Below are 68,136 nucleotides of genomic sequence, written 5' to 3' on the forward strand. Positions count from 1 at the left end.
TTCTAGAAATAAAACTAACGAAGGAATAAAGTGAATCAGACCTTTATGAGGAAATCTATAAAACTTTATTCAAGGATAGTATTTAAAATCTCAGTCTCTTACTGTGTTTCCTTTATAATACTTACAAAAAAACCATGTTTTAAAAAAACCATATTCCTAAATAATGTTTAAGAATCAGGGCAAAAACCAAATCAAATCATTCTGGTTGGTTCTCTTGCTTTTGTCATCTTACCTGCCCCTCCCCCCATTAGACTGTAAGCTTTCTGAGGGAAAAGATCTCGTTTGTGGTGCTCCTCCCTCTGTCCCCCTCCGCCCAAGACCTTCCACAATCTTGGCACAGAGTTGGCCCCTTACAACCATAAAGCACCCATTTCCACTTTATTGACTATGCCAAAGGCTCTGACTGTCTGGATCACCACAAACTGTGGAAAATTCTTTGAGATATACCAGAATACCAGACCACCTGACCTGCCTCTTGAGAAACCTGTATGCAGGTCAGGAAGCAACAGTCAGAACTGTACATGGAACAACAGACTGGTTCCAAATAGGAAAAGGAGTACATCAAGGCTGTATATTGTCACCCTGTTTATTTAACTCATATGCAGAGTACATCATGAGGAATGCTGGGCTGGAAGAAGCACAAGCTGGAATCAAGATTGCTGGGAGAAATATCAATAACCTCAGATATGCAGATGACACCACCCTTATGGCAGAAAGTGAAGAACTAAAGAGCCTCTTGATTAAAGTGAGAGAGGACAGTGACAAGGTTGGCTTGAAGCTCAACATTCAGAAAACGAAGATCATGGCATCTGGTCCCATCACTTCATGGTAAATAGATGGGGAAACTGTGGAAACAGTAACAAACTTTATTTTCTTGGGCTCCAAAATCATTGCAGATGGTAACTGCAGCCATGAAATTAAAAGATGCTCACTTCTTGAAAGAAAAGTTATGACCAACCTAGATAACATATTAAAAAGCAGAGACATTACTTTGCCAACAAGGGTCTGCCTAGTCAAGGCTGTGGTTTTTCCAGTAGTCATATATGGATGTGAGAGTTCAACTATAGAGAAAGCTGAGCGCGGAAGAATTGATGCTTTCGAACTGTGGTGTTGGAGAAGACTCTTGAGAGTCCCCTGGACTGCAAGGAGATCCAACCAGTCCAGCCTAAATGAAATCAATCCCAGCTGTTCATTGGAAGGATTTATGTTGAAGCTGAAACTCCAACACTTTGGCCACCTGATGCAAAGAACGGACTCATTGGGAAAGACCCTGATGCTGGGAAATATTGAAGCCGGGAGGAGAAAGGGACGACAGAGAATGAGATGGTTGGATGGCCTCACCGATTCAATAGACATGAGTTTGAGTAAGCGCCGGAGTTGATGATGGACAGGGAGGCCTGGCGTGCTGTGGCCCACGGGGTCGAAAAGAGTCAGACCCGACTGAACGACTGAACTGAACCGCACTGAACCGAACTGTAAAGCACGGAAGAACCTGAAGTATTGGCTGGTCCTTTTTACCTACTTTGAAGGATATTACGCAATAATGTACAGAAATTTCTCCAAGCCATCCTCGTGACAACACCCCCACCGACTCATCTCCGCCAATCAGAATGCTTGGCACCTGTGCCCTAGCTCCACCCCGCCCCCGCGGTCGCACGAGGCGGAATCTTCCGGTCTCTGGCTGTTTTTCTCCTGGAGAGGCCAGTGCGCCTGCGCAACGCGCCCTGATTGGCTGAGAGCTGAGGACCTGCGCGTGCAGGCCACAGCCTCGGTTACTAAGGGCGGGAGCCCGGCGAGGGCGCCGGCGGCTGGTTCTGTCTCAGCCTCGCTTCAAGGCCTATCTCCGCTCGCCATGCCGAACCGCAGGGCCAGCCGCAATGCCTACTATTTCTTCGTGCGGGAGAAGATCCCCGAACTACGGCGGAGAGGCCTGCCTGTAGCTCGCGTCGCCGATGCCATCCCCTACTGCTCCGCTGACTGGGCGGTAAGGCTGGAGGCCTGTGAGCCCGGGGCCAGGCAGTTGGCAAGTGGGAGGGTAAGGCCGGAGGGAAAGAGGCCTGAGAAGGCCAGTGACCCCTGGGCCTTGCTGGAGGGAGAGGAAGCTCCCCGTCCCTGGTCCAGGGCAAACCGACGCCGGAACCGCCCACAGTAATGTCCAGGCTTCTGCTGGCGGGGCCCCGGGCACTAGTCCCTCACTGCTGCTTCTCGTTTCCGCTTTCCATCTCATCAAGCTCCTGAGGGAGGAGGAAAAGGAGAAATATGCAGAAATGGCTCGAGAGTGGAGAGCTGCCCAGGGGAAGGACTCCCGGCCTTCGGAGAAGCAGGTAAAGTTAACCGGAGAAGAGCGGCCACCTTCCTTACAGGTAGGCATGCTCAGTAAATGCTGGATGAGTGAATGGATTAATGTCAAGAGTAGACGACTGGGTGATTTGGGTGAGTGCAAAAAAGAGTTTTTCGTTTTTCTCCTTGGTGTCAGAATGCTTGCTGAAAAACGAGCAGGCTCCTGAACTAGGGCACACGTTGGTTTCGTTTGACCTGCAGCCAATAAAACCGTGATTAGCAAAAGGGAATGTTGATATTTAGAATTTGTACTAGATCGCCTCTAAGGGTCCTTTTGAATTCTTTTATGATTGAAGAATCTTTTTTCAGATGCCTAACAGTAGTTTGGCCCATTCTCTCTTTTTGAATGACACCAGTCTGTGTTTAAAATATTGAAATAACAATATCTGTGGATGTTGATTAATGTTTTGTGTGCCTTACAGGTAAGGGTTGAATAAAGTTTATTTGAATTTATGTCTGTGTAGCAGAATGTTAAAGCACTGAATAAAATCTGTTGCTGATTCATATCTAGAAAAGGCAAGGTAAATGTAGAATTTTACCCCCTCCCTCTGTATTCTTCCCATTCTGACATAGCAAAAATTCTATTCTTATTATAAACTGCTAACATTGGGTTGAAATTCAATAGTTTTGCTGGTTTTAGGTTTGAGAGATTTTTATATTTTGGATTTATGTTTGCATAGAAGCTCTACTCAATTGAATTCGTATTCATACTTAATTATACTTGTGAGCTCCGATTTTTTTTGTTGTCTATTCACTGCAGTTTCTTAAGATATTTCCTCTCAAAATAAGTCATGTTCTACATATACATCATTGAGACTTGGAGTCAGCACAATCTGGTTTTTACTTTGAGTGAAGAAGAAACAGAGTACCTTGACAAATGATATTCTTTTGGCCACTGGACAAGCATGTATTATGTGACTCCATAGGATTAGATTTTCAGTAGTGGGGACATAGCTTTCAATAGCACTTGGACTGGTTATTTACCACTCAGCCCCTTGATTCAAAATATTTTTAGATTTTGCCATCCTCTGCCTTTGGGTGTACTCATTTATGTACTCATTGGGTTTATTGGCTTGGAGTGGTTACTAAAGTAATCTATGGGTTGTTTCAAAGTTATTTTGGTAAATTTAAGTATATGATATAATGTGGGCAAGAGTTTTAATGTATGGTCAATGATTACCTTTCTCTTTAGAAACCTGTTTGCACCCCATTGAGGAAGCCAGGCATGCTTGTACCAAAGCAGAATGTTTCACCCCCGGATCTGTCAGGCTTGTCACTAAAAAGTGATCAAGGTAGAGTAATCCTACAGTGTTTTGCTTATATAAATTTGGGCACTTAAAATTCTACATTATGTTGATCAGTAAACTTCTCTTCTCTTCATTTTGATTCTGCATTTCAAAGTAACTGACTATGGTGTTCAAACATGATGGCACTAAAGTTGCAAAAGACCAGGTAATATGCATTTGTTGAAGTAACACTGGGTTTGTTGTGTGTTTTTTTTTTTTTTAACAAAAATCTGGTTTCTTGATTTCTACCATTTCATATGTTATTAGACATGCTTTTGAATTCAAGTGTTTATAGCTAGACACTTAAATATGTTTGTTTTAAAAGTAAAGATAAATTGAGCCTAGGCCAGCAAAGAATATAGTTAATCAGAGTCCTTGCTGTTCCTTCTGGCTGTTTTTTTTTTTTTTTAATAAAATGTGTTCTGATTTTGATAAAAACTTGCTAATCTTTAGCAGTCCTTAAGTGTGGCCAATGCTGGTAAATAATACCCTTCTTATATTCTCACATTTCTTTCTTCCTTTAGAGAATTTGAAAGTGGTCTTGTGTGTATTGGTAAAAGGTAAAGAGTGAACTAAATTGTCCATAGTTTGTACTAGAATTTTTCTATACTGATTCTACTTGGTTTTATTTTCCATACCCTTATATTTCTTGAATATGGGTCACAGCTTTTCTTAAGTCATTACTCACATTTAAGGCTTATGTATAGCTAAGTTATGTAGAGCTAGCTGTAAGTTTGAATAATTTTGTTATTTTATACAAAGAGTGGTTGCTGCTTTCAGTTCAGTTCAGTCGCTCAGTCATGTCCAACTCTTTGCGACCCCATGAATCACAGCATGCCAGGCCTCCCTATCCATCACCAACTCCCGGAGTTCACCCAAACTCATGTCCATAGAGTCGGTGATGCCATCCAGCCATCTCGTTCTCTGTCGTCCCCGTCTCCTCCCACCCCCAATCCTTCCTAGCATCAGACTCTTTTCCAGTGAGTCAACTCGTCACATGAGGTGGCCAAAGTATTGGAGTTTCAGCTTTAGCATCAGTTGCTGCTTTAGTCCTTGGTAAATGTTATAAAAATTTATTTATCTGATACACCTATTTATTTTCTCTTTTCTAATTCATTTAGGAATATAGGAACAGAAGGAGAAAGGTTCTGAAACTTCTGTTTTTATCAAAGGAGTATATCTTGAGATGCTCATCTGTTTGTGTTGTCTTTTTTTTTTAAAGCTCTCCTTGGAGGCATTTTTTATTTTTTGAATATTTTTAGCCATGGCGAGCTACCTCCTCACTGTGAACAGCGCTTCCTCCCTTGTGAAATAGGCTGTGTTAAATATTCTCTCCAAGAAGGTATTATGGCAGATTTCCACAGTTTTATCAATCCTGGTAAGTAGCCAATTAGAGTAGATGCTATATGTTAAAAAGTTACTTTTTTATATTGATCTTATTTGATAATAGTATTTTTCTTAGAAGCTGTTGCATGGGTGAGTTCTTCAGATGTAGACTGGGTGAAAAACTATTGAGAATGAAGTGACAGTTTTTGGTTTAGGCTTTTAACCTCAAGTAAGCATTAAAGTTGAGCAGATAGAATGCCTGAAAAAGTCTGTAGCCTGCTGTTTGCTTATCTGTAGTCTTAGAATTTCCTGAAAGTTTTGCTCTTTTCTTTCTTTACCCTATCCTTCACCTCAGCAGTTCCTAGTTTTTAACTTGGTGTTGACTTGTAACATTGAGCAGAATATCCTTTCTGAACCTATTAATTAATCTGTAAAGTAGGGATAATGCCTGTTGGAGGGCTGTTCTAATGTGGGACACCTGGGTTCAATCCCTGGATTGGGAAGATCCACTGGAAAAGGGAATGACCATCCACTCCAGTATTCTGGCCTGGAGAATTCCATGGGCTGGTAGTCCATGGGATTACAAAGAGTCAGACACGGCTGAGTGACTTTCACTTTACTTTTCTAAAGAATGCATAAGAAGGTATGGAAATAGACTAGTATTTAAAAGGCTTTCAGATATTGTTATTCCTACTACTATTCCACCCCGTCAAGCAGTTAGTAATGAACACATAGGGTTTGATTCAGTTCTCAGGTTGGTAGATAGTGATTAGGGGAGTACTGTACCTTTTAGAGGTTAGTGGGAGGAACATATAGGGAGAACAGTTTGGGGAAAGAATAATTTCATCTTTAGTTTTGTCGGTTGCTTTAAAATTCATTAGGACAGTCCAGCACTTTTCCTTGTTTTGAAATAACAGGAAAACAGATTTTCCTACTTAATGTGAGTTGCTGCTTAGGACAATTTTTGAACAGCTATAAAACATTAAAAAGGCAGAACTTGGAGACTTTCCTCTGAGAAATATGTCAGTTATCTTGGAATATCAAGGGCGTCATGAACTGTGGCTTTTTTATGGACTCCTGGCTAAGACTCCCTTTAGCACAGATTTTCTTTATCTAGTATTTCTTTCTCTTTGAGGACTAACTTTTTAAAGTAGTGTGGATAATATGCCAAGATTCTTTGATAGTCATCATACCTTTGGTTAGGAAAAAACTCCTTTGAGGTTTAAATCTTCTGTAATTTCACATAACAATAGCAATTGCCTATGTTATGATATGGTCATCCTATGGAATATTACTTCAGTACAGCCGAGAGCTTCTGGATTTCTGCATCTCTCAATAAAATATTTTGAATTACAGGTGAAATTCCACGAGGATTTCGTTTTCATTGTCAGGCTGCAAGTAAGTATAAAGGAGTGGGATAGAATATAGGCGTTGAATATAAACTACCTGGTTAAGATGCTCTTTAAACAGACACGAAACATTGGGGGAAGATAATCTTAAATTATTGTTGGTAAATTTTCTTAAAAGTGGTAGATAGTGTATGTAAGCCTTAAAAATGTTTAAATTACAAGCAATGATAGAATAATGTCCTTTTCCTTTTATGGAGATTGTGTTTTTATTTCTGTTTTGTTTCTTTTTTTTTTTCTGCTTCTATCCTTTGGCTTGAAGATCAGTGGCTTTTACTGGCCAGGTGCTTAGGTAGGTCTTCTAACAGGTATGAGGTTATCTAGACTTAGGGCTGTTCACGGAAATGTCCATTCAAAAGTAAGGGGGAAAAAGTTTATGCTTCAAATGTAACAGAACAATAGTGTTAAACAGATGAAACAGCTATGAATTGATTTTTCAGATGAGGAAAACAGGTTTCTATGTAAAGTAACTTGCAACTGAAGGATGTGACTGTGTAAGTCTGACCTCTCGTACTCTTTTCTAGAAACTAGACTTTAACTAGTTTCTTATTTCTTTTCAAATAAAAGTCAGGATAATAGGTTTGTTTTCTATTTTTTATTCAAAGTGTCAGTGTTTTAAAAGTTTTTTTCTTAAAAATGTAGACAACTAGTCTGTAGAAGTGTTTGAAATTAGAAATAACTTTTTCAGATCTGCTATAACAAGCAGCTGTTTTGTGGTACTTATATTGTTCTTTATAAATGAAGAGAATATTTTAGATTCATTTTTTTTATTGTGTTCTTTGAGTTTTTCCCAGTCTTAGTAAAAAATATGTATTAGTCCCTTTTTTGTTTGTTTTGTTTTTTTGAATCAGAGCTGCAGGCTTTGGAACAAGAGTTTAAGGCAGTTTTTTTGTAAGTTCTCTTACGTAGCTTTGGGTGAAAAAAATGTATAGAATAAAAATGCTGTTGTAACTTTGAGATGTGAACCTAGCTCATCTCAAGTGTTAAATTGTCTGAAGCTATTTGGCAAAATAGTAGTAAAAAAGTAAAAGTAGAAACTTAGCTGGTGAATTAATTTCATGTTTTTACTTAAGCTTTGTTTATGGTTTGTTCATCTCGCGAATGCATTGGAATCCCTATATACCAGACAATCATTTGTGAGGATGCCCCTTACTGTTTGTTTCTGATTAATTTTTTAAAAAATCATTTAAAAAACTTATTTTTGCAGTGGTCTCAAAATTAAGTGATTAACAGAAAGTGTGGTTCTTGAAAACAAACCTATTAAGGTCTCCAAGAATGCTTTCTTGAGTTATTTTTCACACTGTTTGAGTTTTTCATTCAGAAAACCTGAGATACTTGGAGCTTACCAACTTTAGCATGTCTTAAATTGCCAATTTGATAACCCTAGGGAATGTATCAATTAAATAAGATAAATGATTGTATTAGAATGACAGCTGTGTCAACAGACTAACTAAAAATACCTAGGATAGTGTAATCCAGCTAATGCTTCACACTGAAAGAGATAGACATGATTAGTAGCTAAGGACAGTGCATTCAGATCTGCCTAATGCTCCTATGCTATCTGGTCTTTAAGAAGTGCGTGTGAAACCAAGTGCAGGCTTCATGGGCGTTATGGTTTAGCATATTATATTGAAGAATTTTAAGACTGGAAGAGATTCTGATAGTCTCCCGTGTCCCGCCCACCCCTGCAGTGTTCCTCTGAATGGGAGTTTAGGTTCTGTGTGTGTGTTGGGGGGTCCGGGGGTGGGTTGGAGATTTGGGCCCTCTCATTCTCCCATACTTCCCCAGAGGCGCTCTGCTTCTTTCCTTTTTATAGTTAATCATTTTGAGAGATAAATTCTGCTTTAACATGAGCCAAACCTTAGAAACTGCTTTCAGCTTCCTATATGGAAGGTCTATCAGCTTTTAAAATGAAGCTTCACACACATATAAAAAAATTATAACATTCACTTAGAGTTTGAAGAATATTAATGAACAGAAGTGCACCTGCCAGTCATCTGAAGAAATAGCACCTTGCTGTTATTACTGAAGGCCGCTATATTTCTGATTTCATCCCCCTCTTAAGAGAACCACTGTTCTGAATTTTGTGTTATTTCCTTTGTTTTATGAATAGTTTTAGGATAAGTACATATTTAAATATTGTATTTTATTTTGCTTGTTTGAACTTCTCGGTCATGTCTGACTCTGCAGCTCCACGTGCTGCCCCACCAGGCTCCTCTGTTCATCGAATTCTTCAGGCAAGAATACTGGAGTGGGAACTCCCTTGTGGTGCAGTGAATAAGACTCTACGCTCCCAATGCACGGAGCCTGGGTCAATCCCTGGTCAGGGAACTAGATCCCACATGCTGAAACTAAGATCCGGAGCAGCCAAATAAATACGTTTTATTAAAAAAAAAAAAAAGAATACTGGAGTGGGTAGCCATTCCCTTCTCCAGGGCATCTTCCCAACCCAGGGACTGAACCCAGGTCTCCTTCATTGCAGGCAGATTCTTTACTCTGAGCCGTCAGGGAAGCCCCACATATTCTATATATTTCTGTATATTTTTAAAATGTCTTTCCCCCTATTTCTCTGTTGGATTGTTTGTCATCTTTATTGGTGTGTGGAAGTTTATGATATATCTTTTTCTATTGATTATTTTAATCATATGCAGATACCTGTTTTCATTTTTCTGTAATGGGTATTTTAATTTATAGAAGTTTTTATTTTTAATTTAGTAAATGTATCAATTTTTTCCCTGATAGCTTGTGGGTGCTTAAGGTCTTACTTAAGAATTCCCTTTTACTGCGGAGAAGGCAATGGCACCCCACTCCAGTACTCTTGCCTGGAAAATCCCATGGATGGAGGAGCCTGGTAGGCTGCGGTCCATGGGGTTGCTAAGAGTCAGACAGACTGAGTGACTTCACTTTCACTTTTCATTTTCATGCATATTAAAAGGAAATGGCAACCCACTCCAGTGTTCTTGCCTGGAGAATCCCAGGGACGGAGGATGCTGGTGGGCTGCCGTCTATGGGGTTGCACAGAGTCGGACACGACTGAAGCGACAGCAGCAGCAGCATATTAAACTTTAAAGAATTTATTTTGACTTGACCTACTTATATTTCTCAGAATGAGAATATATACATTATTTACCAATAAATGCTTAATGCTTTAGACTTATAATTACCTTACTTGCAGAAATTTGGAAATCATTCCAATTAACTGGAAAAAAATACAAAAATTTTTTGTTCTTTTACTTTAAAATATATTTAAAATTTCTATAGCAGCCAAAACCTTTAACCAAAAATTCAGAACTGCAGTCTCTTAAGGGTAACAAAATGGCCACATACTAATTATCTTGATTATTAACACAGGAAAAGAAATATGTGGCTCTGAAAACAAGACTGGCTAGCAGTTGGTACAGTTTTCCTTTCTGGGCACACAAAACTGTCTTTATTTCATCTGTTCAAACATAGACAATTGTTCCAACTTTAGAGTTGAAACGGACTTTCAGCATTTAATATTGGTGATGCTTGCTAAGATTTAATAACTCCCAGCACTGAGAATCAGAAAATGACCACAATTAAAATTATCCTAAAGGACTTTACTACACAGAGTAATCTGCTATTCAGTAGTGTTTTTTAATTTCATGGTAGTTTTTCACAAACATAGCACCTCATTAAATATCTTGTAAACCACTTTGTAGTTACAATAAGGGTTGGAAGGTTAAGTTCCAAAGAGAATTATGTAATTAGTTTCACATAACTGAGTTTGAGTGAACTCCGGGAGTTGGTGATGGACAGGGAGGCCTGGCGTGCTGTGATTCATGGGGTCGCAAAGAGTCGGACACAACTGAACTGAACTGAACATGGCAAAACAATGCGAATCTCAGGCAAAATCAGCATTAGAAATGCAGTCTGTTGATCGCTACAGTCCATGGAGTCGCCCATACTCCAAGGGGATGCTCATCTATAATGGGCACCATCTTATTCAGACATGGTATTAATACTACGCTTTCAAAGTCCAAGTAGATAAACACTGAAATGGACTCCTGCTTTACAAATCATCTATTAAATATGCCTGTAAAACTAAAAACATTTTTTTGCAAAAGGTCAGATGAGTTACGCCAGGTAAAGAATTCCCTTCTCCTTGAGGGCCATGAAGATATCTTTATCTTATAGTTCCAAGATCTTATTGCACTTGGAATTGACTTGTGTATGATGTGAGGTACAGATTCAGTTTCTCTTTTTCTCCCATGTGGATAATCAGCTGTCTCATTTATTGAATAATCAGTGTGTTCCCCATGTGTAGTGCCACCTGTATCCCATCATACTTCTGTTTATGCATGAATCTTTTTGATATCTTCTGTTCTATTAATCTGCTTGTTTTTTAGTGCCCATATATTGTTAAAACAGAATATTTTCATAATATTTACTTTGTTCTTTTGGAATAATATGGCTGTTCTTGTCTCTTTGCTGTTCCATGTACAATTTATCGTGCATCACAAAAAGGCTATTGAGATTCAGAATCTCCCATTTTAGAATCACGGGATTCTAATCTTAGGATTTGGGGGGGTTTTAGGGGAGTGTTTGTGCATTTTTCTTTTAATTTTTATACATTTTTTAAAAGATTACTTTCCACTTATAGTTACTACAGAATGTTGGTTATATTCTCCATGTTGTACAAATCATGCTTGAGTCTATATTACACCCCACACTTAGTATGTCCCGTTCCCCCACCCCTATATTGCACCTCTGCCCACTGGAAGCCACTGGTTTGTTCTCTGTATTTATGAGTCTTCTTTTATATTCACTAATTTGTTGTAGTTTTTAGATCCACATACAACCCATATTATGCAGTACTGATCTTGGTCTGATTTATTTTACATGGCATAGTGTCCTCCAAGTCCATCCATTACAGCAAATAACAATGTGTTATTCTTTCTTAATGACTGGGTAGTAGTCCTATGCATGTATATATCACAGCTTCTTTCTTAATTTTTATTTTATATTTGAATATAGTTGATTTGGGCTTCCCAGGTGGCGTGAGTGGTATAAAAAACTCACGTGCCAGTGCAGGAGATGTAAGAGACATGGATTTGATCCCTGGGTTGAGAAGATCTCCTAGAGGAGGGCACAGCAACCCTCTCCAGTATTCTTACCTGATGAATCCCATGGACAGAGGAGCTGATGGGCTTACAGTCCATGGGGTTGCCAAGAGTTGGACATAACTGAAGCAACTTAGCACGCATGGCACATACATGATTTACAGCATTGTGTTAACTTCAAGTGAACACAAACCGATTGTTTTACACGCACATATATCTATTGGCCAGATTATTTTCCCATGCAGGTTATTATAGAGTATTGAGTAGGGTTCCGTGTCCTTGTTGATTATCAATTTTATATATAGTAGTTCAGTTCAGTCGCTCAGTCATGTCCAACTGTTTGTGACCCCATGAACTGCAGCACACTAGGCCTCCCTGTCCATCACCAACTCCCAGAGTCCACCCAAACCCATGTCCATCAAGTTGGTGATGCCATCCAACCATCTCATCCTCTGTCATCCCCTTATCCTCCTGCTCTCAATCTTTCCCAGCATCAGGGTCTTTTCAAATGAGTCAGCTCTTCTCATCAGGTGACCACAGTATTGGAGTTTCAGCTTCAACATCAGTCCTTCCAGTGAACACCCAGGACTGATCTCCTTTAGAATGGACTGGTTGGATCTCCTTGCAGTCCAAGGGACTCTCAAGAGTCTTCTCCAGCACCACAGTTCAAAAGCATCAATTCTTCAGTGCTCAGCTTTCTTTATGGCCCAACTCTCACATTTATACATGACCACTGGAAAAAACATAGCCTTGACTAGACGGACCTTTGTTGGCAAAGTAATGTTTTGTGTATATGTTAATCCCAAACTCCTAATTTATCCCTCCCCACCTTACCTTTCCCCTTTGGTAGCCATAAGTTTGTTTTCTAAATCTGTGAATCTGCTTCTGTTTTGTAAATAAGTTCATTTGTATCATTTTTCCGTTTTTAGATTCCACATATAGCAATACGGTATATATCTTTGTCTGGCTTACCTCATTTGGTGTGATAATCTCTATAGGTTATAGAGATTGTCTATGGGTGTATCCATATTGGCTGCAAATGGCATTTTGGGGGGGAGGCCCCTTCCCCCACTTGACACAATGTAGTATTTTAGTTCTCCAACCAGGGATTAAACCCCTGCCTCTGCAGTGGAAGTGCAGAGACTTACTGCATGCTGGGTAAATTCCTGTGAATGGCATCATCTTATTCTTTTTTTTCCATTGTATATATGTACCACATCTTTATCCATTCATCTGTTGATGGACATTTAGGTTGCTTCCATTTCTTGGCTATTGGAAATAGTACTGCTTTGAACATTGGAGTGCATGTATATTTTCGAAGTATGGTTTTCTCTGGATATATGCCTAAGAGTAGGATTCTTGGATCATATGGCAACTCTCTTTTTAGTTTTTTTAAGGAACCTCCAGATTCCTTTCATAGTGGTTGTACCAATTTACATTCTTACCAACAGTGTAGGAGGTTCCCTTTTCTCCACACCCTCTCCAGCATTTACTGTTTGTAGACATTTTGATGATGGCCATTCTGAGGTGATGATTTTGATTTGCATTATAATTTTTATTTGTATTATAATCAAAATTATAGTACAAATTCATTTTATAACTGATGCAAATTTTATAGTAATTTATAATATAAATTGTAACAATTTATAATATAATTAAAATTTGCAATAAATTATAATGGAAACTTTATAATAACGCAATTTTTATGTTTATAAAATTTATAAAAATATTTTTAAATTTATTTTAAAATTTATATAATTATGCAGATTTTGGAAATCAAAATTATTGAGATGATAATTTTTATTTTTGTTATAATTTTAATTTGCATTTTGATAATTATCAATGTTGAGCATCTTTTTATGTGCTTTGTGATCATCTGCACATCTTTGGAAAAATGTTTATTAAGTACTTCCACCAATTTTTTTTTTTTTTTGGAGTAATACTATTATCACTATATTTGCATGTAAAAGTATAGGTAATGCTATGCTTGAGTTCTTATAAGTTCAGTCTCGGTCATGTCCAACTGTTTGTGATCCCATGGGCTGCAAATTACGACACTTCACTCTCCAACAGCAATTCCTGGAGCACTCTCAAGCTCAAGTCCATCGAGTCGGTGATGCCCTTCAACCATCTTTTTTTCTTAATTTTTTTTTTCCAGTTTTATTTATTTATTTTTTTCAAGTTGAACAGACTAAATTTCTTTAAACAAACTTACTTATACTCCAGAGTCCTTTAAAAACTTAATAGCATTTATACATTGAAGGTATTTGATTTTCTTGTAACTAGCACTTCAAATGCAACAAGCATTTGAAGCAACAAGCATTTGACCCAACAAGTAAAACTTTCTACAGTTCATAACTTTTATAAATAAAATAAATTAAATGTACAGTGAATAAGTTCTCTGAAATATTTCAATATTTCTGCAGGTTTAGTAACATCGTAAAATACATTTCAACTAAAATTGTTTTTTTCTTGATATTCAGCAACATGAGCTGTTTGTAGGTTTAGGGAATAATGCCTTGTGGGTTGCATCATTTGAAATATTTTTTCTAATTCTGTGGGTTGTCTTGTGGTTTTGTTTATGGTTTGCTTTGCTGTGTGAAAGCTTTTAAATATTTGTTTATTTTTATTTATGTATTTATTTTGTTGAGCCAGGTTTTAGTTGTAGTCCATGGGATCTTCAAACTTTGTTGCAGCATATGGGATCTAGCTCCTTGATGAGGGGTGGAACCAGGGCTACCTTCATTGGAAACTTAGAGTCTTAGCAACTAGACCACTAGGAAAGTCCTGTGTAAAAGCTTTTAGTTAGGTCCTATTTGTTTATTATTGTTTTTATTGTTATTAGGACATGGATCCAAAAAGATACTGCTGTGATTTATGTCAGAGAGAGTTTTGTTTTCCTCTTGAGAGTTTTATAGTATCTGGTCTTACATCTAGGTTTTTAATCATTTGGAGTTTATTTCTGTGTACTTTTTTAAAATTTAATTAATTAATTTTTTAAAATTAATTTACAAGATTGTATTGGTTTTTGCCATACATTAGCTTGAATCCACCATGAGTGTACATGTGTTCCCTATCCTGAACCCCCCCTCCCACCTCCCTCCCCGTCCCATCCCTGTGGGTCATCCCAGTGCACCAGCCCCGAACACCCTGTCCCATGCATCAAACCTGGACTGGCGATTCATTTCACATATGATATTTTGCATGTTTCAGTGCCATTCTCCCATATCATCCTGCCCTCGTCCTCTCCCACAGAGTCCAAAAGACTGTTCTATACATCTGTGTCTCTTTTGCTGTCTTGCATACAGGGTTATCGTTACCTTCTTTCTAAATTCCATATATGTGTGTTAGTATACTGTATTGGTGTTTTTCTTTATGGCTTACTTCACTCTGTATAATAAGTTTCATCCGCCTCATTAGAACTGATTCAAATGTATTCTTTTTATGGCTGAGTAATACAACTGAGCGACTGAACTGAATACTCCATTGTGTTTATGTCCCACACTTTCTTATCCATTCATCTGCTGATGGACATCTAGGTTGCTTCCATGTCCTGGCTATTATAAACAGTGCTGCGATGAACATTGGGGTACATGTGTCTCTTTCAATTCTGGTTTCCTCGGTGTGTATGCCCAGAAGTGGGATTGCTGGGTCGTATGGCAGTTCTATTTCCAGTTTTTTAAGGAATCTCCACACTGTTCTCCATAGTGGCTGTACTAGTTTGCATTCCCACCAACAGTGTAGGAGGGTTCCAACTTTTTCTCCACACGCTCTCCAGCATTTATTGCTCGTAGACTTTTGGATAGCAGCCATTCTGACTGGCGTGAAATGGTACCTCATTATGGTTTTGGTTTGCATTTCTCTGATAATGAGTGATGTTGAGCATCTTTTCATGTGTTTGTTAGCCGTCTGTATGTCTTCTTTGGAGAAATGTCTGTTCTTTGGCCCACTTTTTGATTGGGTCTTTTATTTTTCTGGAATTGAGCTGTAGGAGTTGCTTGGATATTTTTGATATTAATTCTTTGTCCATTGCTTCATTTGCTATGATCTTCTCCCATTCTGAAGGCTGTCTTTTCACCTTACTTATAGTTTCCTTTGTTGTGCAGAAGCTTTTAATTTTAATTAGGTCTCATTTGTTTATTTTTGCTTTTATTTCCAATATTCTGGGAGGTGAGTCATGGAGGATCCTGCTGTGGTTTATGTCAGAGAGTGTTTTGCCTATATTTTCCTCTAGGAGTTTAATACTTTCTGGTCTTACGTTTAGATCTTTAATTCATTTTGAGTTTATTTTTGTGTACATTCTTAAAGAATGTTTTAATATTACATCATTCTGTCACATGTGTCTGTCCATTTTTCCCAGCACCACTTACTGAAGAGACTGTCCTTTCTCCATTGTATATTCTTACCTTCTTTGCTGTAGATTATTGACCATAGGTGAGTGGGTTTATTTCTGGGCTTTCTATCCTATTCCATTATTCTGTGTCTTTGTATGAGTACCATATTGTTTTGATGACTATAGCTTTATAGTATAGTCTAAAGTCAGGGAGCCTGATTCCTCCAGCTCTGTTCGTCTTAAGATTGCTTTGGCTGTTTTGGAGTCTTTTGTTTCTGCATACAAATTTTAAGACTTTTTTGTTCTAGTCCTCTAAAGCAATGCCATTGGTAATTTAATAGGGATTGTATTGAGTCAGTACACTACTTTGAGTAATATAATCATTTTGACAATATTGATTCTTCAGATCCGAGAACATGGTATATCTGTCTGTGTCATCTTTAGTTTCTTTCCTCTGCATCTTCTAGTTTTCAGAGTACAGGTCTTTTGCCTCCTTAGGTTAAGTTTATTCCTAGGTATTTTATTCTTTTTGATGTGATGGCAAATGAGATAGTTTCCTTATTTTTTTCTTTCTGTTCTTTTGTTCTTAGTGTATAGATATGCAACAGATTTCTGTGTATTAATTTAGTCTCCTAAAATTTTACTGAATTAATGAACTGTGGTAAGTTTTCTGGTAACATCTTTAGGATTTTCTATGTATAGTATCATGTCATCTGCAAACAGTGATGGTTATACTACTACTTTTCCAGTTTGGATTCCTTTTGTTTTCTTCTCTGATTGCCCTGGCTAGGACTCCCAAACTGTTCAATAAAAGTGGTGAGAGTAGACATCCTTGTCTTGTTCCTGGTCTTAGAGGGAATGTTTTTAGCTTTTCACCATTGAATATGGTGTTGAATTTGTCATATATGGCCTTTATTATGTTGAGGTATGTTCCATCTGTGCCCACTTTTCTATGGATTTTCTTTAATTTGTAAATGTGATCACACTGACTTGGAGATACTTAAAAATACTTGTATCTTTGGGATAAGTCCATTTGATCATGATGTATGATCCTTTTAATATACTGTTGAATTTAGTTTTCTAGTATTTGTTGAGGTTTTGCATCTTTGTTAATTGATATTTTTGTGTATCTTCTTTGCCTGATTTTGGCCTCATAGAATGAGTTTGGAAGTGTTCCTTCCTGTGCCATTTTTTCAGAATAGTTTCAGAAGCATAGATGTTAACTCTGCTCTAAGTGTTTAATAGAACTCGCCTGTGATGCCATCTGGTCCTGGACTTAACTTTGTTGGGAGTGTTTTAATTAGTTCAATCTCAGTACTTGTGCTTGTTCTGGTTGTATTTTCTGTTTCTTCCTGGTTTGGAAAGTTGTACTTTTCTAATAAGCTTCCCAGGTGGCTCAGGGCAGGAGACATGGGTTCCTTTCCTGTGTTGGGAAGACCCCCTGGAAGAGGAAACGGCAGCCCACTCCAGTATTCTTGCCTGGAGAATCCCATGGTCGGAGGAGCCTGGTGGGCTACAGTCCATAAGGAATCAAAGAATCGAGCACAGCTGAGCAGCTGAGCACAGGTACACACACACCTTTCTAATAATTTGTCCGTTTCTTCTAGATTGTCCATTTTATTGATATATAGTTGCTCATAGTAGCTTCCTATGATCCTTTGTATTTCTGTGGTATCCGTTATAATTTCTACTTATTTCACTTCTGGTTTTGAGTTCAGCCCTCTCCCTTTTTTCCTTGATGAGTCTAGCTACAGGTTTATCAATTTGGTTTATCTTCTCAAAGAACCAGCTTTTGGTTTCATTGACCTTGTCTATTTATTTTGTCTCTGTTTAATTTATTGTTTTGTCTCCATTTCATTTATTTCTGCTGTTTCTTTCCTTCTGCTAATTTTAAATTTTTGATTTTTTCTCTGGTTGCTCTAGGTATAATGTTAGATATTTTTATTTGACAGATTTTTCTTGTTTCCTGAGATAAGATTGTGTTGCTTATAAACTTCCCTCTTGAACTGCTTTTGATGCATCCCATATATTTGGATCATCTGCTTTTGTTTGCATTTATCTCTAAGTATTTTTTTATTTCCTCTTTGTTTTTTTTCCATGATCCATTAGTTATTTAGCTGCTGCTGCTGCTGCTAAGTCACTTCAGTCGTGTCCGACTCTGTGTGACCCCATAGACGGCAGCCCACCAGGCTCCCCCGTCCCTGGGATTCTCCAGGCAAGAACACTGGAGTGGGTTGCCATTTCCTTCTCCAATGTGTGAAAGTGAAAAGGGAAAGTGAAGTCGCTCAGTCATGTCTGACTCGTAGCGACCGCATGGACTGCAGCCTACCAGGCTCCTCCGTCCATGGGATTTTCCAGGCAAGAGTACTGGAGTGGCTTGCCATTGCCTTCTCCGAGTTATTTAGCAGCATATTGTTTATCCTCTGAGTGTTGTTTTTTTTTGTTTTTTTTTTTTAGTTTTTTTTTTTTCTTGATTTTTAAAAAATCTTCTAGTGTTGTGGTTGGAAAAGATGATTGATGTAATTGCAGTTTTTACCCAGGCTTTCTTTGTGACCTAGCCTGTGATCACTCCTGGAGACTGTTCCATAAGCATATTGTTTATCCTCTGAGTGTTGTTTTTTTTTGTTTTTTTTTTTTTAGTTTTTTTTTTTCTTGATTTTTAAAAAATCTTCTAGTGTTGTGGTTGGAAAAGATGATTGATGTAATTGCAGTTTTTACCCAGGCTTTCTTTGTGACCTAGCCTGTGATCACTCCTGGAGACTGTTCCATGTGCACTTGAGAAGAATTTGTGTTCTGCTGCTTTCAGATGGAATGTTCTATAAGTATCAGTTAAGTCTCTGTGTCTGTTGTGTATATAAGACCTGCGTTTCCTTACTGATTTCCGGTTTGGATGATCTGTCCTTTGATATAATGTTGAAGTCCCCACTCTTGGGTTACTGTTGACTTTTCCTTTCATGGCTGCTCTGTGTCTCTTGTCCAGTTCCTCAGTTGTGTCTGACTCCTGTGACCCTATGGATTGTAGCCTGCCAGGCTCCTCTGTCCATGGGATTTTTTTCAGCAAGAATCCTGGAATTGATTTCCATTTCCTCCTCCAGGCCCAAAGGCCCATTTCTCCCTCTTCCCAATGCACAGATCAAACCTGCATCTCTATGACTGTTAGCATTTGCATTATACGTTGAGATGCTTCTCTGTTGATTGCATGTATAATTGTTAATTTCTCTTTTTGGATTGATCTCTTGATCATTATGCAGTGGAAGTGACCAATAGATTCAAGGGATTAGATCTGATAGAGTGCCTGAAGAACTATGGACAGAGGATCATGACATTGTACAGGAGGCAGGGATCAAGACCATCCCCCAGGGAAAGAAATGCCAAACAGCAGAATGGTTGTCTGAGGAGGCCTTACAGTAGCTGTCAATAGAAGAGAAATGAAAGGCAAAGGAAAAAAGCAAAGATATACCCTTGGCTGCAGAGTTCTAAAGAATAGCAAGGAGAGATAAGAAGCCTTCCTCAGTGATCAATGCAAAGAAATAGAGGAAAACAATAGAATGAGAAATACTAGAGATCTCTTCAAGAAGATTAGAGATACCAAGGGAACATTTCATGCAAAGATAGGCACAATAAATGACAGAAATGGTATGGACCTAACAGAAGCAGAAGATATTAAGAAGAGGTGGCAAGAATACACAGAAGAACTCTACAAAAATCTTCATGACCCAGATAATCATGATGGTGTGATCACTCACCCAGAGCCAGATATCCTGGAATGTGAAGTTAAGTGGGCCTTAGAAAGCATTACTAGTAAACAAAGCTAGTGGAGGTGATGGAATTCCAGTTGAGCTATTTCAAATCCTAAAAGATGATGCTGTGAAAGTGCTGCACTCAATATGCCAGCAAATTTGAAAAACTCAGCAGTGGCCACAGGACTGGCAAAGGTCAGTTTTTATTAAAATCCCAAAGAAAAGCAATGCCAAAGAATGCTCAAACTACCACACAGTTGCACTCATCTCAAATGCTAGTAAAGCAATGCTCAGAATTCTCCAAGCCAGGCTTCAGCAATACATGAACCATGAACTTCCAGATGTTCAAGCTGTATTTAGAAATGGCTGAGGAACCAGAAGTCAAATTACCAACATCTGCTGGATCATCAAAACAAGAGAGTTCCAGGAAAACATCCGCTTTATTGACTATGCCAAAGCCTTTGACTGTGTGGACCACAACAAAATCTGCAAAATTCTGAAAGAGAAGGGAATACCAGACCGCCTGACCTGCCTCTTGAGAAATCTGTATGCAGGTCAGGAAGCCACAGTTAGAACTGGACATGGAACAACAGACTGGTTCCAAATAGGAAAAGGACTACATCAAGGTTGTATATTGTCACCCTGCTTATTTAACTTATATGCAGCGTTTCTCATGAGAAACGCTGGGCTGGATGAAGCACAGGCTGGAATCAAGATTGCCAGGAGAAATATCAATAAACTCAGATATGCAGATGATACCACCCTTATGGCAGAAAGTGAAGAAGAACTAAAGAGCTCTTGATGAAAGTGAAAGAGGAGAGTGAAAAAATTAGCTTAAAGCTCAGCATTCAGAAAACAAAGATCATGGCATCTGGTCCCATCACTTCATGGCAAATAGATGGGGAAACAGTGGAAACAGTGTCAGATTTTATTTTCTTGGGCTCCAAAATCACTGCAAATGGTGACTGCAGCCATGAAATTTAAAGACGCTTCCTCCTTGGAAGAGAAGTTATAACCAACCTAGATAGCATATTAAAAAGCAGAGACATCACTTTGCCAACAAAGGTCCATCTAGTCAAAACTACAGTTTTTCCAGTAGTCATGTATGGATGTGAGAGTTGGACTGGGAAGAAAACAGCATCGAAGAATTGTTGCTTTTGAACTGTGATGTTGGAGAAGACTCTTGAGAGTCCCTTGGACTGCAAGGAGATCCAACCAGTCCATCCTAAAGGAGATCAGTCCTGGGTGTTCATTGGAAGGACTGATGTTGAAGCTGAAACTCCAATACTTTGGCCACCTCATGCAAAGAGTTGACTCATTGGAAAAGACCCTGATGCTGGGAGGGATTGGGGGCAGGAAGAGAAGGGGACGACAGAGGATGAGATGGTTGGATGGCATCACCGATTCAATGGACGTGGGTTTGGGTAGACTCCAGGAGTTGGTGATGGACTGGGAGGCCTGGTATGCTGAAATTCATGGGGTCACAAAGAGTCGGACACGACTGAGACTGAAGTGATACACTCTTTATCAGGATAAAGAAGTTCCCTTTTGTTCCCAGTTTCACTAGAGATATCAGTTGTATATTTTAATGAATACTCTTTCTGGATATCAGATGATTGGTGTCTTTTGTTTATATGGTGATTTACTCATCCTAAAAACTAATCGTACTTTCCAGGAACAAATCCAACATTTTCACTATATAACTCTTAAATAAATTGCTGGATTCGGTTTCCTAATATGGGTTGATCAAAAAGTTCCTTTGGTTTTTAAAAAGTAAAAATAAAGGACACATTTTTCATTTTCACTAAGTTTTATTAAACAGTGATTCACCTTTTTGTTCCACTAACTTCTACCATTTTTTAGCAACTTCATAATTCCATCTTCCCAAAACTTTTTACCTTTTAGAACAGAATTGTTCCAGGTGTCTTTTACACCAGGGAATTGACATTTTTTTTCTTTAAAAGAAGTAAAGATGAAAATAATTGGGAATTTGAAGGTGCAATGTCTAATGAGTATGGTGGGTGAGTCAGAACTTCCCAACCAAGCTTTAACAGCTTTTGCCTGGTCATCAAAGAAACATGCAAACTTGCGTTATCCTGATGGAAGATTATGTTTTCTTTTGGCTAATTCCGGATGCTTTTCATTGAGTACTGCTTTCAAGTTGATCTAATTGGGAGTAGTAATTGTTGGAATGAATCATTTGGTTTTCCAGAAGAAGCTCATCCCTTCCAGTCCCACCATGTACACACGCATCACCTTCTTTGGATGAAGATTGGCCTTTGGTGTGGTTGGTGGTGGTTCATTTTGCTTGCCTCATGATATCTCCCACTTACATTGTTATACTGTATCTGCTTTTTATCACCCATCACAATTTATTCAGAAAACGAAATGTTTTTGTTGTGTTTTAAGTAGAGAATTGCATTCAGAAATATGATCAACTTTACTGTATTCATTGATTAGCTCTAGTAGTTTTCTGGTAGAGTCTTTAGGGTTTTCTGTGTAGAGGATCATGTCATCAGCAAACAGTGAAAGTTTTACTTCTTTTCCAATTTGGATTCCTTTTATGTCTTTTTCTGCTCTGATTGCTGTGGCCAAAACTTCCAGAACTATGTTGAATAGTAGTGGTGAGAGTGGGCACCCTTGTCTTGTTCCTGACTTTAGGGGAAATGCTTTCAGTTTTTCATCATTGAGGATAATGTTTGCTGTGGGTTTGTCATATATAGATTTTATTATGTTGAGGTATGTCCCTTCTGTTTCCACCTTCTGGAGGATTTTAATCATAAATGGATGTTGAATTTTGTCGAAGACTTTCTCTGCTTCTATTGAGATAATCATATGATTTTTATTTTTCAGTTTGTTAATGTGGTGTATTACATTGATTGATTTGTGGATATTGAAGAACTTGCATTCCTGGGATAGAGCCCACTTGGTCATGATGTATGATCTTCTTAATGTGGTATTGGATTCTGATTGCTAGAATTTTGTTAAGGATTTTTGCATCTATGTTCATCAGTGAAATTGGCCTGTAGTTTTCTTTTTTTGTGGGATCTTTCCCAGGTTTTGGGATTAGGGTGATGGAGGCCTCATAGAAAGACCTGTACATAGAGAACTATAAAACACTGGTGAAAGAAATCAGAGAGGACACTAATAGATGGAGAAATATACTGTGTTCGTGGATTGGAAGAATAAATATTGTGAAAATGAGTATACTACCCAAAGTAATTTATACATTCAATGCAGTGCCTATCAAGCTACCAACAATATTTTTCACAGAGCTAGAACAAATAATCTCACAATTTGTATGGAAATACAAAAAACCTCGAATAGACAAAGCAATCTTGAGGAAGAAGAATGGAACTGGGGGAATCAACCTGCCGGACTTCAGGCTCTATTACAAAGCCACAGTCATCAAGACAGTATAGTACTGGCATAAAGACAGAAATATAGACCAATGGAACAAAATAGAAAGCCCAGAGATAAATCCACACACCTATGGACACCTTATCTTTGACAAAGGAGGCAAGAATATAAAATGGAGAAAAGACAGTCTCTTTAACAAGTGGTGCTGGGAAAACTGGTCAACCACTTGTACAAGAATGAAACTAGAACACTTCCTAACACCATACACAAAAATAAACTCAAAATGGATTAAAGATCTAAATGCAAGACCAGAAACTATAAAACTCCTAGAGGAGAACATAGGCAAAACGCTTTCCGACCTAAATCACAGCAGGATCCTCCAAGACCCACCTCCCAGAATATTGGAAATAAAAGCAAAAATAAACAAATGGGACCTAATTAAAATTAAAAGCTTCTGCACAGCAAAGGAAACTTTAAGCAAGGTGAAAAGACAGCCTGCAGAATGGGAGAAAATAATAGCAAATGAAACAACTGACAAAGAATTAATCTCCAAAATATACAGGCAGCTCCTTCAGCTCAATTCCAGAAAAATAAACGACCCAATCAAACAATAGGCCAAAGCACTAAACAGACATTTCTCCAAAGAAGACATACAGATGGCTAACAAACACATGAAAAAGTGCTCAACATCCCTCATAATCAGAGAAATGCAAATCAAAACCACAATGAGGTACCATTTCACACCAGTCAGAATGGCTGCTATCCAAAAGTCTCCATGCAATAAATGCTGGAGAGGGTGTGGAGAGAAGGGAACCCTCTTACACTGTTGGTGGGAATGCAAACTCGTACAGCCACTATGGAGAACAGTGTGGAGATTCCTTAAAATCTGGAAATAGAACTGCCATATGATCCAGCAATCGCACTCCTGGGCATACACACCGAGGAAACCAGAATTGAAAGAGACATGTGTACCCCAGTGTTCATCGCAGCACTGTTTATAATAGCCAGGACATGGAAGCAACCTAGATGTCCATCTGCAGACGAATGGATAAGAAAGCTTTGGTACTTATACACAATGGAGTATTACTCAGCCATTAAAAAGAATGCATTTGAATCAGTTCTAATGAGGTGGATGAAACTAGAGCCTATTATACAGAGTGAAGTAAGCCGGAAAGAAAAACACCAATACAGTATACTAATGCATATATATGGAATTTAGAAAGATGGAAATGACAACCCTGTATACGAGACAGCAAAAGAGACACAGATGTATAGAACAGTCTTTGGGACTCTGTGGGAGAGGGTGAGGGTGGGATGATTTGGGAGAATGGCATTGAAACATGTATATTATCATATGTGAAACGAATCGCCAGTTCAAGGTCGATGCATGTTACAGGATGCTCGGGGCTGGTGTGCGGGGATGACCCAGAGGGAGGATAAGGGGAGGGGGGAGGGGGGTTCAGGAAGGGTAACTCATGTACACCCGGGGCAGATTCATGTCAATGTATGGCAAAACCAACCAATATAATATTGTAAAATAATTAGCCTCCAAGAAAAATAAATAAAAAATAAATATGATCAAGAAGGTTGTCTTTTTTTTTTCCTTATTGCAGCCCAAACATATTTAATAAAAGCAGTTACCATGGTGCTTTGATTTTCAGTGCTTGAATTGGGTATTTTGAGTATGTCACTTATCTCCCATGTGGAATAAGGTTCATTGTTCTCAATGTCTCAGTTTGATTGCTGTCACCTTCAGCTGGTTGCCCAACTATGGAGCATCATCCAGCAAGAAATCTCTACCATGAAACTGTGAAAACCACTTTTGACACATTTGATCAGTCACAATACCTTTGCTGGGCTTCCCTAGTGACTCAGAGGTTAAAGCGTCTGCTTCCAATGCGGGAGACCTAGGTTCGATCCCTGGGTCGGGAAGATCCCCTGGAGAAGGAAATGATAACCCACTCCAGTATTCTTGCCTGGAAAATCCCATGGACGGAGAAGTCTGGTAGGCTACAGTCCACGGAGTCGCAAAGAGTCGGACACGACTGAGCGACTTCACTTTCTTTCTTTCACTTTAATACCTTTTCTATAAACTTCACAAATCTTTCTTTCTGCTTCAGTTGGGTTTTTACCTTGAAATAATAAAGCATATTATTCAGAAAATGTGGCTTCCATCTTCAGTATTAAAATGGCTGCACAAAAATTCAGCAGTTTTGGTAAACCTTTTAAAATGCACACTGATATGACACTTGTTACAATACAATCCAACAAGACTGTTTTGAATGATGTTAAAGACACCTAAGCACTACTGGAGCCATTTCACAGAAAAACCAAACTTTTTGGACAACCCAATATTTTGTTTTAGGATTTGTGCATTTATGTTAAGCCTGAGGTTAATCTTTATTTTGTCATCAAGGCTGTTTTGCCATCCTAAAATGGTTTGGGGAATGTATTATCAGTTTTTGAGTCTACATTGGTTCTTTTTTATGGTTCTGTTTAAGTTATCAGTAATTTTATTTCCTTGAACATAATAAGCCTTGTTTTTTAAAGTTTTATGTTTGTTAACTCAATTATGGGGATCTTTTTTGGATATATTTTTGTTTTTTGTTTTTTTTAAGGAAATGATTTTATATTATATTTTTTTAATTTTTATTAAATGGTACAAAGCACAATGCTTTGTAGTTTGTTTATCTTGATATTCAATCACATATTCAGCTCTCTTAATATGTCTGGTCATTTTTGAGCGCTGAACAGTAGATATGACTTGGCACACATGCAAAGAAATCATCAGTAAAGTTTATAATGGGCTTCATAGCATAAACAGTGGAGGCTAGAAGACAATTGCGTATTTTTTAATTTATAAATTTTTATATGTACACAAGTAACTCTGGAGTAATATTTTAAATTCTTACTGTCTCTGGGTCTGTTGAAATCTCAGTTGCTCAGTCTCTGTGTCTCTTCTAGGTTTGGTAAATGCCCAAATAACCAACAGACCCAGATTCCAGATTCAGCTCTCTAGGATTTCTTCATTTTAAGATTTTGGACTTACCATTCCTCTCTGCATTTATGTCTCTGCAGTGCTTTCAAGCAGGTGTTTGATGTGTTTCATCTTTTCTTTAGTCTGTCATTATCAGAACTTGAATTCTTCCTGTATTATTTTTTTAATTGGCTGCACAGTGCCGCTTGCAGGATTGAACCCAGGGCCCCAGCAGTGAAAATGCTGAGTCCTCATTACTAGACCACCAGAGAGTTCCTAGCATTCTTTTTCTTAATAGTTTCCAATTTTATGTTGAAATTTGTAATTTGATCTCATCAGATAATAAGCATGATTATTTAAAATCTGTGTCCAGAAACTTCAGCTTCTGCACTGTTTTGTCTGTCAACTTTGTCTTGGTTCTCACTCTTTGGTGTGTGTGTACCTGATTTATTCATATAGGATTATCTGGAAAAAAATGATTTAGGGTAATTTGAGGTTGATAGTTCTCTTCTAGAAAGGATTCATGATTGCTTTTTGTAGACACCTGGGGTCTCACAAACCAGGCCCCCAAAGCTGTCTGAAACACTCTTCTTAGGCAGTAAACTCCCTCTTAAGGAATTAGCAAATGACTCCAGGGTAAAAACTGCCTCCTGAGTTAGGCTGACTTGTGTGACTTCTTTGCATTTTGATCACCTCTCTTTGCATTTGATCACCTCTGTGGCTTTTTTTGCTTTTGACCTAATAATTCCTTGCTACTGTAGCTGTTTTCAGTATCCTAAATTTTTGTGGGAAGTTTGTCTATATTACTTGGTCTGTATTTTACTGGAAGTGGAAATACCATTTTACAACCTTCTAAAAACCAAGCATTACTATCAAGTTCTCCAGCCTTTTTAATAAAACAGATTCATGAACGGCAGCATAGAAATGGTGAAAACACTGCTACTTTCACTTAAGAAGCCTGGGCTTGAGTCCTGACTTCACTGTTCACGAGCTGTTAACGTATTGTTAACTTCTGTGATTCTCAGTCCTCTCTTCCCTAATATGGATGTTACCTATTTTATAACATTATGGGATAAAATGTGTAAAGTACCTAACCATAACCAGGCTTGGTACAAGTACTTAAATACAAGTTACCCACTACTCCTTCCTATACCCATCCTTCTATACCTAATTCATAATATTTGTCTTGGTCAAATTTTAACTCCTACCTACTTTTTTATTTCCTTCAGGTGATTCTAGTCACAAGATTCCTATTTCACACTTTGAATCTGGGCATGACCAAGCAACTGTGTTACAAAATCTTTATAGATTCATTCATCCAAACCCAGGGAACTGGCCACCTATCTACTGCAAGGTAATTTCAGCATAAGAATTTCTTTTAAGTCATCTACTTAGAAAACAGAAGATCCATGAAAGATACCTAAAGAAAGAACTTTCGCCTGTGTCTTAACTGTGTTTTAGTTGCTTTGAATGTAATTAGGTATGTATAATGCCTTTTCTTCTACATTTCTCTAATATTGAAGGGATTTTGAAGACTGCAGTAACTGAATATATTTCACTTTTGGTAGATTTCATGTTTATAGTTCCTCCTTCTGAAATATCTTCAATATCTTTTTACCCTGGAGGATGGATTTCTAGTTTGTACTCCTATCACTTCCAGGCAAGAGTACCATTTATTCAGAACTATTTTTGTAGTAATTCCTTGATCTTCTTTTTGTTATCTTTATTTTTTGTTTTGTCTAAATTCGTTCAGGCTAGGTGTAGTAGAATTGGGTTTTAACCTTACTGTTTTATTAATAAAACAGTAAAAATCAAACATTTCTCACCATGAACACAAATCACCTTATCTTTTTCTGAACATTGGTTTCATTTGCCTACCCTAAGTCTCACTTGCTGTTCGTAAAGTATATTAACAATGCTTTATGAGTGTAACTGGTTGTTATTAGCAGTATTTTCTAGTATATGTTGCTCTTTTTTTTTTTCTGTCCTCATTTAGTTTTCACAAACTCTTCAGCCTCTTCCTTCCCCTTACCTATCCTCCCTCCCACAGTTTGAAAGGGCCTTATTAATTGAAAGTAACAGAGGATAGAAGAAAATACAAATAAAATTTTTTCCCTTCTCTAGTCTGATGACAGAGCCAGAGTCAACTGGTGTTTGAAGCATATGGCACAGTCATCAGGTCAGTTAAACTGGGTCACTGCTCAAGTGCGTTGTAGTGTCCGTGTTTCCATTTTGATGTACATGTTCTGTGTATCTGAATTCACTAATTTTATGTCTGTTTTTATTTACCAATGGAAGAAATCAGACAAGATCTAGTACTTCTCACTGTAGAGGATCTTGTAGTAGGGATCTACCAGCAAAAATTTCTCAAGGAGCCTTCTAAGACCTGGGTTCGGAGCCTCCTAGAGGTGGCCATGTGGGATTATTCTAGCAACACAAGGTACTTATGTGATTTTGTGATGGTAATACTGACTTTTTTCTGAACTGAGAAATACAGTAGGATTAGTTTGTGCCTTTTAAAGCACTTTGGAATCATTGTTATTTCCTTGAGTATAAGATTTCACTGATTATAAGATACAGTGTTACTTTGTTTAAAACAAACTACCAAATAAAATGATATTGTTTTATCATTTGGAGTGTATTGATGAAAGTATATTGTATCCATTTAAATAAATACTCTATTACATAGAATTCTTACAAGAAATAAAATTAAAAGTATTTTTTATTTTGATATTTCAGGCTTACAGAAAATTTGGAAGACTCTAATATAAGGAAATTGTGTATACCATTCTCAGATTCTAATTGTTAATATTTTAATATATTTATAAAAATAAACAGTTTCTTTTTCTCAGCCACTTAAGAGTAAGTGGCTGCATGTCTTTTCACCCTGAATATCAGAATGTTCCTAAGAACAGGAACATGTGTTTTGCCGCAGTAGTTATCAAAACAGTATATTGCCATTGCTACAATACTACTGTCTAATCTAAAGGCTATGTTCATATTTTGCTAGTTCTAATAATGTCTTCTGTAGTTAAAAAAAAAAAAAACACACCTAGGGTCCAACCCAGGATGACATATTCAGTTTAGTTCAGTCGCTCAGTTGTGTCCGACTCTTTGCGACCCCATGAATCACAGCACACCAGGCCTCCCTGTCCATCACCAACTCTCAGAGTTCACTCAAACTCACCTCCATCAAGTCGGTGATGCCATCCAGCCATCTCATTCTCTGTCATCCCCTTATCCTCCTGCTCTCAATCTTTCCCAGTATCAGGGTCTTTTCACATGAGTCAGCTCTTATCATCGGGTGACCACAGTATTGGAGTTTCAGCTTCAACATCATTCCTTCCAATGAACGCCCACGACTGATCTCCTTGCAGTCCAAGGGACTCTCAAGAGTCTTCTCCAACACCACAGTTCAAAAGCATCAATTCTTCGGCGATCAGCTTTCTTCACAGTCCAACTTTCACATCCATACATGGCCACTGGAAAAACCATAGCCTTGACTAGACGGGCCTTGGTTGGCAAAGTAATGTCTCTGCTTTTTAATATGCTATCTAGGTTGGTCATAACTTTCCTTCCAAGGAGTAAGCGTCTTTTAATTTCGTGGCTGCAGTCAGCATCTGCAGTGATTTTGGAGCCCAAAAAAATCAAGTCTGACACTGTTTCCACTGTTTCCCATCTATTTCCCATGAAGTGATGGGACCACATGCCATGATCTTCGTTTTCTGAATGTTGAGCTTCAAGCCAACTTTTTCACTCTCCTCTTTCACTTTCATCAAGAGGCTTTTGAGTTCCTCTTCACTTTCTGCCATAAGGGTGGTGTCATCTGCATCTCTGAGGTTATTGATATTTCTCCCAGCAATCTTGATTCCAGCTTGTGCTTCTTCCAGCCCAGCGTTCCTCATGATGTACTCTGCATATAAGTTAAATAAGCAGGGTGACAATATACAACCTTGACGTACTCCTTTTCCTATTTGGAACCAGTCTCTTGTTCCATGTCCAGTCCTAACTGTTGCTTCCTGACCTGCATACAGGTTTCTCAAGAGGCAGGTCAGGTGGTCTGGTATTCCCATCTCTTTCAGAATGTTCCACAGTTTATTGTGATCCACACAGTCAAAGCTTTGGCATAGTCAGTGAAGCAGAAATAGATGTTTTTCTGGAACTCTCTTGCTTTCTCCATGATCCAGCGGATGTTGGCAATTTGATCTCTGTTTCCTCTGCCTTTTCTAAAACCTGCTTGAACATCTGGAAGTTCACGGTTCACGTATTGCTGAAGCCTGGCTTGGAGAATTTTGAGCATGACTTTACTAGCGTGTGAGATGAGTGCAATTGTGCGGTAGTTTGAGCATTCTTTGGCATTGCCTTTCTTTGGGATTGGAATGAAGACTGACCTTTTCCAGTCCCGTGGCCACTACTACCTTTGTTATTATGTCTCTTTAGGATCCTTTTAACCTGGAATTATTCATTAATCTTTGACTTTGGTGGTCTTGACCTCTTTGAAGAATGCAGGCCAGTTACTTTGTAAAATTTTTCTCAGTTTGAGTTTGCCTATATTTCCTCATGGTTAGATTGAGGTTGTGTGTGTGTAATTTATTTATTTTTAATTGAAGGATAATTGCTTTACAGTGTTGTGTTGGTTTCTACCAAACATCAACATGAATCAACTACATATATGAGATAGATATATATATATGTACCCTCCCTCTTGAACCTCCCTCCCACCTCTCTCCCAGTCCTACTGGTCTGGGTTATTACACAGCCTCAGTTTGAGTTCCCTGAGTCACACAGCAAATTCCCACTGGCTATCTGTTTTATATACTGTGATGCTATTTCCATATTACTCTGTCCCTATACCCCACTCTCACCTTCCTCCCCTTCTTCCATGTCCGTAAGTCTGTTCTCTGTCTGTCTCCATTGCTTCCCTGCAAACAATCTGATTGGTATTAGGTTGTATGTTTTTAGCAAGAGTACTTCAAAAGTGATGTGTCTTCTCAGATGTGTCAGATCTGGAGGCATCTGATTTTAATCTAATTACTATAACTTTGATCACTTGCTTAAGATAATGTCTGCCAAATTTTTCCATTGAAAAGTTATCCTTTTTCACTGTACAATTAATATTTTGTGGAGAGTCTTTGAAATTTGGTAGATGACCTATTTTTCAGTCTTTAATCTGCTGGCTTTAACATCCGTTGGTGATTTCTGCCTGCGTCAGTTGTGACTATATGTGTGAGATGGTTCTTCAGTCTTTAATCTGCTGGCTTTAACGTCTGTTGATGATTTCTGGCTGCGTCAGTTATGACTGTATGTGTGAGATGGCGGTGCTCTAGTTTGGTGGTGGTATCTACATTTATTAGTTAGCATTCTACTGTAAGGAGCTTTTCCTTTTTGCTGACTTTTTGTTTCATTTATGACTATGGACTTACATATTCCTAGTATCTTATTCAGTGAGCTGTAATGTCTTATTTACTTATTTTTTGCTCAGATTGGTTTCTTTATAGCCAGTGATTTCTTTGTTGTTTGTTTGGAGTTTGGGTTTTGTTGTTGTCAAATTTTACAATGCTGCCTCATTCTTTGAGTGTTTCTTTGCTTTTCCAGCTCCAAATATTCCAGGTTCATCTTGTACTTTCCCTGCTCTAGCTTTAAATTAGCCATTTATCCAAGGAACTCTGATTCTGTTTAATGGAGGAGAGTATTTAGGAGATAGAATCTGGGTGCGAGGTGTTTATTCCTACTAGAACATCTTTGGTTCTAGTTCCCCTTAGTGGAGAGAGCTAGGAAATATATCTATGTGTAATACCTTTAAAACACATTTTTACGTGGCTATACTCACCTGCCCACTCCTTCCTCCCTTTCCTCCTCCCTCTCTGTCTTCATCTCATCATGAGTTCATACATAAACCTGAAATTGCCATTTAAAACCATAGAGTTCTCTAGTTTTCCATTTTTGTATTGCTTTTCTGCGTGGAAAAACCTGGTGCTCAACAATTTTGTTGGTTCAGTCCTAGAATGTATTAGGTTGTTGTAAAATTAAGTGATACCACCATTTAAAAAAGACAGATTAACAGTTTAGAATCTTTTTTTCAGTTTTGTTTGTTAGTCAGAGGTTAGTCAAAAAGTTACTGGTGAGGAACTGGTGGTCCAGTGGTTAAGACCTCATGCTCCACTACACGGGGCACAGGGTTTGATTTCTGGTCAAGAAGCTAAGATCCCTCATGCTGCAGGATATGGCCAAAAAAAAAATTATTGGAATTTGTTCTTTTTGTTCTTCACTGTGGTTAAATTATTCATTTGAAATAGTTTATTTACTTGCTTTATTCCAGTTTGTTTTGTCATATTTGTTGGTTTTATTACATTTTGAATGTGCAGTACATTAGCACAGTTAAAACAGTTCAGTCTAGTTCTGTAAAATTTCTTGAAAGTGTTAGTCATTCAGTCATGTCTGACTCTTTTCGACCCTGGGTACTGCAGCCCGTCAGGCTCCTCTGTCTTTGGGATTCTTCAGGCAAGAATACTATAAATATTGTGAAAATGAGTATACTACCCAAAGTAATTTATACATTCGATGCAATGCCTATCAAGCTACCAACGATATTTTTCACAGAGCTAGAACAAATAATCTCACAATTTGTATGGAAATACAAAAAACCTCGAATAGCCAAAGCAATCTTGAGGAAGAAGAATGGAACTGGGGGAATCCACCTTCCGGACTTCAGGCTCTATTACAAAGCCACAGTCATCAAGACAGTATGGTACTGGCATAAGACAGAAACATAGATCAATGGAACAAAATAGAAAGCCCAGAGATAAATCCACACACCTATGGACACCTTATCTTTGACAAAGGAGGCAAGAATATAAAATGGAGAAAAGACAGTCTCTTTAACAAGTGGTGCTGGGAAAACTGGTCAACCACTTGTACAAGAATGAAACTAGAACACTTCCTAACACCATACACAAAAATAAACTCAAAATGGATTAAAGATCTAAATGCAAGACCAGAAACTATAAAACTCCTAGAGGAGAACATAGGCAAAACGCTTTCCGACCTAAATCACAGCAGGATCCTCCAAGACCCACCTCCCAGAATATTGGAAATAAAAGCAAAAATAAACAAATGGGACCTAATTAAAATTAAAAGCTTCTGCACAGCAAAGGAAACTATAAGCAAGGTGAAAAGACAGCCTGCAGAATGGGAGAAAATAATAGCAAATGAAACAACTGACAAAGAATTAATCTCCAAAATATACAGGCAGCTCCTTCAGCTCAATTCCAGAAAAATAAACGACCCAATCAAAAAATGGGCCAAAGCACTAAACAGACATTTTTCCAAAGAAGACATACAGATGGCTAACAAACACATGAAAAAATGCTCAACATCCCTCATAATCAGAGAAATGCAAATCAAAACCACAATGAGATACCATTTCACACCAGTCAGAATGGCTGCTATCCAAAAGTCTACATGCAACAAATGCTGGTGAGGGTGTGGAGAGAAGGGAACCCTCTTACACTGTTGGTGGGAATGCAAACTAGTACAGCCACTATGGAGAACAGTGTGGAGATTCCTCAAAAAACTGGAAATAGAACTGCTATATGATCCAGCAATCGCACTCCTGGGCATACACACCGAGGAAACCAGAATTGAAAGAGACACGTGTACCCCAATGTTCATCGCAGCACTGTTTATAATAGCCAGGACATGGAAGCAACCTAGATGTCCATCTGCAGACGAATGGATAAGAAAGCTTTGGTACTTATACACAATGGAGTATTACTCAGCCATTAAAAAGAATACATTTGAATCAGTTCTAATGAGGTGGATGAAACTGGAACCTATTATATAGAGTGAAGTAAGCCAGAAAGAAAAACACCAATACAGTATGTTAACGCATATATATGGAATTTAAAAAGATGGTAACGATAACCCTGTATATGAGACAGCAAAAGAGACACAGATGTATAGAACAGTCTTTGGGACTCTGTGGGAGAGGGCGAGGGTGGGATGATTTGGGAGAATGGCATTGAAACGTGTATTATCATATGTGAAACAAATCACCAGTCCAGGTTAGTCGCCTGATACAGGATGCTCGGGGCTGGTGCACGGGGATGACCCGGAGGGAGGATAAGAGGTGGAGGGGGGTTCAAGAAGGGGAACACGTGCACCTGGCGTGGATTCATGTCAATGTATGGCAAAACCAACCAATATAATATTGTAAAGTAATTAGCCTCCAATAGGGGGGAGGTGGGCGGGGGGTTCAGGAGGGGGAACACATGTATACCCGGGGCGGATTCGTGTCAATGTATGGCAAAACCAACCCAATATATTAATGTAAGGTAATTTGCCTCCAATAAAATAAAAAAAAGAGTTGGACTATAAAGAAAGCTGAGCACCAAAGAATTGATGCTTTTGAACAAGACTCTTGAGAGTCCCTTGGACTGCAAGGAGATCCAACCAGTCCATCCTAAAGGAAATCAGTCCTGGGTGTTCATTGGAAGGACTGATGTTGAAGCTGAAAGTCCAATACTTTGGCCACCTGATGTGAAGAGCTGACTCATTTGAAAAGACTCTGATGCTGGGAGGGGTTGGGGGCAGGAGGAGAAGGGGACGACAGAGAATGAGATGGCTGGATGGCATCATCGACTCGATGGACATGAGTTTGAGTGAACTCTGGGAGTTGGTGATGGACAGGGAGGCCTGGCGTGCTGCAGTTCATGGGGTCGCAGAGAGTCAGACACGACTGAGTGACTGAACTGAACTGAACAGAACAGAATGTAGAGTACCTCTATGGTGGAGAAATCTGTTAGACACTCCCTTCACCAGATGAAAATTAAAATCACCAATAAGGGAATAAGCTAATATCATCGTTAACATGACAAACTGAGAAGCACACATTATGTCTGTGCTATTCTTGCTAAAGAATAAACAACCTGAAGCTAATTATGAGGAAAAAGTAAACTCAAGTTGAGTTTGATTTTTCCACAGGGTAATTTCCTGAAATCTGTAAATATGTTAAGATAAAGAAACAAAGAATGGTTCTAGACTAAGTGAGACAAAAGAGACATGACAGTTAAATGCAATGCTTGAACCTGGACTGGATCTTGAATCTAGAGGGGAGAATAGCTATAAAAGAAATTATCAGGACAACTGGAGAAATTTGACTATGAATTGGGAATTATAAAATAGCACTGTATCCCTTTCAACTTCCTGATTTTGATCATTGTTCTATGTTTGTATAAGAGAATATTCTTGTTTGGGGAAATACACTGAAGTGTTTAGGGATAAAGGGGCATGATGTCTGAGATGGTCTCTCAGATGGTTTAGTAAAAAGATAAATGCATGTGTAACATAAAAAAAAATTAAAAAAAGTAATTAGCCTCCAATAAAAAAAATAAAAAGAATACTGGAGTGGGTTGCCATTCCCTTCTCCAGGGGATCTTCCTGACCCAGGGATCAAGCCTGGGTCTCCTGCATTGCAGGCAGATTCTTTACATTCTCAGCCACAAGGGAAGTTCTGTAAAGTTCCTTGGATTGCATTAAATTTATAAACTAACTTGAGAACTGAAATCTTTATATATGAATTCTGTCCAAGGACAGGAGATGTCTTTTCATTGTTCAGATCTGTGTTTGGGTCTTTCACGTTTGTTTTAGAATTTGTCTCACATAGATTGTGCCTATCTGAGACTGGTGAGTTTTTGTGGGGTGATAACTTTCTTTGTTTATTCTATGAAAGTTGACCTGATTAGGCTTTCTAACTTTAATTGCATCAGTTTTGGTAATCTGTACTTCCCTAGGAAATGATTCATTTTATATAGGTTTCCAGACTTATTTAAGTCTGCAAACTAAGTCTCTTTCAATTTTAAATTCCTCGTTTCATTGGTTTCTTATATATTTGTGCTTCTGCTTTCCCCTCCTAAATCACACCTTGTGCATTGTCTATTTAAAAAAAAAATGCCAGGATTTCAGTTTATTAGATCTACTAATTTTTTGTTCTCTTCCTCATTCATTTCTGTTTTTGTATTCTTGGTACTTTGTGATTCTTTTTTAGATTTTTTCAGTGTTTAGTTAACTTTTTGATTTTTTTAAATTGATAAGTGTTTAGTAGAGTGAATTTTCTCAGACATGGCTTTCAGTGCATCCCATAAGTTGTTGAAATAGCATTTGTCATTTTTTTTTTTTAATTCTGTAGTTCCAACTCTCTTTAACCCAGGAGTTAATATGAGGCTTTAAAATGTCCAGATGGAAAGAAAGCCTTTCTGATTTTTTGTTAGTAAATTTTAGTGTCTTTGCATTTTGTTCAAAGTATTGTTTATAACATTTCTACCTTATGAAAGTTTCCAGTGTTTGGCAAATTAAATAATCAATTTTTGGACTGTTTTGTGGATATGTGAGAAAAATATGTATTTATCAGGGTACAACTTTTGACAGGTACCCGTAAGCTCTACATTATTATGTGGTTGAAGCTGCATTATCTCTTTATGTTTTTTGTCTGCTTGATCTGTTTCATATTGAAAATGGGGTGGTCTCATTACTATTGCTTATGTCTGTGTCTTTCCTATAGTTATAAGTGGTTGCTGTGTTATTTGATGCCTTTACAGAAGAAGTTTGCTGAATCTTGATCTAGTAGATTGATCAAGGGCTCTTGGGAATGACAGTAACTATGTTCTTGCATGCTTAAAACTTTTTCTGTTGGTTTGCATTTTATTTCCTCGAGTTTTTAAAAAATACAGCTCTACTGTATTGCTTTATGTTGTTCTTTAGAAGTTTGGTCATTAAATTCTCTTGATTTTTTTTTTTTTTTTTATCTTTTTTGCCTGGAGACCTTAAGAATGATTTTTTTCATCTTTGAACTCTAGTAGTTTTTAAGACGGAGAAGGCAATGGCAAGCCACTCCAGTACTCTTGCCTGGAAAATCCCATGGATGGAGGAGCCTGGTAGGCTGCAGTCCATGGGGTCGCTAGGGGTCGGACACGACTGAGCGACTTCACTTTCACTTTTCACTTTCACACATTGGAGAAGGAAATGGCAACCCACTCCAGTGTTCTTGCCTGGAGAATCCCAGGGACGGGGGAGCCTGGTGGGCTTCCGTCTGTGGGGTCACACAGAGTCGGACATGACTGAATTGACGCAGCAGCAGCAGCAGTTTTTAAGAAATTTATTCATTCATCCATTCATTTCTGCTTGTGCTGGGCCTTTATTGCTGTGCGTGGGTTTTCTCTGGCTGTGGTGCGTGGGAATGCTACTCTAGTTGTGGTGCACAGGCCTCTCACTGTGGGGGCTTCTCTTGTTGCGGAGCACGGGCTCTGGGGTGAGTGGGCTTCAGTAGCTGAGGCCCGTGAGCTTAGTTGCCCCACCACATATGGACTCTTCCTGGACAGAGATCGAACCTCTGTCTCCTGCTTTGGCAGGTGGATTCTCTACCACTGGGGGAAGTCCTAAAGTCCAGAGAAGTCCTGAAGTCTCACAGTTTCACTGGGATATTTCTCTGAGTTCATTATTGCTGGTCAGTTTTTCCAGGTCTTTGGCAACCCCTTTCAGTGTGCAGAATCAGGTCTTATTTCTGGATATTTTTCTTAGATTGTAGTGTAATATTTTTTCCCATTTCATTTTTCTTAAGGATGTCCGATATATGTATGTTTGGTCTATTTTACCTATCTTTCATTATGGTCACTCTTTCTCACCCCTGTTTCATATTTCATTAATCTCTTATTCTTATGTTAGTTTTCCGTTTTCTTTAGTTTTTTACCTGTTATCTGAATCTGTTCTTCATGAGGTAGCTTGAAATTCAGTTGTTTTCCTATATGATTTTTATTTCTTTTCTGAGTTTTTGTCAAACCTTATGTCTTATTTTTGTTCTTAGTTTTGAAGTTTCTTATTTAGGCCATGTTTTTGTCAGGCCATGTTTTTGTATCATCAGGATTTTTGTTTGAGGATATTTAATTCGTATATTAATAACAGTGTAGAATGTGTGTGTGGTCGCTAAGTAGTGTCCAACTCTTTGCAACCCCATGGACTGTAACCTGCCAGGCTCCTCTGTCCATGGGATTTCCCATGCAAAGATACTGGAGTGGGTGACCCAGGGATGAAACGTGCATCTCCTGCATTGGCGGGTGGATTTTTCTTTGTTTTTTTACTACTGAGCCACCAGGGAAGTCCCTGCTGTGCTATGGTGTTACGTTACAGTCTTCTTCTCCTTCCTGTTTTTATTTGGGGGGAGGGGCAGGAGTGAGGGTAGGGAGATCCATGACCATGATTCTCGTTTTCTGTTTTCTTCTTGCAGTGGCTTTATGTTGTTCCTTTGCATTTCTTGGACAGAGGTGGTTATTTCCGGTGGTTTGAAACTTATAGTTGACGTGCTCCCTCTTCTGTCAGTGTAACAAAGTATGGTTTCTCTGAATGCTTTCAGGGCGGTGGGGGTGTGGTTATGGGTCTTTACTTTTTTTTTTCTTCTGTTTTCCTTGTTCTGGAAAATATTAAATTTCCCACTCTTTGCTTTTTTACCCCTCACGCAGTCTCTGAAGGACTTTTGCCTCTTTGCTTCTGCTGCCCAGAAACATTGCCTTCCAGGCTGCCTTCTAGAGTCTTCAGGCGCTTTTAAGTCCCTTTCCTGTAGTCGGTGCTCTGATCTTACCAGGATTCTGAATATTTATGGACCTCCTCATTGTGGGAATGGTTATGATTTAATCTTGGGCTCTTCATTCCCTTCTCTCTTCCCTCATGTTTTCTGGGCTCCACTCTCTGTGTGAAGCTATGTAAAGATTTGGGTGTGAACTTGAGAAATGACTCCATTGGAAATTAAGAGGTGTTTTTTTTTTTCCCCTCTCTGTTTATAGGTAATTGTTGCTTGCAGTCTTATAATGTTCTCTTAGTTATGCTGCAGGCCTGTACTTTGTTTTGTTTATTCTTGTTAAGCTTTAAGTTTATGGATGATGTATTAGGATCTTTAGATTTATGTACCATTGCCTCAGCCACTCACTAAAGTGTGCCTAAAATTTCATATCCAGAATCGTTCATTGTCTGTGTTTTTATACTTTATTGTCTCTTTGCCATCCAGAGTGGTAATGCAGCATTTCTTAAAAGATAACTGCACTATTATCTCAGGATTTTCTACCAAGCCACTGATAGACACCTTTTATGCAGATTTTGATGCTGGTTCTTTCTTGATCTTGTGAGATAATATCAATAGAAGATTTCAGAGACAAATCAATATTTTCTCAGTGGTTTATTGACTAAAATGTTGAAAGATTACAGTTGTTAGATTATCAAGAATAATAAGCAAATACATATGCAAACCAGAAACAGATTCACAGATATGGAAGACAAACTAGAGTGGTTACCAAAGGGAAAGAGAGTGAAGGAGGAAGAAATTTAGGAGTATGGGATGATCAGATTCAAAGATAATATACATAATAGATACACAATGAGGATACACTGTATAGCATAGGGAATTACTCTCCCATTATCTAGTAATAACCTGTAATGGAATATAATCTGCGAAAATACCAAATCATTATGCTCTGTACCTAAAACTCACACAATATTGTAAGTCAACTGTACTGCAATAAAAATAAAAATACTACATGTGACTGCTTTGAAAAATAGAGAATTTGTACTTGTTTAGGCAGTTTCAGCTATTTCTTGACTGACTGATAGCAATTGTAGAATACTTTACCTTGTATTCTGCATTTCACCTTCAGTTAAAATGTGAAAAATTCATTTTAGAATTGAAGAAACAGAGTTAAGTCTCAGATTATGTACGGGCTACAACAGGAATAGAGTCACTTTGGTGTAAGGTGTTTTTGGGGGTCTGTGCCATGGGATCCTATTAAATACAGAACCATTACATAGAACTTTAAGCACTGTAATGATGCATTTGTTTGGAAAGGATGGATCTGCCTTTTCCTGAGCTTCTTGATGTCGTATGATTCTGAATACACATATTCAGAAGATTCCAAATAGTTAGTGTCTTACAGAGGAGTTCTGGTTTTAGTGGACAGTGGAAACTGTTGTTAGAATCTGTTACTTCATATAAGCTGGTAGGACTCAGTTCAAACACTGCTCTTAAACTTCTTAAAGTTTATTAAAATTTGTAATAAATTTTTGATAAATACTGTCTCTACCTTCAGGAGGTGGGTTTTATATTGGTAAAATTGAATATAGTTACATAAAAAGAGTAGCAGGAGTCTAAAAAGATAGATGACTATCATATTATTTTGAAGGCTAGAGTATTTATAAGTTTTGTAAATTCCCCCCATTCTCCTTGTTGCTTCCTGTCATAATTGTCCTTTGATTAATTCACTGTGACCTGCTGACTAAAACATGGCAGCTTTTATTTAATCAACAAATATTTATTAAGCATGTAAGTGTCTTAGGCACTTAGCAAACATATAGTGGTGAATGAGATTAATATGGTCTCTGCTTTCATGAAGCTCACAGTTAAGTGGGAAAGAGAAACGTCCTGTAAATAAAAAAAAAACTGGTTTTAACTGTGATCAGTGATAAGGAAATCAGCAGGTTACTATAGTAGGAAATACGGTGCAGAAAGGTAGACTGCTTTCTAGAATGTTAAGGAGACTTTTTTGATAATTTAACATTAAAGCTGAGATCTTAAGAGGAGAGAAGCAGCCTTGCTAAAAATAGAAGGAACAGCATCCTGAGCAGAGGGTTGCAAAGACCTTGAGGTGAAAACTTGGTGTTTATTGGAAGCTGTTAGACAATCTGTGTGTCCCACTGAAGAGTTAGTGAGCAAAGGGAGAATTCATAAAGTGAGATTGAAGCAATAAACAAGGACCATAAACATCGGGCCTTGTTAGCTAAGGGAAGGAATTTTATCAAATTAGAGAATCAACAGGATTAGCTAAGATTTCTAAAAGTTTCTGAGTATTTAATGGATGTATTAGGAGAGGTCAGGAAAGAAAGTATTGAGCCCTCCTCTGGTCCGTGTAAGAAACGGCTTGACCAAGGATGATGAGAGTGAAGTTGGAGCTGAATAGGTAGCTGTCAGGTGGGTCAGAGTCAGTGGGCCTTGCTGATGGGCTGCGTACAGGAAGAGAGGATGAAAAGAGGAAGACCTCAAGACAGTGCACAGGTTTCTAGTGTAGACCTCAGGGTAGAAGAGGAAGTGAAAGAGGAGCAAGTTTAGAATATGTTGAGGCCCTGGTGAGGCAAGTTCTAGAAATAGTATGTAAGCAGCTGGTCGTTCTGGCCTAGAACTCAGTGGAGAAGTTTGGATAATGTCAGCATTCGTTTCACTATATTTCAGGCACTGTTGTGGATACTGAAAATGCAATGAAGAGAGCCAAATCCTCTGCCTAAGTGGATCTTACAGGGTATAGATGAGATCATCTAGGCAGAGGGTGCAGAGAGAAGAGGGCCCAGCACAGAGCCCTCACAAACTCTGACATTTTCAAGCTGGGGAGAGATTGACTTTTTGACCTTCTAGAACCTTTCAGCCCACGGTTGCTATCTATATAAATCATCATAGCCAATCATCAGTGTTGAAGAGGGTTGAAGAAATGAAGAGAAAACCTAGGATTATACATGCAGTAATTTCACAAATCTCATTGGGCTACTTGTTGGTGAGGCAGAAATCTTAGCTTGCTTTGGTTCCCTGGATTATCTCGTTCTTTTGGGTTGTGAGTTGTGATCCTCTTGTTGTTGTTGAGTCACTCGTTGTGTCTGACTGCGAACCCATGAATTGCAGCACTCCGGGCTTCCCTCTCCTCCTCCGTCTCCCCGTGATCTTCCTATATGGACCTTTCTTGTGTTGCAGGCTTTCCTTGAATGTCTGATTGTCCTTGACTGTTCACATTTTAGAATGAGGCTGTAAAGATTAATAAGTGCTCTGTGTTGTCCAGTGGGGACTGTGAACTGATCAAGCTTTGCTGAGGGAAAGCAGACAAAGGAGCTGGTTGTAAAGCTGGAGGTAGAATCATAAATTCCAGAATTCTGAGGGTTTTGCCATAAGTTTTCAGCATCCATTCTTGCTTCTTGGTTCTCTGAGGACAGGTCATTTCTTTGCATGGAGTCAGAGAAGTTAACTATTCTCTGTACAGAAGAAGCCCAGTCTCATATCTTGCCTCTGCTCTCTGGCCAGGGACATGTCCATGAGTTCGGAGCTTCTCCAGAGGTCCATCAGTAGGTTACCGTCTGTGCTGCCCATGAGTACTGAAGGCTGGGACTTCGTTTGTCTAGTTCCATCAGTTATCACTCCTTCATTTGCTTTCAGTATCCCACAGATTTTTTAAACTCTCTTCCTTGGAGGGCTCTTCCTGTTTTCTCCTTTATTGTGGACAACTAGTACTATGACTGTTTGACTTTCATTTTGATAGGGTCTTAAGGGCAAGAGGAGATAAATTTAGGCATCTTGAACCAGAAGCATTCATAGTTTTAAGAGGTGCAGTTTTGCATTTTGACATCACTTTCAGTTCAGTTCAGTTCAGTCGCTCAGTCGTGTCCGACTATCCGCGACCCCATGAACCACAGCACGCCAGGCCTCCCTGTCCATCACCAACTCCCGGAGTACACTCAAACTCATGTCCACAGAGTCGGTGATGCCATCCAGCCATCTCATTCTCCGTCGTCCCCTTCTCCTCCCGCCCCCAACCTTTCCCAGCATCAGAGTCTTTTCCAGTGAGTCAACTCGTCGCATGAGGTGGCCAAAGTATTGCAGCTTCAGCTTTAGCATCAGTCCCTCCAATGAACATCCAGGATTGATCTCCTTTAGAATGGACTGGTTGGATCTCCTTGCAGTATAAGGGACTCTCAAGAGTCTTCTCCAACACCACAGTTCAAAAGCATCGATTCTTCGGCGATCAGCCTTCTTCACAGTCCTTTAGAATAGCTTTTTCTTAGTCCAGCTTGAGGTTTCAGTTCAGTTCAGTCGCACAGTCGTGTCCAACTCTCCGCAACCCCATGAATCACAGCACGCCAGGCCTCCCTGTCCATCACCAACTCCTGGAGTTCACTCAAACTCATGTCCACAGAGTCGGTGATGCCATCCAGCCATCTCATTCTCTGTCGTCCCCTTCTCCTCCCGCCCCCAACCTTTCCCAGCATCAGAATCTTTTCCAGTGAGTCAACTCGTCGCATGAGGTGGCCAAAGTATTGGAGTTTCAGCTTTAGCATCAGTCCTTCCAATGAACACCCAGGATTGATCTCCTTTAGAGTGGACTGGTTGGATCTCCTTGCAGTCCAAGGGACTCTCAAGAGTCTTCTCCAACACTACAGTTCAAAAGCATCAATTCTTCGCTGATCAGCTTTCTTCACAGTCCAACTCTCACATCCATACAGGACCACGGGAAAAACCATAGCCTTGACTAGACGGGCCTTAGTTGGCAAAGTAATGTCTCTGTTTTTTAATATGCTATCTAGGTTGGTCATAACTTTCCTTCCAAGGAGTAAGTATCTTTTAATTTCATGGCTGCAATCAGCATCTGCAGTGATTTTGGAGCCCCAAAAAATAAAGTCTGACACTGTTTCCACTGTTTTTCCATCTATTTCCCATGAAGCGATGGGACCAGATGCCATGGTCTTTGTTTTCTGAATGTTGAGCTTCAAGCCAACCTTTTCACTCTCCTCTTTCACTTTCATCAAGAGGCTTTTGAGTTCCTCTTCACTTTCTGCCATAAGGGTAGTGTCATCTGCATATCTGAGGTTATTGATATTTCTCCCAGCAATCTTGATTCCAGCTTGTGCTTCTTCCAGCCCAGCATTCATCATGATGTACTCTACATATACGTTAAATAAGCAAGGTGACAATATACAGCCTTGACGTGCTCCTTTTCCTGTTTGGAACCAGTCTGTTGTTCCATGTCCAGTTCTAACTGTTGCTTCCTGACCTGCATACAGGTTTCTCAAGAGGCAGGTCAGGTGGTCTGGTATTCCCATCTCTTTCGGAATTTTCCACAGTTTCTTGTGATCCACACAGTCAAAGGCTTTGGCATAGTCAATGAAGCAGAAATAGATGTTTTTCTGGAACTCTTTTGCTTTCTCCATGATCCAGCGGATGTTGGCAATTTGATCTCTGGTTCCTCTGCCTTTTCTAAAACCTGCTTGAGGTTTAGGTATTTAACAAATAACAACTTTTATATATAAAGCATGAGACTAGGTTCTGTGGGAAACAAGGGAAAGAGTAACAGGATTGCCCTTGCCCTCAGAGTCTCCTGTCTGATAAGAGCAGTGAAGCACATTATGTGTGAGTTATATATGGTAATTTCTGAAAATTCTTATAGAGTTTCAAAAGATTATGATAAATCACATGAGGGAGAAATTGCTTCATGTATTTAATATATGAAGTACTTTATAGAATAAATGTTTTATCTGCTTCTTCTGGAAAGATGGATAGAATTTCTGTGAGCAGAGATTTGGGTTAAAGGGAGGATCTTTCCAAAAGAATAACATGGCCTGAGCAGTGACTCAGGGTTGAAAACATAGAGACTCTGATTGAGAAAAAACAGTGATTCAGTTTGACTCGAGTGGAGAGCATCAGTAACTGTCAGATGACAGTGGTTCCTGAGAAATGGGAAAGGCAGGGCTATCCTTTAAAAGGAGGAAATTTAAGCCTGAAATAAGAGGAAAAGAGATCATTGAGACCTTGGGGAATATCAAGAGAAGAGTGTAAAAGTCCTTTATGCTGCACATTATTTTAATGGATAAGATAGTTTTGAGACTTGGGGAGTGAGTTGCAGACTTAACAGACATACTCACTTATGATCTTATGTTATTACTTAAAGTGGAAGCACATTGGAAATGTATTAAAGTTGAAGCTAGATTTGAGGTTGCATAATGCATATTAGCATAACATTATACAAAGTTCTGATTATTGACAGTTTTTAGAATGAATCATCCTTTACTAGAAAATACATTCATATTTTGGGATAATTTGGAGGAAGACCAGTAAGTATAAATAAAACCAGATCAAAATAATGTCCTTTTTAACAGTATGATGAGATTTGTAGACATTTTTCCCTGGAGTCAGATTTTTCTGGGTTTTTTGTTGTTGTAGTTTGTTTTAATACTGGGATACATTGTAGTATTTTTAATTGCTTTCATTTAAAATATGGTGTCCAATGGAAAATGTGTATATTAAGTAAGTGCTCTTGGGAATTAAGATCTGAACAAGGGGCAAAACTAACTGGAAACTTAAAATTTCTTGATTCCACGTGAACATGTGAGAACTAGATTTAGTTTTCTTTTGTTTCTCACTGGAGTATAGTTTACTTATAATGTTGAGTTAGTTTCAGGTGTACAACGTGGTGATACAGTTATAGATACGTGTATCTATTCTTCAGATTCTATTTCCCATATAAATTATCACAGAGTATTGAGTAGAATTTCCGGTGCTATACAGTAGGTTCTCCTTGATTCTGTCTCTGATCCATAATAGTGTGTGTGTGTTAATCCTAGCCTTCGAATTTATCCCTCCACCCTCACCTTTCCCCTTTGGCAATTATAAGTTTATTTTCTAGCTCCGTGAGTTTGTTTCCCTTTTATAAATAAGTCAATTTTTATATATTTTTTAGAGTCCACATATGCTTATATGGGCAAATGTCACATAATATTTGTCTTTCTCTGGCTTACTTCACTTGATATGATAATATCTAGGCCATCCATGTTACTGCCAATGGCATCATTTCATTATGTCTGAGTAATATTTCATTGTATATATGTATCACATCTTCTTTGTCCATTCCTCTGTTAATGGACATTTCAGTTGCTTCTGTGACTTGGCTGTTGGAAATAGTGCTGCAGTGAACATTGGGGTACATGTATCTTTCTGAAACATTGTTTTCTCTGGAGATATGCCCAGGAGTGGGATTGTAGGATCATATGGTAGGTCTGTCTTCAGCGTTTTTAAGGAACCTCCATCCTCTTCTCCAAAGTGGTTATACCAACTTACATTCCCCCCCAACAGTGTATGAGGGTTCCCTTTTCTCCACACCCTCTCCAGCATTTATGGTTTGTAGAATTTTTGATGAAGGCCATTCTGACCAGTATGAGGTGAAACCTCTTTATAGTTTGCTTTGCATTTCTCCAATAGTTAGTGATATTGAGCATCTTTTAATGTGTGTGTTGGCCATCTTTATGTCTTTTGGAGAACTTTCTGTTTAGGTCTTCTGCCCATTTTTTTTTGATTAGGTTGTTTGGTTTTGATACTGAACTTGCAAGAGCTGTTTGTATATTTTGAAGATTAATCCCTTCTTGGTTGCTTTGTTTGCAAATATTTTCTCACATTCTGGGTGTTATCTTTTTGTCTTGTTTATGACTTTCTTTGCTGTGCAAAAGCTTTTAGGTTTCATTACATCGCAGTTGTTCATTTTTGTTTTTATTGTCTGTGTGAGGTGGGTCAGAAGAGAGATTGCTGTGATTTTTATGCCGAGTTGATCTACCTGTGTTTTCCTCTAAGTTTTATAATAGTTGGTCTTACATATAGGGTCTTTAATCCATTTTATTAGTTTATTTATTTTTATGTATGATGTTAGAGAATGTTCTAATTTCATTTCCTTTACATTCCAGTTTTCCCAGCACCTCTCAATGAAGAGACTATCTTTTCTCCATTATATGTTTTGGCCTCCTTCAGTTCAGTTCAGTCACTCAATCGTGTCTGACTCTTTGCAATCCCATGGACTACAGCATGCCACGCCTCCCTATCCATCACCAACTCCTGGAATATACTCAAACTCATGTACACTGAGTCGGTGATGCTATCCAACTGTCTCATCCTCTGTCATCCCCTTCTCCTCCTTCCTTCAATCTTTCCCAGCATCAGGGTCTTTTCAAATGAGTCAATTCTTTGCCTTCAGGTGGCCAAAGTATTGCAGTTTCAGTTTCAGCATCAGTCCTTCCAATGATTATTCGGGACTGATTTCCTTTAGGACAGACTGGTTGAATCTCTCTGCAGTGCATGGGACTCTCAAGAGTCTTCTCCCACACCACAGTTCAAAAGCATCAATTCTTTGGCAATCAGCTTGTTTTATAGTCCAACTCTCACATCCATACATGACTACTGGAAAAACCATACCATTGACTAGCCAGATCTTTGCTGGCAAAATATAGTCTCTGCTTTTTAATATGCTATCTAGGTTGTTACTAACTTTTCTTCCAAGGAGCAAGCGTCTTTTAATTTCATGGTTGCAGTCACCATCTGCAGTGATTTTGGAGCCCCTCAAAATAGTCTTGTCACTGTTTCCACTGTTTTCCCATCTATTTGCCGTGATGTGATGGGACCAGATGCCATGACCTTAGTTTTCTGAATGTTGGGTTTTAAGCCAACTTTTTCACTCTCCTCTTTCACTTTCATCAAGAGACTTTTTAAAAGTTCCTCCTCTTCACTCTGCCATAAGGGTGGTGTCATCTGCATGTCTGAGGTTACTGATATTCCTCCCCGCAATCTTGATTCCATTCTGTGCTTCTTTCAGCCCAGCGTTTCTCATGATATACTCTGCATGTAAGTTTAATACGCAGAGTGACAGTATACAGCCTTGACGTACTCCTTTTCCTATTTGGAACCAGTCTGTTCCATGTCCAATTCTAACTGTTGCTTCTTCACCTGCACTCAGATTTCTCAGGAGGCAGGTCAGGTGGACTGGTATTCCCATCTCTTTCAGAATTTTTCAGTTTATTGTGATCCACACAGTCAAAGGCTTTGGCATAATCAATAAAGCAGAAATAGATGTTTTTCTGGAACTCTCTTGCTTTTTCGATGATCCAGCGGATGTTGGCAATCTGATCTCTGGTTCCTCTGCCTTTTCTAAATCCAGCTTGAATATCTGGAAGTTCACAGTTCACGTATTGCTGAAGCCTGTCTTGGAGAACTTTGAGCATGACTTTACTCACGTGTGAGATGAATGCAATTGTGCGGTAGTTTGAGCCTTCTTTGGCATTGCCTTTGGGATTGGAAAGAAAACTGACCTTTTCCAGTCCTGTGGCCACTGCTGAGTTTTCCCAGTTTGCTGGCATATTGAGTGCAGCACTTTCACAGCATCATCTTTTAGGATTTGAGATAGCTCAGAAGGAATTGCGTCACCTCCACTAGCTTTGTTCGTAGTGATACTTCCTAAGGCCCACTTGACTTCACACTCCAGGATGTCTGACCCTAGGTGAGTGATCACACCATCGTGATTTTCTGATTCATGAAGATCTTTTTTGTACAGTTCTTCTGTGTATTCTTGCCACCTCTTCTTAATATCTTCTGCTTCTGTTAGGTCCATACCATTTCTGTCCTTCATTGTGCCCATCTTTGCATGAAATGCTCCTTGGTATCTCTAATTTTCTTGAAGAGATCTAGTCTTTCCCATTCTATTGTTTTCTTCTATTTCTTTGCATTGATCGCTGAGGAAGGCTTTCTTATCTCTCCTTGCTATTCTTTGGAACTCTCTGTTTAGATGGGTGTATCTTTCCTTTTCTCCTTTGCCTTTCAGTTCTCTTCTTTTCATAGCTAAGGCCTCCTCAGACAACCATTTTGCTTTATGCATTTCTTTTCCTTGGGGATGGTCTTGATCACTGCCTCCTGTACAGTGTTATGCACCTCCATCCATAGTTCATCAGGCACTCTATCATATCTAATCCTTTGACTGTATTTGTCACTTCCACTGTATAATCATAAGGGATTTGATTTAGGTCATACCTGAATGGTCTGGGAGGGATTGGGGACAGGACAAGAAGGGAACGACAGAGGATGAGATGGCTGGATGGCATCACTGACTCGATGCACATGAGTTTGGATGAACTCCGGGAGTTGATGATGGACAGGGAGGCCTGGCGTGCTGTGATTCATGGGGTCGCAAAGAGTCGGACACGAATGAGTGACTGAACTGAACTGAACTGAATGGTCTAGTGGGTTTCCCTGCTTTCTTCAGTTTAAGTCTGAATTCGACAATAACAAGTTCATGATCTGAGCCACAGTCAGCTCCCAGTCTTGTTTTTGCTGACTGTATAGAGCTTCTCCATCTTTGTCTGCAAAGAATGTAATCAATCTGATTTCAGTGTTGACCGTCTGGTGATGTCCGTGTGTGGAGTCTTCTCCTGTGTTGTTGGAAGAGGATACTTGCTGTGACCAGTGCGTTTTCTTGACAAAACTCTATTAGCCTTTGCTCTACTTCATTCTGTACTCCAAGGCCAAATTTGCCTGTTACTCCAGGTATTTCTTAGCTTCCTACTTTTGTGTTCCAGTTCCCTATAATGAAAAGGACATCGTTTTGGGGTGTTAGTTCTAGAAGGCCTTGTAGGTCTTCATAGAACTGTTCAACTTCAGCTTCTTCAGCATTACTGGTCAGGGCATACACTTGGATTACTCTGATATTGAATGGTTTGCCTTGGAAATGAACAGAGATCATTCTGTCATTTTTGAGATTGTATCCAAGTACTGCAGTTCAGACTTTTGTTGACCATGATGGCTACTCCATTTCTTCTAAGGGATTCTTGCCCACAGTAGTAGATATAATGGTCATCTGAGTGAAATTCACCCATTCCAGTCCATTTTAATTCACTGATTCCTAGAATGTCTGTGTTCACTCTTGCCATCTCCTGTTTGACCACTTCCAATTTGCCTTGATTCATGGACCTAACATTCCAGGTTCCTATGCAATATCGCTCTTTACAGCTTCATACCTTACCTCCAGCACCAGTCCCATCCACAACGGAGTGTTTTTTTTGCTTTGGCTCCATCCCTTCATTCTTTCTGGAGTTAGTTCTCCAGATCTTACTGATCTTCAGTAGCATACTGGGCACCTACCGACCTGGGGAGTTCATCTTTCAGTGTCCTGTCTTTATGCCTTCTCATACTGTTCATGGGTTCTCAAGGCATACTGTTGATGGAGTTCTCTTTTGCCTTCTTTGCTGTAAATTAATTGATGCTAAGGATGTGGGTTTATTTCTGGGCTTTCTCTCCTGTTCAGTTGATCTCTGACTGTGTACTTGTGCCATGTATTGTTGTTGTTGTTCAGTCACTAAGTCATGTCCAGCTCTGTGCACTCGCATGGACTGCAGCACGCCAGGTGTCCCTGTCCTTCACCATGTCCCAGAGCTTGCTCAGACTCATGTCCATTGAGTCAGTGATGCCATCCAAACTCATCCTCTGTTTCCATTCCTTCTCTTGCCCTCAGTCTTCCTCAGCATCAGGGTCTTTGCAGTGAGTTGACTCTTTGCATCAGGTGCCCAAAGTATTGGAGCTTTAGCATATTCAAGGTTGATTTCCTTTAGGACTGACTGGTTTGATCTCCTTAATGTCCAAGGGACTGTCAAGGGTCTTCTCCAGCACCACAGTTCAAAAGCATCAATTCTTCACCACTCAGCCTTCATTATGGTCCAACTCTCACATCCATACATGGCTACTGGAAGAACTATAGCTTAACTATATGGACCTTTGTCAGCAAAGTGATGTCTCTGCTTTTTAATACACTGTCTAGGTTTGTTGTAGCTATTCTTCCTGGGAGCAAGCATCTTTTAATTTTGTGGCTGCAGTCACCGTCTGCCGTGATTTGGAGCCCAAGAAAATAAAGTCTGTCGCTGTTTCCACTGTTTCCCCATCTATTTGCCATGAAGTGATGGGACCAGATGCCATGATCTTTGTTTTTGCATGTTGAGTTTTAAGCCAGCTTTTACACTCTCCTCTTTTACCTTCATCAAGAGGCTCTTTAGTTCCTCTTCACTTTCTGCTGTTAAAGTGGTATCATCTGTATACCTGAAGTTGTTGATATTTCTCCCAGCAATCTTGATTCCAAGTTGTGATTCATCCACGCCAGCATTTTGCCAGACGTACTCTGCTTTGTAAGTTAAATCAGCAGGGTGACAGCATATAGTCTTGACATAGTCCTTTCCTAATTTGGAACCAGTCTGTTGTTTCATGTTCAGTTCTAACTGTTGTTCCTTGTCATGTGTACAGGTTTCTCAGGAGGCACGTAATGTGGTCTGAGATTCCCGTCTCACTAAGAATATTTCAGTTCGTTGTGATACACACAGTCAAAGGCTTTAGCATAGTCAGTGAAGCAGAAGTAGGTGTTTTTTTGAAATTCCCTTGCTTTTTCTATGATCCAGAGTATGTTGGCAATTTGAAATCTGGTTCCTCTGCCTTTTCCAGATCCAGCCTGTACATCTGGAAGTTCTCAGTTCACATACTCCTGAAGTCTAGCTTGCAGGATTTTGAGCATAATCTAGCTGGCATGTAGAATGAGTACAACTGTACAGTAATTGTACATTCTTTGGCATTGCCTTTCTTTGAGATTGGAATGAAAGCTGACATTTTCCAGTCCCGTGGCCACTGCTGAGTTTTCCAAATTTGCTGGCATATTGAGTGTAGCACTTTCACAACATCATCTTTTAGGATTTGAAATAGCTTAACTGGAAATGCATCACCTCCACTAGCTTTGTTCATAGTAATGCTTTCTAAGGCCCACTTGACTTCACACTCCAGGATGTCTAGCTCTAGGTGAGTGATCATACCATCATAGTATCTGGGTCATTAAGAGCTTTTTTGTAGAGATCTTCTGTGTAGTCTTGCCACCTCTTCTTAATCTCTTCTGCTTCTGTTAAGTCCTTGCCGTTTTTGTCCTTTATTGTGCCCATCTTTGCACGAAATGTCTCCATTTTGCTTGAAGAGATCTCTAGCCTTTCCCATTCTGTTGTTTTCCTCTATTTCTTTGCATTGTTCACTTAAGAAGGCTTTCTTATATCTCCTTACTATTCTCTGGAACTCTGCATTCAGTTGGATATGTCTTTCCCTTTCTCCTTTGCCTTTCACTTCTTTTCTCAGCTATTTGTAAGGCCTTCTCAGATAACCATTTTGCCTTTTTGCATTTCTTTTTCTTGGGGATGGTTTTGGTCACCTCCTCCTGTACAATGTCATGAACCTCCATCCATAGTTCTTCAGGCACTCTTCTACCAGATCTGGTTCCTTGAGTCTATTAATCACCTCCACTGTATAAACATAAGGGATTTGATTTAGGTCATACCTGAATGTCTTAGTGGTTTTCCCTACTTTGCTTAACTTGAGCCTGAATTTTGCTATAAGGAGTGTATGGAGCCATAGTCAGCTCCAGGTCTTGTTTTTGCTGGCTGTATAGAGCTTCTCCATCTTTGGCTACAAAGAATATAATCAGTCTGATGTTGGTATTGACCATCTGGTGATGTCCACGTGTGGAATCGCCTCTTGTGTTGCTGGAAAAGAGTGTTTTCTATGACCAGTGTGTTCTCTTGGCAAAACTTTGTAAGCCTTTGCCCTGCTTCATTTTGTACTCCCAGGTCAAACTTGCTTGTAATTCCAGGTATCTCTTGACTTCGTTCTTTTGCATTCTAGTCCCCTATGATGAAAAGGAAATCTTTTTTTGGTGTTAGTTCCAGTAGGTTCTGTAGGTCATCATAGAACTGTTCAACTTTAGCTTCTTCAGCATTAGTGATTGGGTCATTGACTTGGATTACTGTGATATTGAATGGTTTGCCTTGGAAGCGAGCTGAGATCATTCTATCATTTTTGAGATTACACCCAAGTACTGCATTTTGGACTCCTTTGTTGACTATGAGGGCTACTCCATTCCTTTAAGGGATTCTTGCCCACAGTTTTAGATACAATGATCATCTGAATGAAATTCACGCATTCCCTTCCATTTTAGTTTACTGCTTTCTAAATTGTCAGTGTTCAGTTTTGCCATCTTCTGTTTGACCACATTTATTTAATTTTGACTCATGGACCATTATTGTTCTTTACAGCATCCGACTTTACTTTTACCACCAGACATATCCACATTTGGGCATTGTTTTCACTTTGGCTCAGCCTCTTCATTCCTTCTGGAGCTATTGCTCCACTCTTCTACAGTAGCATATAGGGTGCCTACTGAGCTGGGGAGCGCCTCTTTCAGTGTCATATCTTTTTGCCTTTTCATGCTGTTCATGATGACTTTAGCTTTATAGTATAGTCTGAAGTCAAGGAAGCTTATTTCTCCAGCTCTGTTTTTCTCTCAGGATTGCTTTAGCTGTTTGGGGTCTTTCATATTTCCATAAAATTTTAAGTCTTTTGTTCTTGATCTTCCATTGATAATTTGACAGGGATTGTGTTGAATCAGTAGACTGAGGTGGTATTTTGACACTATTGATTCTTCCAGTCCAATAACATGGTTTATCTTTCTGTTTGTTGATGTCATCTTTAGATTTTTTAATCAGTATCTTCTAGTTTTTGAACTTCAGTCCTTTTGCCTCCTTCAGTTCAGTTCAGTTCAGTTCGGTTCAGTCACTCAGTCGTGTCCGACTCTCCGCAACCCCATGAATCACAGCACGCCAGGCCTCCCTGTCCATCACCAACTCCCGGAGTTCACTCAAACTCATGTCCATCGAGTCGGTGATGCCATCCAGCCATCTCATTCTCTGTTGTCCCCGTCTCCTCCCGCCCCCAATCCCTCCTAGCATCAGATTCTTTTCCAGTGAGTCAACTCATTGCATGAGGTGGCCAAAGTATTGGAGTTTCAGCTTTAGCCTTAGATAGGTTTATTTTTAGGTATTTTTTTTATTATTTTGGATATAATGGTATTGTTTCCTTCTCCTTCTCTTTAGTGGTTAGTAGATAGACATGCAGCACTTACTGTTTACCATGTTTATAATTTTTGAATGGAGATTCTTTTTAAGTTCAGGCAAGCCTCCTATTGGATTGGCCAAACAGTTTGTTCATCTTTCAGAAAGCCCCAAACAAACTTTTTGGCCAACCCAGTATTATGCAGGTAGTGCTGTTCTGAGTCTCAATAGACTTTGGCACTCAGGGGAAAGATATATGCAGGTTTATAGTGGTTCTTGTATGTATGTTGTTGGTCATTTTAACATCACTGCCTGAAGTCTTCACTCAAACATCCACTTTTCAGTCATACCTTCCCTGCCTAACTTATCTAAAATGTCACCCATCTGTAGCATTTCATATCACCTTTTTGTTTTTTTTCCTTCTTACAACTTATCATCTAACTTACTGTATGTTATGCCTACATATCTTTAATCTGACTTCCCCATTAGAAAGTAAATTTTGTGTGCATAAGTGTGTTTCATTCGATGCTGTATCCCTAATGCCTAATGCCTAGAACAAGCCTGGTAAGTAGTATATATTCAGTAAATGCTTGTTTTATGAGTGCGTGCTCACCATAGTCACTAAATGTCTCCTGAACTCTCATTTTATTTCAAGGTAAAATTTGTCTCTTATCCTTGTGTGTTGTTTGCAATGTATCATGAATTTGCATCTGAGGAAGTAATGTAAAAAACTTGTTTTTTTAAAAAAATCTATTTTTGTATGTTAAATTAGAAATTTTAGTATTTGAGTAAATACTGAAATCATTTAAGAAAAACTGACACTATGTAAGTTTGAAATTTGGCACATGAAAACTCATTAGATCAGGAAATTAAAGTCTTTTTTTGTACAGGTGCAAGTGGCATGAAGAAAATGATATTCTCTTCTGTGCTTTAGCTGTTTGCAAGAAAATTGCGTAAGTTAGGAGTGTCTTCATAATACTCTAATCTGCATTGAATTCTTTGCAACTTTCCTTGTTGCTTTGACATTTAGGGTGCATCACTCTTCACCTCTGTTTCCACAGTTCCCTTTTAAGACAAACGCTTTTTAAATCATGTTACTTTTATTATCACTGTCACTACTTGTTGGTTGTAGTTACCACCTGAGCAGTTTGACTGACCCTTCAGTGGCACTTAAGCTGAATTTTTCCTTCTAGGATTCCTATAGGAAAGCAAAATCCCCTACTGTCATTAAGAACAGCACTTCCTTGTGAAGGTGCTCAAAACATATAGACCCTTTTCTCCTCATCTTGTCACGAAAGTGCTTGCAGTCTCAGATCTCTGGGTGCTCTGTTGATCATACAGCTGCTGATAGTTGGTCTGAGAATGAATAAGTGTTTAAGCTTTAGCCGTCCTTCTGGTGTTGTCTCTCCCTGCCTTAAATATATGAGAATTCTGGTAATCTTTACCCTCGTTCCTGTTCTCTCATAACGAGGCTGATATTATATTTGTTAATCAAAGTATTGCTTACCACTGATGTCCAGTTTTATAGGTGCTGCTACCAGTTCCCATTTTTATTCAAATCTCTAAATTTTTTTTTCCCAGATTTACAGTATCTCTCACATACTTTGTTAGAAATTTTTAAAATGTGACTGCTTTTTAAATGAATTAGATAAGATTCTGATAATGCACATTTTGAATTCCTTTTTAAAGGTACTGCATCAGTAATTCTCTGGCCACTCTCTTTGAAATCCAGCTCACAGAGGCTCATGTACCACTTCAGGATTATGAGGCCAGCAATAGTGTGACTCCCAAGATGGTTGTGTTGGACGCAGGGCGTTACCAGGTAAGGAGCTGACTCTGGTTCATGCTGGTTTCTGAGGTCCCGCTCAGGGTGGTCCTGGACCATCACGGATGACGAGCTTTCCTGTTTTGTTCTCTCTTGTCTTAATCTTCTCTTTTCTTAATCCTTCATGGAATGTCAGTTTTTAATCCAATTGGATTTTGCATAAGATCCTTATCTTTCCTGGTATATTTTTTCCTTCTGAGGGACATTTGGCATTAGTCTTTATACAAAACACATTCAAATATTTATTCAAAAAATTATCTGATACACGTTTTTAAAGTAGATATTTTAAATACAAGACCTGATTCAGGATTTGATTAAAGGCTAATAAAGTTCCCTGCCACCTCTCTTCCCTCCTTGTTCTTTACTTCCTCACAGGCCTCGCTGTACTACTGAGAGCACAGCAGTTAGGAGTGTGGGCTCTCTAGTTAGATTCCTGAATTTCACTGCAGCCTCTGCTACATTTAGGCTGTGTGACTGAGTTGTTTGAACTTTCTGTGCTGACTTCTTATCTGTAGAACAATAATAATAATAAGGGCTAGTAGTTGCAGGGTTAAATGTAGCAGTATACGAAAGTACTAAGAATTCTGCCTTAGAATATAGTAGATAATAAATACATATTATTATTTTAAAATAGTTAACAAAATAGTGAAAGGGGAACCCCAAAATGGAATGAATGACTGATACAAATAGCTCTTCGTATCAATCTCAAAGGCACTACTTATGCTTAGCAAAAGCAGTAGTCTCAAAAGGTTGTATGCTCTATGATTCCATTTATGTGACATTCTTGAAAATAGAAATGATAATGATGGACATGCCAGTGGTTCCCAGGGAGTGGGGGAGGGTGTGTCTGTAAAGGAATAGCGTGAGGAAGGCTTTTGACGTGATAGAATGGTCTCCTAAGTGCAGTGGTGGTTTCACAGATCTCTTTGTTAAAACTCAGGAGTGTAAACCCCCCCAAAAAGTCTGTCTTACTCGTGTGACAATTTTAAAATCTGGGCAAGACTGTTCTCTCTCTGTATGGTTAACCCTTAGCCCAGGGATTCTTCACTAGGGCCCATTTTTGTGCCGTTCAGGAGACATTTGGCAACACTTGGAGACATTTTTGGTTGTTAGAGCTGGGGATGGGGTGCTGCTGGCATCTAGTGAGTAGATACCACTAAGCCTGCTGATGGACCTGATGATGTTCAGTGAAGGAAAGTAGAAGTCGCCCCTCATGTCCAACTCTTGGTGACCCCATGGACTATACAGTCCATGCAATTCTCCAGGCCAGAATACTGGAGTGGGTAGCCTTTCCCTTCTCTCCCAATCCAGGCATCAAACCCAGATCTCCTGCATTGCCTGCAGATTCTTTGCCAGCTGAGCCACAAGGGACAGGACAGCCTTCTAAACAAAATATTGCTAAGCCTAAAAATGTCACTAGTACCCAGGATGAGAAACCCTGGCTTAGCCCCATCACCGCCGTCTGTGTCGAGACTACAGGTTTGGTCTCACTGTCCCCCTTCATTGTTAGCGTCAGCCACTGTGCAAGCTCAGGACACCTAGATCCACACTCATTCCCCAGACTCATCTTACTAGGCCACTTCTGTATTCAGCCCTCCCCAACTCCTGGAAAACTGTGTGTCTTCTCAACCTCAGTTATCAACAAAGTCTTGTATCATCAGCCTCCTCTGGGGAGGCCTGTTTTTCTCCTTGATTCTAATGAAAATGTGACTGTCGTCTAAAGATAGCGCTTCCCTGTTAGCTCTTTAAAATGGCGACATTTTTCTGCCTCATTTATTGTGGGCCTAGATTTGAGGTGATTGTCCTCATTTAACTTTGTGGCCTCCAGACTTCCTAACTTCTCTCTAAAATCGCTAGACTTTGAGTCTCCTGTCATTCAGGCTGTAGCACCTCTGATAACCCCTTTTTTTAGTCCATGGACCCCTGAGTTGGACATCTTCATTATCAGAGCAACATTGAGGCAGAAGATAAAACAGTATTGCTCTCAGAATTCTTGATTTCAGTTTCCCCATAGATCTTTCTAAGTGCCTGATGTTTCAATTCCTTGACTTTGCCTTCTCCAGTGGTGCTATCTCTTGCCTCCATCAAATATCCACTCCCATGTTTGTAGTCTAGGTCCCAGTGGCATCCTCCCACAATCTCAATTTCAAGCATCCTACTCTCCAACTGCTGCTGTCTTTCTCTGGGACCTCAGTGCCAGCAGTTCTTTTACCTTGACTGAGACCTTCTATGTCCCCACTGTTCTGAAGCCCTCCTTTGCAGAGTCGCTGCATTGCACAGCTCTGGGGTGCCATTCACACAAGTGCTTCACCTTGTACCTTTCTCTCTCCTCACCTTGCCCTTCACCGCCTTCCTTCCCTGTATAGATCCCTTGCTTTATTATTTCCACTCACGTGCACTGTCAACTCCATTGGCCTTTCATTCTTCATCATACTTGGTTAATAAACACTAACCCTGATTAAATCAGGTTTTACCTGCTATGTTCTTATACATTTGAAAAGAAACTACCATACTGACTGGTATTATTTAATATCTATCAGCACCAACTTCAGGTGAGCCCTTAGCAGTGCGTGGCAGTTGTCCGTTTCTCTGGTTTGATTAATCTTCCTCTTTCCTAGACAGTTATTTCTCATCTTCTCTCACTTCAAACTTCCATCAGCTCTTCCTTCATCCTTGTTCTAGCTGACGCTCTTATCTCCTCCTCCTCCTCTGAGAAAATAGAAGCAATCAAGAGGTTTTCCATGTATTCCTACCTTACATTCACCATATACTCTGCTTTAATGCATGAATTGTCTGTTTCTATCTAAGGGCAATCCTTTTACTTCTGTACATCTCATTCTCTTACCTGCCTAAGGACATGGCTCTACTGATTTTATACTGTTTCCTACATCATCTGTTCTGAGTCATTCTTATTAGGAAACATTGTATGATCTCATATTTAAAAATAAAAACTCTTTGTTATGCTGTAACCTCCCCCTCAAAGATTTCCTTCTGTTCTTTACAGCAATAGTCTTCAAAAGTTGATCAGACATTGGAAAGTGGGTGTTAGTTTCTGTTTAAGGACTAATTTGAAGTAGATGATCCAATAATAAGAAATAAACGTTTCCCACTGTTTGTTTGTTTGTTTATTTGTTTGTTGGTTTTTACTTATAGAAGCTAAGGGTTGAGAGTCCAGGATTCTCTCATTTCAGCTCTTCTAATCAAGAACAAAGATCAAACACACCCACTGGTAAGCATCTTATGTTTAATAAGGCACCTCAAAATGTTAGGGTCTTTCTAAGATCCCAGGGTATGGTACTTAAACAGATGTTCCAAATTGGCTTTAGGACATAAGAATCTTGAATTGGGAGTCTTACTTGTCAAAAGCACTTTATTTGGATATGTGTGACTTTTTATCACTTTGATAAAATTTAACTTACTCTTCAGAATTTTGTTCAGGGCTTTTAAAATAAAGCCTGTTACTCTTGTAGCAGCTATTGTTTTATAGTTTTTATGTGAGGGTGTCTTTGGGGAAATGGGAAAGTTTAAAAAAGCTAGTGACATGAAATTTCAAATGGTCCCTGAAGAATTTCAGTTAAGATTTCCAAGACTTAAAAAGAATATTCTTGTTCAGCGTTTTGGCATTTACTCCAAGAATTATCTTCCCTTTTGATGATCTGTTTAATCATGGTTTAGTGAAAGGCGTGCAGTAGGATGAGTCAATTGAGGAAGCTGTTTATAATAAGACTGTAAAATTGCTACGTTTATTTTCTTGTATTTTTAATATCCTAGGTGACTACCCATCTGGGGTGAAAATCTCTGGCCAAAACAGCAGTGTTCGGGGAAGAGGGATTACCCGCTTACTAGAGAGCATCTCCAATTCCTCCAGCAATATCCATAAATTCTCCAGCTGTGAGACTTCAGTCTCACCTTACACATCCCCAAAACATGGATACAAATCTTTCTCTTCCTTATCTTAATGATGGTACATTTTTCAATTTCTGGAAAAATAAAAGGCCCAACTTCCCTTCTGACTATAGTCATATAACATCAATGATAAATGTCCTTACTATAAAAACTACTTAATTTGTAAGGAAATTCTGTTTCATGGATTAAAAATAATTGTGGTTGGAGAAGATTGTGGCATTTTTGCTTTTTTCTTTAGGGCTTGTTCTACTTTCTGACTGTATTATGGGAATGCCATTAAAGTTTTGAGTCCTCTAATAAAACCAGCATTTTAAGAGTTGTGCTTTTGGGAATGTTATATTTTTGTATCTTTTCCTCCACAATAAAGGTATTGACTATCTGTTATGAAAGATTTTAAAATAGTTTTATGTATTTCTTTCCATTATGAAATGTGGAATGGTACCCTTGAGTCCAGCTCTTTTCATTGCAAATATCTAAGAAAATTAGTCTTTAACAAAAATACTTTTTCTACTTAAAGTCTTTGAAACATGCTGACTTTGGCAAAAGTCATTTGAAGAATGAGAAACCAAAAAGAGATTATGTAATTTTCCCCAAATCATATGGCTGGGTAGTGACCAGATTCCAGGTTTACCTGACCACAAAAGTGAGTGAAGTGGCTCAGTCGTGTCCAACTCTTTGAGACCCCATGGACTGTAGCCCACCAGGCTCCGCCGTCCTTGGGATTCTCCAGGCAAGAACACTGGAGTGGGTTGCCATTTCCTTCTCCAGGGGATCTTCCCGACCCAGGGATCAAACCCAGGTCTCCTGCATTGCAGGCAGACGCTTTAACCTCTGAGCCACCAGGGAAGCCCTGCATATTCCAAGCAGATATATTTTAAGTCAAGAATTTGGCCTGTTTGTGACTGACATAAAGTGGCTCATGTTCTCTACTTAGGCTATTAGATAGTCCTGGAGTAGGAGAAGAGAGTAACCCTTTTATCTTGGAACCATAGTAAGACTACCGTAGATGGCAGAAACAGTATTCTAATTTGGGTCTGTTTGACTCAAAACCCAGGAGAATTACTTGGACTCTGGCATTCTTAATAGCCGTATTCTCCTTTACTATTGAGTACCTACATTGTGGAGATACACATACACACACACATTTACACAAATACACTCATAAAGTTCTTAACCACTCTGAAGAAGGTAATGCTTCCATTCCATTTGACACACACAGGTGGCGCAGTGGTAAAGAATCTGCCTGCTAGTGCAGGAAACAAGAGATGCAGGTTTGATCCCTGGGTTGGGAATATCCCCTGGAGAAGGAAATGGCAACCCACTCTAGTATACTTGCCTGGAAAATTCTATGGACTGAGGAGCCTGGTGGGCTATAGTCCATGGGGTCTCAAAGAGTCAGGACAGAGTGACAGAGCACACACACATACAGCTCGGAGATTGAGGTCATACAGCTACTCTATGGAAGAAATGTTAACCGTGTCTGACTCCAAAGACCACGGTACTCATATCCTCACTGTCCTTTACCTCCTTTCATCTCTCTCTGATATCAGATCTTTGAACAAGGAACAGTTATTGAATGTAACTTTATATATTGCATTTTCTACTAGCAGTTTGGTTTTTAAATCTTCATAAGCTATGAGACCATTTTATCTTTCTTCAAAATCAACATGACAGTAATTGAGTTCAGTTGCTCAGTTGTGTCTGACTCTTTGCGACCCCATGGACTCCAGCACGCCAGGCCTCCCTGTCCTTCACAGTCTCCCAGAGCTTGCTCAAACTCATGTCCATTGAATCAGTGATGCCATCCAACCACCTTGTCCTCTCCTCCCTTCTCCTCCTGCCTTCAGTCTTTCCTAGCATCAGGGTCTTTGCCAATGAGTAGGCTCTTCTCATCAAGCTGTCAAAGTATTGGAGCTTCAGCATCAGCTTCCATTGAATATTCAGGGTTGACTTCCATTAGGGTTGACTGGTTTACTCTCCTTGCAGTCCAGAGGACTCTAAAGAGTCTTCTCCAAACCCATAATTCGAAAGTTGTCAGTTCTTCAGTGCTCTGACTTCTTCATGGTCCAAATCTCAGATCCATATGTGACTACTGGAAAAACCATAGCTTTGACTAGGTGGACCTCTGTTGGCAAAGTAATCTCTCTGCTTTTTAATACATTGTCTACGTTGGTCATAGCTTTATTTCCAGGGAGCAAGCATCTTTTAATTGCATGGCTGCAGTCACAGTCCACAATGATTTTGGAGCCCAAGAAAATAAAAGCTGTCACTGTTCCATTGTTTCCCCATCCATTTGCCATGAAGTGATGGGACTAGATGCAATGATGTTCGTTTTTTGAATATTGAGATTTAAATCAGCTTTTTCACTCTTCTTTCACCTTCATCAAGAGGCTCTTTATTTTCTTTGCTTTCTGCCATAAAGTTGGTGTCATCTGCGTATCTGAGGTTATTGATACTTCTCCTGGAAATCTTGATTGCAGCTTGTGCTTCCTTCAGCCTGGCATTTCGCATGATGTACTCTGCATGTAAGTTAAATAAGCAGGGTGACAGTTTACAGGTTTGACATACTTGTTCCGCAATTTGTAACTGGTCCATTGTTCCATGTCTGGTTCTAACTGTTGGATTCTTGACCTGCATACAGATTTCTTAGGAGGCAGGTAAGGTGGTCTGGTTTTCCCATCTCTTTCAGAATTTTCCACAGTTTGTTGTGATGCACACAGTCAAAGACTTTGGCATAGTCAATAAAGCAGAAATAGATGTTTCTCTGAACTATCTTGGTTTTTCTATAATCCGAAGGATGTTGGCAATTTGATCTCTGAGTCCTATGCCTTTTCTAAATCCATCTTGTATATCTGGAGGTTCTGGGCTCATGTACTGTTGAAGCCTAGCATGGAGGATTTTGAGCATTACTTTGCCAGCATGTGAAGTGAGTGCAATTTGGCAGTAGTTTGAACATACTTTGGCATTGCCCTTCTTTGGGATTGAAATGAAAACTGACCTTTTCCAATCCTGTGGCCATTGCTGAGTTTTCCAAATTTGGTGGGATACTGAGTGCAGCACTTTAACAGCATCATCTTTTAGGATTTGGAATAGCTCAGCTGGAATTCCATCATTTCCACTAGCTTTTGTTCATAGTGATGCCAAGGCCCACTTGACTTCACACTGCAGGACGTCTGGCGAATGATCACACCATTGTGTTTATCTGGGTCATTAAGATCGTTTACGCGTAGTCTTCTGTGTTTTCTTGACACCTCTTCTTAATCTCCTCTGTTAGGTCCATATCATTTCTGTCCTTTATTGTGGCCATATTTGCATGATACGTTCTCTTGGTATCTCTAATTTTCTTAAAGAGATCTCTAGTCTTTCCCATTCTGTTGTTTTCCTCTATTTCTTTGCATTGTTCTCTTTAGGAAGAATTTCATATCACTCTTTGCTATTCTTTGGAATTCTGCATTCAGATGGGTATATCTTTGCTTTTCTCTTCTTTTCTCAGCTATTTGTAAGGCCTCCTTAGACATTATTTTGCTTTTTTGCACTTCTTTTTCTTGGGAATGGTTTTGATCACTGCTTCCTGTAAATATTACGAACCTCTGCCCATAATTTTTCAGGCACTCAATCTATTGTATCTAATTCCTTGAATAATCACGATGGTGTGATCACTCACCTAGAGCCAGACATCTGGAATGTGAAGTCAAGTGGGCCTTAGGAAGCATCACTATGAACAAAGCTACAGGAGGTGATGGAATCCCATTGAGCTATTTCAAATCCTGAAAGATAATGCTGTGAAAGTGCTGCACTCAATATGCCAGCAAATTTGGAAAATTCAGCAGTGGCCACAGGACTGGAAAAAGTCAGTCTTCATTCCAATCCCAAAGAAAGGCAATGCCAAAGAATGTTCAAACTACTGCACAATTGCACTCATCTCACACGCTAGTAAAGTCATACTCAAAATTCTCCAAGCCAGGCTTCAGCAATATGTGAACCGTGAACTTCCAGATGTTCAAGCTGGTTTTAGAAAAGGCAGAGGAACCAGAGATCAAATTGCCAACATCTGCTGGATCATGGAAAAAGCAAGAGAGTTCCAGAAAAACATCTGCTTTATTGAGTATGCCAAAGCCTTTGACTGTGTGGATCACAAGAAACTGTGGAACATTCTGAAAGAGATGGGAATACCAGACCACCTGACCTGCCTCTTGAGAAACCTGTATGCAGGTCAGGAAGCAACAGTTCGAACTGGACATGGAACAACAGACTGGTTCCAAATAGGAAAAGGAGTACACCAAGGCTGTATATTGTCACCCTGCTTATTTAACTTATATGCAGAGTACATCATGAGAAACGCTGGGCTGGAAGAAGCACAAGCTAGAATCAAGATTGCCGGGAGAAATATCAATAACCTCAGATATGCAGATGACACCACCCTTATGGCAGAAAGTGAAGAACTAAAGAGGCTCTTGATGAAAGTGAAAGAGGAGAGTGAAAAGGTTGGCTTAAAGCTCAACATTCAGAAAACTAAGATCATGATATCCGGTCCCATCATTTCATGGCAAATTGATGGGGTAACAGTGGCAATAGTTGACTTTATTTTTCTGGGCTCTAAAATCCTGCAGATGCTGATTGCAGCCATGAAATTAAAAGATGCTTACTCCTTGGAAGGAAAGTTATGACCAACCTAGAGAGCATATTAAAAAGCAGAGACATTACTTTGTCAATAAAGGTTCGTCTAGCCAAGGCTATGGTTTTTCCAGTAGTCATGAATGAATGTGAGAGTTGGACTATGAAGAAAGCTGAGCACCGAAGAATTGATGCTTTTGAACTGTGGTGTTGGGAGGAAGACTCTTGAGAGTCCCTTGGACTGCAAGGAGATCCAACCAGTCCATCCTCAAGGAGATCAGTCCTGGGTGTTCATTGGAAAGACTGATGTTGAAGCTGAAACTCCAATACTTTGGCCACCTGATGAGAAGAGCTGACTCATTTGAAAAGACCCTGATGTTGGGAAAGATTGAGGGCAGAAGGAGAAGGGGACGACAGAGAATGAGATGGTTGGATGGCATCACCAACCTCATGGACATGGGTTTGCGTGGACTCCATGAGTTGGTGATGGACAGGGAGGCCTGGTGTGGTGTGGTTCATGGGGTCACAGAGTCAGAGATGACTGAGCAACTGAAATGAACCCCTTGAATCTATTTGTCACTTCCACCGTATAATGATAGTAATCGTGTTACTGAAAAAATATATCATTGTTAAAACTCAGTGGACTGTATTCATCTGGGTCTATTTGTGTAGTTCTGCTCCACTGGTCTAATTGTCTATTATTTCAATAGCACATGCTTTTTATTATTCTAGCTTTATAGTAAAGCTTGAAGTAGGATAGTGTGTCTTCCAACTTTGGAGTTGTATTGAGTCCTATTGTCTGTTGAGTTGGCTGGGTCTTTTGCTTCTCCATATATAGTTTAAAATCAGTTTGTGAATATTCACAAAATAACTTATTGGAATTTTGAGAGGGATCGAACAGAATCTGTAGATCAATGTTGGTAAGAACTGCCCTTTTGACAGTATTGAGTGTTCCTATCTGTGAACATGGAATCTCTCTATGTTAATTTAGTTCCATCAGAATGTTATATTTTTTTCATATCTTATACAAATTTTTCTAGACATATATCTAAGCTATTTCATTTTAAGGGGTACTAATGTATGGATGTGAGAGTTGGACTGTGAAGAAAGCTGATTGCTGAAGAATTGATGCTTTTGAACTGTGGTGCTGGAGAAGACTTGAGAGTCCCTTGGACTGCAAGGAGATCCAACCAGTCCATTCTAAAGGAGATCAATCCTGGGTGTTCATTGGAAGGACTGATGCTAAAGCTGAAACTCCAATACTTTGGCCACCTCATGTGACGAGTTGACTCACTGGAAAAGACCCTGATACTTGGAGGGATTGGAGGCATGAGGAGAAGGGGACGACAGAAAGTGAGATGGCTGGATGGCATCACTGACTCGATGGACATGAGTTTGAGTGAACTCCGGGAGTTGGTGATGGACAGGGAGGCCTGGCGTGCTGTGATTCATGGGGCCGCAAAGAGTCGGACACGACTGAGCGACTGAACTGAATGGAAGTAAATTTTTTAATATTTAAAGACAGTTTTCACAGGAATTTTATTATTTTAAATTTTTACTGATGCATAGTTGATTTAGAGTGTATTAGTTTCTGCTGTGCAACAGTAAATCAGTTACACTAATAAATATATCTACTCTCTATTTAGATTCTTTCCCCAAACAGGTCATTACAGAGGACTGAGTAGAGTTCCCTGTCTCTACTATTTACAGAGTACTGTACAGTAGGTCCTTCTTCAGTTCAGGTCCTTCTTAGTTACGTGCAAATGTCAATCCCAATTTACCACCCCACTTTTCCCCTGGTAACCATAAGCTTGTTTTCTACATCTTTACTGGAATTTTAGATTCACAGGAAAATCTAGAGGCTGCAGAGATTTCCCGTATACCTCATATCCCCATGCATGTATAACTTTCCCTGCATTAGCAACATCCCCTTGTTACAATTAATGAACCTGAAATACACTGACATATGAAGAGTCATTCAAAGTCTATAGTTTACCTGAGGCTTCACTCTTAGCAGTGTATAACCTGAGTTTGGACAACTGTAAAATGACGTATGTATACCCATCATTATGATACAGAGTATTTTCACTACCCTAAAAGTTCTCTGTGCTTTGCTGGTAATGTGTTTTTAATTTCAAATTCCACTTGTTCATTACTGGTATATAGGAAAATGATTTTTTTGTATATTAATCTTGTCTCCTGCAACCTTGCTATAATCATGAGTTTATAATTAAACTCACAGTTTTTTGGGCAATTCTTTCGAGTTTTCTGCATAGGTTATTATGTCATCTGTGAATGAAAATAATTTTGTTTCTTCCCTTTCTGGTGTCCGTACCTTTTATTTCCTTTTCATGTCTTATTGACATCCAAATAAATGGCCTTATTCTGATGACATGAGTATCAAAGCTAGAGGTTTTGGGGAGAAGGAAGATAGATCTGAAAGAAACACTGAACAACAAGGAGATGCTACCCAAACCTTTAGGCCCAGTGGCAACAAGGGGTGAGAGGAAAAATAGCATTTGAGATGACGGCAGGCAAAACTGCTTTCAGCGGCAATCTACACTTCAGTTGTTGCAAGGAGTTGATGAGGGTATCCAGGAAAAAAAGGTTGAAGGGCAGTTTTGATGAACCATGAATTTTAGAGGGCATGATAGGTTCAGGAATTGGAGAAGAGTGCTAAAAGGGGCAGGATTACGGATGTATGGACTCTTAGATCTGAGTGTGGGAGCTGACCTAGGAATCTGGTAGTTGTTGTGATAACTGACATAAACAGGGCTAGCAAGGGCACGAGAAAGCTGGTCCTGGTAGATTCAAAGCAGATATTGATGCTAAGACTATCGTTGTTAGCAGATCAGGATGAGTGAATTTCTGTGACTTCACTCATGATTAATGAGCATGCACCTATGTGAGGAGTACTTCTGGACCCAGACACTGACTTGTGCTAGACCTCTGTTGAGGGAAGAGCAGTCACTCTAAACATGTCTGCCTCACCTTGTTGATGCACAGCAGGAATTTTAAGTTGTGGAAGGCCTGGGGGTAGGAGATGGACATAAAGCATAACGCAGGTGGCATGACTTGCTGAAACCAGGAGCAAGATGGAGAATCTGAACCTGGCTTTTTACCTCTTAGAGGTCTGAAATAGTACCATGTTGGTGAAACCCTGGACATTGTCAGAAACAGATGGTGATCCTTGTAAGAAATGTTTGTCCAGTTTAGTCCTCCAAAATTCCCTCAGATTAAGATCAAGAAGTAGCTCCTTAAGCACATGAAGCCTAGAGAAAGGTAAAACATTTTGACAGTAGAAACAGCAAATAATGGAATTATTCATTCAGGTATTGCAGATACTGGAACTGTTAAATATGGAATACAGAATATCTATGCATTAAATATTTCAAGACTCACAAAAAAGCATGCAATAATTATTTGAATGAGGAGGCATATTTGAAGGACAAAAAAAAAGAAGTTCTAGAAATGAAAAAAATGTAATTGTTGAAGTGAAAAAAAAAACTCACTGGAAGACTAACCACAGCTGAAAAGAAAATTAGCAAGCTGGAAGACAGTACTGAAGAAATTAGTAGAACGTAGCAGAGATACAATAGAATGGAAAATGAGAAAAAGATGATAGATTTGGAGGAAAAAGAGTCTAATATCCATCTAATTGGAATTTCTGTGCAATAAAAAGTAAAGGAGAGGTGGCTGAAAATTTTCAGAAATGATGAAAAACATGAATCCTTAGGTTAAATTTCTCAGGCAAGGATACTGGAGTAGGTTGCCATTTCCTTCTCCAGAAGATCTTCCCAAACCAGATGTCAAACCCTGGTCTCCTGCATTGCAGGTGGATTCTTTACTGACTGAGCCACCCAACCTAAGCAAATATTATTCATATAAAAAACTGAGTATTGTATTGTTTAATTCAAGGGGGTTATAAAAGGACAGCACTAAAATCCTGGAGCTTGCTAATTAATAACATAAGCAGACAGGGTGTTTGCTGAAATTAGTGTTATAAATTCCTAGAATTGTTCATTAAAAGCTTAATATATTCTTTGATACTGTGCTGTGCTATTTTCAGTTACTCGGTTGTGTCTGACTCTTTGAGACCGCATGGACTATAACCCGCCAGGCTCCTCTGTCCATGGGATTCTCCAGGCAAGAATACTGGAGTGGGTTACCATGCCCTCCTCCAGGGGTTCTTCCCAATCCAGGGATCGAACCCAGATCTCCCACACTGCAGGTGGATTCTTTACCATCTGAGCCACCAGGGAGGCCCTGTTTGACACTAGATCTTATCAAATAAGTTTGGTAAAATGTCCAGTGTAGCCACTGAGAGAACAGAAACAGAGTGAATAATTCATAAGTTTATAAAGAGAAAACAGAATACAGAAAAATATAATAAGTAAACTCATCTCCCTGGGGAAGCAGGAGAGAGGAAAGAAAATACATAGAA

The 68,136-nt window shown here is 39.2% G+C and overlaps 1 protein-coding gene across 1 annotated transcript; it reads left to right on the forward strand.

Moving 5' to 3' along the window:
• The first annotated feature begins 1,765 nt into the window (after nt 1–1,765).
• Nucleotides 1,766–59,457, forward strand: MAEL (maelstrom spermatogenic transposon silencer). The gene is made up of 12 exons (XM_055402284.2): nt 1,766–1,984; nt 2,232–2,324; nt 3,533–3,632; nt 4,849–5,004; nt 6,309–6,350; nt 27,082–27,206; nt 27,977–28,031; nt 28,151–28,292; nt 54,238–54,300; nt 55,037–55,169; nt 58,326–58,401; nt 58,944–59,457. The coding sequence occupies exons 1-12, from the start codon at nt 1,853–1,855 to the stop codon at nt 59,129–59,131; spliced, it is 1,305 nt and encodes a 434-aa protein (XP_055258259.2). The 5' UTR covers nt 1,766–1,852; the 3' UTR covers nt 59,132–59,457.
• Nucleotides 59,458–68,136: the final 8,679 nt, after the last annotated feature.

The sequence above is a fragment of the Moschus berezovskii genome, chromosome 4 (genome assembly GCF_049115385.1).
Source record: "Moschus berezovskii isolate FMDL1 chromosome 4, NW_MosBer_1.0, whole genome shotgun sequence".
NCBI classification, from domain to species: domain Eukaryota; kingdom Metazoa; phylum Chordata; class Mammalia; order Artiodactyla; family Moschidae; genus Moschus; species Moschus berezovskii.

Coding starts and splice junctions, on each gene's coding strand:
- MAEL (XM_055402284.2), top strand. CDS start 1,853: ATGCCGAACCGCAGGGCCAGCCGCAATGCCTACTATTTCTTCGTGCGG. Junction 55,170..58,325: donor TGGACGCAGGGCGTTACCAG/GTAAGGAGCTGA, acceptor TTTTACTTATAG/AAGCTAAGGGTTGAGAGTCC. Junction 58,402..58,943: donor AAGATCAAACACACCCACTG/GTAAGCATCTTA, acceptor TTAATATCCTAG/GTGACTACCCATCTGGGGTG.